The 72,089-nt window shown below is 42.6% G+C and overlaps 1 long non-coding RNA gene across 2 annotated transcripts; it reads right to left on the bottom strand.

The window, feature by feature from the left end:
• Nucleotides 1-18,952: 18,952 nt before the first annotated feature.
• On the bottom strand, nt 18,953-36,774 carry LOC308476991. Of its 2 annotated transcripts, none has more exons than XR_013986320.1 (3): nt 36,694-36,774; nt 21,934-21,980; nt 18,953-18,993 (listed from the first exon to the last, which is right to left on the bottom strand). It is a non-coding gene; the product is annotated as an uncharacterized lncRNA (long non-coding RNA). The 2 variants fall into 2 exon arrangements; XR_013986321.1 differs by lacking the exon at nt 18,953-18,993 and adding an exon at nt 21,178-21,599.
• Between the last annotated feature and the right edge of the window lie 35,315 nt (nt 36,775-72,089).

Consider the following 72,089-nt stretch of genomic DNA (forward strand, 5'->3'; position numbering starts at 1 on the left):
ATATGTGCTCACCCAAGTTCATATTCCTAGCATGTTTGCACTTCTGTCTCAGCAGCATCTACACTGGCTTGGTAATGTCCACAGATAGCAGGATCTCCAAGGATCCTCTATGGGGAGCAGGCTTCAGGCACCGGGCCTATTGGCAGACCAAAGATGTCTTCAAATGTGACATGAAGGCTGGCAACATCGACCCCACTGTGTGGGAATCCCTTGGGACAATCACAGTGCCTGGAGATAGACGGGGGGGGGGGGAACAATGGTGCATTTGCAGCAGCACAACCAGATACCTTCATCTACCCCAGCTGCAACAAAACATCTCTCTCCCGTATCCGACTTTCAGGACTGGAATCAGGTGTAGGCCCACAGCAAAAACAATAAAGCACTTGAGGCCAGTGAAGTTAAATCTCTATTCAAGGAAACAAACCACAGCTCAGGTCTATTGATCTCAGCAGAGCTTTCTAGGAGGTCTCACACCAATCAAACAGTTGTGAGGACTCAAGCTCCCCACTTTCCCAATGTCCACTAGGACTCCTCTTCTCCAGAGTCTTTCCCATGCAGTCTCAGGCTGTGTCTGCACACAGCCACCTTCCGTCTGTTTCATTCTTGGATAACAGAGGGGAGGGGAGATGGTTGCAACAGGAGGGGGAGACTTCCTGGGTTCTTCAGCAGCTTGTTTCCTCTCTGCCTCTGGGCCACCCACCCATCCAACCTCTGCTTCAGCCTGAGTCTGAACTGCTGTCTGCCACAGCCTCTACCTCAGGGGTCAGCAAACTTTTTCAACAGGGGGCCAGTCCACTGTCCCTCAGACCTTGTGGGGGGCCAGACTATATTTTGGAGGGGAAGAAATGATGTTAGAGCACCACAAGCCCTGGTGGCTGTTTACCTGTGTCTTGCAAGTGCGTGAAAGGGCTCCAGAGAGGGGCTGCTTAAAATGGCGGCTGCTTGAGCACTGCTGCTGCTGGCAGCAACAAAGCCCAGCCCCTTTCCTCCTCTAGGCAGGGTGGGGAGAAGCCAGGAGGAGAGAGGGAGGAGGTGCCGCCGGCGCCGGCGTGTGAAGGAGAGGGAAAGAGCGTGTGCACTGGTGATCCAAGCGGCGATTCCCAGACCGTCCGTGGGCCGGACCCAGAAGGCAATTGGGCCTGATCCGGCCTGCGGGCCTTAGTTTGTTGACCCATGCTCTACCTGTTCATTAAACCTGTCAACTCTCCTGCTGACATGTCTTCCACCTAGTCTGTTCCTTTCCCCTCTGGCCACTCATTGTCATCCCACCACCAATCCCCTGTCTTAGAGCCTTCTTCCTCTGGGGGTTCCCTGGCTGGTGCTTCCCACCACTCCTCTGTATCTAGCCAGTCCAAGAGAGTCTCTACAGTCACAGCAGGTGCTATAACTCTCCACCGATTTGACTTCATCCCCCAAAAGTGTATCCCTCCATTGTCTTCCGATAGAGATGGATGCCAACCTGTATATGACATCTAATGGCATTGGCAGTGCCATACAACTAGTCTCCTGGTAGTGGAGTTATTGCTACTAACTGAGAAGGAGAGGGAGAGGAGGAGCAGTGGTGTGTGGCCACATCTGCAAGATCCCTAGATTGGCTCTGTTGAGGTGAAAATCCTTCCCACCACTTCACCTCTACTGGTATGTGGCTGTGACTGGTAAGGGGGGAATTGGAGTCTTCAAGCAGTTTTCAGCAGCCTTTAACAAACTGCTCTTCCCCTGATTCATTGCGGGGAAGCCATGATTGTTTAAAGTGGTACAATGATGCTTTTAAAATTTAAAGTTGAACTGTGGTACTGCAGATGGGACTCTGGACAAAGATGGGACATAATGTTGGAGCGTTGTAGAGAACAAATCCCCTTAGCAGCCAGATCCAACCATCATTCATCATTTGTGTGTGTGTTTGTTTGTTTGTTTGTTTGTATATATATCTGCTCACTCACACATGCATACAAACAAACTCAAAACACAGCCGGATTTGGATAGCAGGAATCTCAAATGAATTATTAAAGTGGATGCTGAAAGCTTATCAGCACCTGTCAGTCAGGTGATATCTCTTCCAGAAGCGAAGGTCAAAAGAGGAACTACCGGCCTTTGGTGCATTTTTGCATCTGATTATGTCCAGATGAGGATGCAGGCAGACAGGCTACAGGCAACCAGGGGTGAAATCCTGCCATCTGTCATCCCTTAAAGCAGTCACAAAACATGTCATTTGCCTGCATACTTTCCTTTTGATCCCCAACAGTAGCTTATAGGAACTAGCTGATTTGGAGCCTGGAACAGAGTAGACGTGTTTGTTTCCCTCTCTTGCAGGTTTCTACGTACCCTTTCCTTTGTCAGTTTAATAAGTGGGGCCAACAGAATTCTCCAGCTGCCACAAACAGTCCTCTGTGTGCATTCCTGCCCCCATCTAGCCACAGAGAGATCACCTGATGGGCATGATTAATAAGGGGCGATATCTAAGCACACACTAATTGTAAAATGGAGAATCTCCAGGCAAAAAGCTTTAATTAGAAAGAGAGTCAACAAATATGAACAGGTTTCCTAGGGTCTTTCCAGATGATCAAAATACCCTATAGTTTATAGTTAATGTCATGGTGGTCCTGTGACAGTAATGCAGTATCCTGTCCACATGTGCTGTAGGAATGAATGCCATTATTTCAGGCTGGCGGAATAGCCTTAATCGGGGCTTTTTTTTCAGCTGGAACACACTGGAACTTAGTTCTGGCACTTCTCAGGTGGGCACCATTGCTATTATAAGAGAACAAGCGAGATGTTTGTGGTGAGTCCTGGCACCTCGCTTTCTAGAAAAATAGCATTAGCTTTCATTCTGATCCCTTAAGCACTGGAGTAGTGGCACACTTAACCCCTGGCAAACTGTTTTATTAAAAAATAAAATAAATAAAAGCAAAAAAAAAAGTAAATAAAGGATGAGATCTTATCTGCAAGCAGGATAGTTTTACTGGAGTTCATTATTTTCTTTTAAAAAGGGCTACATGATTGATCTTGCAGTTCAGTACTCAGCTTCAAATGAAGCGAAGCATTAATCAAATCATGTATATTAATATAGGCATTCATTTTATATAAATGCAATGTTTCCATTCCCAAGATGGCTTACTCTACTGAGCAATAAAACAAAGAATAAAAACAATGAGCAAGCCAAAACATACTTCACAATACAGTGATTACACCAATTAAAACAGCTGAGGGATTATTAAAACATTCCAGCAGAACTAAAACTAGATTGTGCACTATTTTGAAAAGCCTGGCCAAGCCTTTTTAAAAAGTCTTCACCTGGTACCGTAATATATCAGATTAAGCACCAGGCATGCCACCATGGGGATAGCATTCAATGTGTGGACTGTCACAGCTGAGAAGGCTCCCAGTCACCATCCACATACCATGTGAAATCAAGGTGACCTCAATTGTTAACATGGCCTCAATTGTTAACAATGGCCTCAGTTGTTAACATATAGGCAATAGCAAAGGTTAATAGAGCTAAACAGGTAGCCTTGAAATTCACAAGCAGGCATGTGGAAATTGGCAGCTCTTCAAATAAACATAGAGTTGTCCCAAACCATGAAACTTTCAGAGGTGCTGGGAAGTGAAATGGCACCCTGCCACTTCCGGCAGATGGGCTGGAAGTAAATGATTGCCCCTTGCTTAAGCCAAACTCTTTCAACTGTATTCAATAAAGTTGTGGCCTGTTTCGATCCAAAGTCAGTTTTTGGTGTCCTTTGTACTTCTTGGTGGATTAGGGACAGAGGAGTCATGGTACCTTGGTCTACAAACAATCTAGAAGTTGTATTTTGCATTAATGAAAGTTTCTGAGAAATCTTCTAAGGCGGTTGCATATATAACATACTGCAGTAGTCTAATGTTCCAAGGTGCCCAGACACTCAGGGAGGGGTACAGCCTTAGCTGTTGGGCAATTCATTCCACTGAGGTCATTTGGGGATACAAAATAAGACAGGATCCCAAAGCACCTGAAATAGCAAACCAGTTCCTTTGCAGTGTATGGAAACCTTTGTGCAGACCATGATTGAAACCACTTCCCAAATTCACTGAACCACCAACCCCCATCTGGTGTCAGTTCAGTTACTGACCCTCATTCAGTCCATTTCTGATCGATTTCAGCATCTCCATGTAGATAAAAAGAAAACATAGAGCTAAGTTTAGTGGTGGAGAACCTGTGGCCCTCCAGATGTTGATGGACTCCAGATCCCATAATCCTTTATCATTTATCAAATTGAGTTGGGCTAATGGGAATGGGGAGGGAAAAGAAATTTGATTCAGATTTTTTGCATTTAAAGGTTTGCCTAACTAATTCGCCATTTTGAAAGCAGTGTCAGAACCCAAACAAACTCTTCAACTCACACTGCTCAGCATATACTGAGATAATGTGGGTAAAAATAAGATAAAAATGTGGGGGAACTGCTTTGCAACAATGTATATGTTAGGGAAAACTGCATGCAAAGGAACATGTATTGGGAGAAATTTACACTGAAATGCTGATGAATTTTCAGAACTTAAAAAAATACCAGAGTACTGTGGGTAACTGACTTTCAGATTAGACAAATGAGAAATGGAGAGAAACTGAAACTGACAGATTTTCCCACCAACAACATTTAGAGAACTACCCATTCTGCAATACCCTTAAGTATATTGACAATACCTTCCTTCAAATCTCCAGTTGCTTTTATCTACGTAAATAAGTCAAAATACCATAACACAAGTATCCTTCTGTTGTAAGATTGCAAGCTTCTTGGAGCAGAGACCAAATAATTTACAGGTATTTCAAAGATTCAGCACAGCTTGTTTGTTCCGTGCATCTGGCCCCAGCAGAGTCTCACCACATGCTACAAAACCAAACGCTAATGGCTTGATGTCGCAAGGTTTCTGACATGAAACTCTTTGCAGTCTCGTCATGTGCCAGGTAGATGTTTTGGTCAATATTGTGACCCTGCACTGAGCAAGCAATTCATTAGTGTCAGTTCTAGCAGGGAAGCAAAGTTATAATTTTATACATTCCAGTGAGTACTTTTTAATCATATTTAAAGTGCAGAGACCTTAATTAAGAAAGGGACACTGTGGGATTTGCATGAGGAGAGGGGGAAAACTAGCTCTGGCAAGAAAGGTTTAACAGATATGCTGCAGGGCAGAGGAGATTGTCCAGGACTATTTTTTTGAAAGCACACATTTAAAATGTGTTCTATGTTAACAAATGGATATGACTGGAGTGAATGAGGTAATCTGTTTATTGTTTCAAACTTGTCATTGATGGGATTACAATGATGGATGCTGCCTGGGACTCAGCTACAGCTTTTGTGCCCTGCTTGTGAGCTTCACAGAGACGTCTTTGTGGACACGGTTGAAAGCAGAATGCTCTACTAGATGGACCCTATGTGTGATCTAGCAGGGATCTTCTATATCAGCAAAGTCAAAGAGATACAATCCCTTTCACCCCTCAACCATTTGGCTGTTGTTGCAGGCAATTTCATCTGGAGCATTCTGACTTAGCATTCTGACTTAGCTCCTTCCTCTTTCTCACTAGAGAGCAAAGAGAAAGAAACAAAGGACAATAGTCCTACATTCCGGAACACAGTAGCATCAAAACATTCTGTCTCCGTCACTTCCCACACTGTGGAATGAAAACATTCACCGCCATGTGATAGGAAACAATCCCATGACTGCAAACACGGAGCAAGAATCCTAACATATACTCTACAAGGTTCAGGAGAGAATCTCAGAGTTGACACAGAGTCTATAACATTAAATAAACCAGGGGAACTTCTGGCACACCCATCTCTATATTTGAGATGGGATACCTGCGGTCCTTGGAATGTTGTTGGGTTTCAGCTCCCATAAATCCTTAGCATTGGACATCCTGTTGGGGCTGCAGAGAGTTGGGAGTCCAACAACAACTCAGGTGCCACAAGTTCCCCATCTGTGCCCTAGATGTAGTGTGGGGGTATATATTGAACAAACCCCAAAGTTTCTCAAACCCCTTTGAAGTAAGTCAGCCCACACTAGAGTATAACTTCAGAACCGTGGGCATGGATAAGGCTGCCTTTCTTCCTTATTTTCTCCTTGGGCCCACAAGAGCTGAACAACATTTCTTTCCTAGGCAAGGCACTTGAACAAGTAGTTATCAGACAAATCCAGGCACTCAGGGATGAAACGCATTTTCTAGATCGATTTCAGTCGGTTCCAGCCAAAGATCTTTCTATTTCCCTAAGCCCTGTAAGTCATGTTGTAGCTTTTATCATTATTTTACCTCTGATATTTATTCTTTGCTCTTTATTTTCCTTGATCTGTTTCCCATCTTTCTTGGTGTTCTAAAAGCTGTGCAGTATTTGATTGCATTTTTTATTGTATTGTTGTGTTTTTCATAAGTTATTTTTATTCCATAAATTGTCCATGGAATTTCCTGTTATTATTAGGGTAGTCTATAAGTAATGCAAGCAAGCAAACAAATCTCTCTGTTTAGAAGTCAGTCATCGCCAGTATCCAGCTAGACTGGTCAAGCAGCAAAGTGAAAATCAGTAATGAGTAGACCACATCGCCATTTTATGTGTTGAAGGAGTCAATAGGAATTGGCATTTGTTGGTTATTTACTTGAGTCAAACCACTGTTCTGAATCGCTCAGCTTGCAAGCCATGTTTTCTCACTTCTTGGTTCAACACACTTTCTGAGACCGCCCAGGATAAATTGAGTTCCAATCTTAAATCAAGGCAAGAAATCAGAAGTCCTGTGAGTTGCATCCTTCTTGGGAAACTTTCCTACACTTTTCATCATATCAACTGGCATGTAGGTAAGACGTCATGCAGCAGTGCCTCTGGATTGCGTAAGTTGAGAAGAAACTTTTGGTGGTCTACACTTGCCTATTAATGCTTGCTTACCACTGATACTTGGGATTGCTGGTACACATTTTTTTTTCTAAATTAAAATGGGAGGCACATGTCTCTCTTATACTTCAAAAATGCCCATACACATAGATTTTCTTGATCAGCTCCCGGAAGATTTAGAAAGCTGTCTTACACCAAGTCATACCATTGGCTCATCTAAGACACTTTTATCTACTCTAGATGTGCATCCCTAAGGTTTCAGATTGGGGTATTTATTTCCCAGCTAGATAGAGCTTGGTATAAAGACACCTTTTTGTGTTCCTACCATTAGTTATAATACCAAAATGACTCAACAAGGACCTATGATCTGTCTCTTGTCCAAGATGACTGGAGCTCTGAATGGGAGCATTCCTGTTAAGGACTCGGGATATGTAAAAGCATTGTCCTGTGTTATTACCACCCTTACAAGGCAGCACCAAGGTTTCTCATACATTCCTAGCTGCCATATATGATTGGCAAGGTACATTTGGCTTAGTGTGATCCCACATTGTGCAGCCCTGCCCTTTTAATACTAAGAAGACTATAAGGATTCTTTTTATGAAAGGGCGATCACCTGATGGAAACATTAAAAAAAATATTTGCGGGTTCATAACATTAATTATATTTTCTTTTGCAAGCAGATATTAAGGTAGAAGAATACATGTCAATATGTGACAAGTAGATTGATTCAGCTTGGCAGTATTTGTAGAACCCCTTATAACCCCCAACTAAATTAGTTAACAGAAAGTTATGAAATAAACATCCTTGCAGGCTTACATAAAGTTGAACAGCAGAAGTGAGATAAGCAGTGTGAAGTGAGACTAGCTTGCTTTTCATTGTCAGAATTTTGATATGGGCTCTGTTTATAGCTTTAATCCTTAAGAGTGTGTCTACACAACACCTCTGGGAAGGCAACATCTCATTTCTAAGAAAACACTGAGGCATTACAGCTAGCGTATCACAGGCGCGCTGCAAACTGTTATATTGCCAATATACCAGGAATGATTAAAAACAAGCACAGGCATGCCTTACAGTAATCCTGCATTTCTTATTAGACTTCCTAGCATCTGTCGAGGATCCGTTATTGCCAGGAGAGAGAATCTGAGTGCCAAGAGCAGTAGGTGGCCTTTTGATGACCTCTGGTGCTTCTTCTGAACCTTCAGGGTGATGCACACAAGTACACTTGAGACCCTCTGCATTTTGCTAAATGTATCTAGCTCTCTCTCTCTCTCTCTCTGTGCATTAAAAGCCCTGTTGAAAAAAAAACCCATATATTTATTATTGCAAGTATTTTTTTATGTAGTTAGAAGATAAAGAGATATGGCAAGAACATATGGCCCAGACTCAGAGGTTAGGAAACATGGCTGAATCTTCTAACCATGAGGACATGTACATCCAGTGCTAATCTTCACTATAGTTAGACAAACTATATTTTGAAAACCATCTGTCACTATGGTTGCAAACTGAGGTGCAATTCTAGCTATGGTTAGCAATAGTGTGGACAGGTGTGCGTTGCCAAAAAAGAGGATTTGCAACCAAAAAAAACAAAAGGAGGCACCATTCTGCAAAATAATTGCATACGCTAATTTTTATGTATAGATGCAAATGTTGAAAGAAATATTATATTTTAAATATAAATACAATAGTGGGGAAGGTACCAGGGGACTTGGGTCCCCTGCTCAGTCTGTTGACTGGGAGCTGCAAACTGTTGATGGGCAACTTGGGACCTGGGATAGCTCAGTGGACTCTTAATTTCAGGGTTGTGGGTTTGAGCCCCACGTTGGGCAAAATATTCCCTTCCAACTCATGGTCCCTTCCAACTCTAGAAATCTGTGATTATTAACTTCAGGGCTCCATATCTTTAAAACAGACATGGACTTGACAGCCCTCAAATAGAGAACACCTTCGAAATAGAGGACTGTCCTCTGCGAAGTAGAATACATGACCACCCTCTAGCCAAAAAGCTCATGAAGACATAATGCCCACAAGAAAAATGGGAGCTTGGGCAGTGTTAAATCTGTACCAGGTTTCCCCAAAAATATTTGTCAAAATGAGATTTCCTAGTCTTCATAGGCTTAATTTTCATACAAAAGAGAATGAAAGAAGAAGAAGAAGAAGAAGAAGAAGAAGAAGAAGAAGAAGAAGAAGAAGAAGAAGACTAATGGCAGAGGACAGGAGAACAGCAGGGTGTTAGGCACATACTGTGGAACCCACCAGCTGCATGTATATATAATTACACATGCTACACTTTCAATCCTAAAATTGTGTAGAGCAATAATCCAAAATTTAAGTAAAACTGTTCCTTTTACCCTAACGCACTGAAGGCAACCTTCCCCCAACAGAGGAAATTGCTTGCCCACCTGCGACTTGATTTGTTTCTGCTAAATCAAGAAGTCAGAATACTGCTTTGAGACTCCCAGAATTTTGGCAGATTACTCAGTGGCCTATAATCATGTACAAATTAATTTGGGAATGGGGAGAAAAATAACACTATATTCTCAGGTTTCCTGGGATGGATTCATAATTAATGAAGGCATCTGTAAGGATGCGGAATTTTAGTTCAATGAAGTGGATCCTAATGAAATAACTCCAAAGGGCTTGTTAAATATTAACAGGCCACTAAAAAAAAATACTGAAAAAAATCTAAGGTCACTTTGGGCCTCAGCTTGGTGTAGAGCTTTATTAGCAGCAATGAATCCACACCCTTCCACAGATATTTTCTGTAGCTTGTGACTTTGGTAAGAAAATGAGATACTGACTAGACAGAAAAATGAGAAGCTCACTAAAAACTGAAAGCAGTTCACTGCATTTTTAAAAACAAGGGAGTGTGGTGGAGGGGGCCCAAATATTATCTACACTTGCCTGAACTGCATTGCTCTAATAACATATCTATCTATCTATCTATCTATCTATCTATCTATCTATCTGCAGAGGACACTGGCTGGCATACATCAATTATGTCACAGCCTGGCTGATCCAGAACAGGTAACTCAACAAACAGTGGTAATTCAAAGCAAAATAGTGAGCATCATACAGTCCACATTGTTTAAATTCCTCCTTTTTCCAGTTAGAACTCTATTCCTGCAATACAAGATCTGATCTGACCAAATTTCAGAGGTTTTTAAATTTTATTTTAATGTTGCTCCAAGCCTCTTATTTTACATTAGTTGTGCTGATTAGGTTCAGAGAGGAAAGACAAAATATTCTAATGGCTTTAGCCGCAAAAGCAGAAGGCGCAACATGTCAGACAGCCACCAAACTATTGGCCATTTAAAATCTGGGGATAGGAAAAATTATGATGGGTACTATGAGCAAAAGTTCGGAATTGAGAGTGGGTGGGTTCCAGGTTCCCACTGAATCTTCAGACTCTGGAGAACTTTTCTGAAGGCTTCCGGGATTTTGGTGAATATCTCTGTGTACAGCATTATATTTCGACTAGAAGGCATTCAAATGCCTGATCACTGCAAATGACTAGCAATGGTGAGTGAGAGGTAGGTGGAAAGACAGTACCATGTTCCTGGTGTTGGAGTGGTTGGGGGAGCAATTAAATGGCATCTCACAAGTACACACCAAGGCTCTTCTTTTTAAATATGAAAAGAAATGTGGTGGGGAAAGGGTAAAAGAAGGTAAATAACAGCAGGCACCCCCATTTCATTTGTATGTTGAAAAACATGCAAGCTTTTGGTTTCTCAAAGGAAAACTCTTGTTTTTCAAGGTTGGTGGATAGTATCTTTCAAACACAGATATGGTAGGGATACATTCAACTTGTCCACTAATTGAAATCTGGCAGCCTCCTACCATTTTTGTGAAATGATATACAGGTATTAATTATGCAATAGTAAATAAAGCAAATTAACTGCAGCCTTCCAGCTTGTGATATATTCTCAGTGTGGCTCTTTCAAGAGCATCCAGGTCTCTGAAGCAGAAAGACAATTACAGCATTCTGAGCCTTACCATCAAATAAGGGGTGCAGTGTCTTCTTACACCAGTTCTGTCTAATTTTTGTCTTTTGCAGTGGCAGTGTTGCTGGAGGAAATTTCACCATGGTACTACACCAGTAAAGTTCTGCAACATTACTAGTAGACTCCACTGGTATATACAGTCGTGTTTCATATCCTATCCTTATTGAGCTTGCATAAATTGATAGGATTGATATTTTTTATTGTAATATCTGAAAATTTAAACCATAGAGGCCCATTTTAGCAGAGACTGGAAGACTGTTGCATCAAACTTTAGTTATGGATGAGATCTGCCATTTCATTTACCATTAGTATTCATGAATATGGCTTTTCTGAGATGGGTATTAGACAGAGCTTGGACAGAGCAATTTATATACAAACTGATTCAGACTGATCCCTTTCCCATCATGAATTGGTTTTCTTCATATTTTCTGTTATCAATACCATGTTGTTTGGAATTCACCTTCCTTTGACTTGGTGATTGTATGTATGAAAGGAATATGACTTGTGTTCCTTGTTATTAATACAGTTATTCCTATTAGCTAAATAAGCACATAACCATGTTGCATTTTCTCCACACTTTCAGGCAACCCTGATCTAGAGTATCAGCTGCCCCAAACCTTCACATTAGCTCTAATGACTGTTTAGTTTGCTTCCCATAAATCTCTCCCCCTAATTACTTGGGCTTGCTGTAGGATCCGGCACACTAAGATGCTTCTAACTCTAATCACGTTATGCTGAGTCATTGCTAGTTTACTGTCCCTGCAAGATAAATATGCTCTGAGGATGATGGGATCCAACATTTCCCTCAGATAACGTACCTTTGAGAAATGATAAAGACTGTTTCCTGCTAAATAAGCAAAAACTGATTCCAGTTATTTAGGAATCCATTCTTGCTCACCTGTTGTTCAAGCACAAACAGTAGTTGCAGGAACTGTTGCACTACCTTTGATAATGAATCCAAAGATCTCTAAAATTAACAAATCCCCAATCATGTTATTGGGATCTTGAAGTAGATAGTGTGAAGGCTGGAGTTGCTGAATACAGAAAACTCATGCACAAATGCTGAAATAGAAAAACGTGCACGCAGGTTTTGGCGCTCCTTACTTTCCCCAGCAGTGGGAAGCAATAGGACCAGAGATTTTACTGGATTTGTTTCCTGGAAAGATGGTGGAAATTTATGGAGTTTACAAAGCTTACTAGCAATTACATGAGGGGTGGGGGAAGCAAGCAAGCAAATAGCTCTAGTCTTTAACACAGCACAATTCCCTCAAAGAAGCAGCATATCCTCTGCTTGCAAAAGCCAAATTTGTTTCTTCGTTGCTTGCTACATTCAAATGCCAAAATATTTTCCTTAGGCCTATATCCAGTGAGTCCAGTAGCTGGTAGTCATTGGTTATCGGAGGCCTCTGGAAAGCACTTTTAGCTAGCAAATGATCTGCTTTGAAAAGTTTATATAGCCAAAAATTGTATTTGCAATCTATGCCCATTTTGAGGTTTTATTCTACAATCAAGTGGTATGTAAATTTTATGAATTAAAAGCAAATAGATATATTAGTCAAAATCTAATTATTACCAGCTATTATTATCTCCTCCTCCTCCTCTATAGGTCAGATGTTCAGGTGTGTATGTAAAAGCCAGCAATTTGGTGTGGTTGCCTTTTTAAAAAAGTAAAAGTCCTCAAGAAATAATTCTTTTGGGTTTTCATTCCAGTTTTCATCCCACCAACTCCATGCTCTCTGAGGAACATATACTGAAGCCATGAAATGGCCCATCGAGGTACTTACTTATCCACATAGACATGCCAATGAGATTTTTCCCTTTACTACTTAAGAGGATTATCCTGAGATAAAAATATGATCGTCTCACATACATTTTTAGATACATTTGGACAGTTTGTGGCACGAGCTTTCTGCTGAGCAATCAAACAATAGCCTACCACCACACAGGGAGTCAAACTCCCCTCACTTTTTTCTTTTGCTTGTGCCAATTAGTCATAGTAGGGTGAATGAACGCTTTCCTTTTTCTTTCACAAAAAAGGGACTGCATTCATAATGATTAGCTAGTCTTCAAACTCAAAATAATATGTAGCTTTGATTGCAATAGCTGTGATTCCCTGCATCTCTTCAGATGATTTCATGTATGCATTTCTGTTATGCAATGACTATAAACATCAAAGGGTTGCTTGCATCTATGGAAGCGACAGCACACATCACAGAATGATCAAGTACCACAGATGGAAATTTTGTATCATTTTGCATCAGCTCAAACACAACGCTTTTCAGAGAAGGCAGTTCGCAGGTAATATATGAACAAAATATATGAATGGTAACTTCAAATGATGTAGACGTCGCTGGGCTGTAGCGCATTCTTTTCTCAGGTGAAAAAGCAAATGGAAATATAAAAACATCCTGCCTGTGCATTAACATGTCTGGGAGGTCAGGCCTGAACAGGTGTGGGGGACTGGACTTCCAACTCCCATCAGCCCTGCATAGGCAAGGTGCTGGAGAGTGTGGTGGCAGTTCTTCATGCTTGAGAGAAATTGATTATCTGGGCTCTTTTCATTCTGGGTTCAGGCCAAGGCATCCCACTCCATCTGTCTCGGTCACCCTGGTTGGTGACTTTTGTGGGGAGACAGACAGGGGGAGTGTTGCTCTGTTAATTCTCCCTGGCAGCTCGGCAGCTCTCTGGAGCAGCTCTTGGGGGTTGAAACTGGAAAGTAGGAGACAATTTCCAGAGAGTAGCAATGGGGAACTTTAAGTCCACATCCTGGGAGCTTGGTATTCCACAGGGGTCCATCTCACTCCCCAGACTATTTGACGTTTTGTGAAGACCTTGGGGGATGTCATCAGGGGTTTGAGAATGATGTGTCATTGGTAAGCACAACTGAAGGAGGCAACACTGCAGCTCTCCTACAGTGTCTCCTACAGAGAGCCAGTGTGGTGTAGTGGTTAAGAGTGGTAGACTCATAATCTGGGGAACCGGGTTCACATTTCTGCTCCTCCACATGCAGCTGCTAGGTGACCTTGGGCTAGTCACGCTTCTTTGAAGTCTCTCAGCCCCACTCACCTCACAGAGTGTTTCTTGTGGGGGAGGAAGGGAAAGGAGAATGTTAGCCACTTTGAGACTCCCTAGGGTAGTGATAAAGTGGGATATCAAATCCAAACTCTTCTTCTTCTTCTTCTTCTTCTTCTTCTTCTTCTTCTTCTTCAGAAGCCCACACGGGACCCATTGGTTTAATTCCTCTTATTGCTTTGTCTAGCGCCAATTCCACATCTTCTAATCATTTTTGTTTTGTTCTGGATCTCAAATTCCTATTGCAACCCAACCCTTTATGATAGAGTCTATGAGCTGCCTAAGGTTATAATCCTGGCTCTTCAGCTAAGTTTGTCAAGAGTCCTTCACAATCACAATCTTCACCCTCTTTTTGAATTATTTTGTGGAACTTGTATCTTTCAGCTTTATTGTATCTATTGGTATGCCGTGTTAGCACATGTCTGTAACACAGTTACTGCACTACTTTTCCTCTCGTCCTGGTTTAGCTGCATGCTGTTAATGACATTCGCAGCCTTGTTTTCAGGTATGAGCATAACTTATGCACTATATTCTCCTCTTTTCTGCATAACCTCTTGCTTGCTTGTGTGTGTGTTTGTGTGTATTTATTTTCCAAGATTCAGTAGCTTTACCTGGATGTTTGAGGTCTCTCTCCATCTCTTCAGCGGTTTATCTTTTATTCTCCACTGCTTCCTCTATGAAGAAGGAGGATCTGGAGGTTTTTTATTATTAATTTGTCAAAATAAGTTACTGTGTTGTATAAAAATACCCACAAAACACTTTTCTCTGTCTATTCCAGTTGGCTAGGTGGTACGAAGACTTAGCCAGTTCTGTTACCAGCAGCATTCAGTCAACAAATTTAAAGAGACAGTGTAACATTCTTACATTTGGCATCATCACTAGTTTTACCTTTTCAGATCATAAAACATGTTTGCTCTGGACTCTAGACTTGTTAAAAACTGCTGATCACCCCCCCCCCCAATTGCAGGCCCCGGGTGTTTATATTGAAATGTTGCTTTGACTTGGCAGAAACTAGACCTGGTAACTCTTCCAGAGAGAGAGAGAGAGAGAGAGAGAGAGAGAGAGAGAGAGAGAGAGAAGAAAGAAAGAAAGAAAGAAAGAAAGAAAGAAAGAAAGAAAAGAAAGAACTTCTTTGTTTTCCTGAAAACTGTCTTTAGTGTGTAAGTGTAGATTTCCTTATGGAGGTGGGCAATACACTTTAGCCAAATAAGTTATTCTAGCCCAAAGCTGGAGTAAGCCCTTTATGTAAGCCTACAATTTTGGGTGGATTCCAAAATCAGATTACAAATTAATACAAATTAAAAAGTAAATGCATCGCCAACACACTGGCAGCAGGATATCTTCCCAGAAGCAGTTTTGCTTTCCTTCTTGGTCTCTCTCTCTCTCTCTCTCTCTGTGTGTGTGTGTGTGTGTGCGTGTTTATTGCCTTGGAATTTTATCTGTGCAGACTTCCTTGAGAGTCAGGCAAGCTTCATTCTTGCTGCAAGATGAAAGGAAAGGGTAATCCTTGAGTCCTCAGGCTCCTAAAACATCATTTAATGTATGCTTTGTAGTTCACATCAAAGGTGGAGAATTGCACACAACATGCTAATTGTTCCTCAGAATTTGCCTCTCATTATTTTCTATTTCTATATCATTGTTTATATTCTTGGCCACAGTGGCTTATTTCCTGGCCACAATAACAGCAGGAATTGTATATTTTGTCCTGTAGCGTAATATCCAAGGCTTGGGCCTGACTAAATATCAAATCAGTTGAGGATGTTCAGAATTTGCAATATTTTGCATTCTGCATTTAGATCTTGTGTGTTCTGCAGAATGTAGAACCTTGTAATAAGGCATTTACACATATAAGACTCCTGCTTGAATTTCCTAGATGAATATAATAACTGCAATCACATTGCTTTTATTGAAATGTTCACACACGTGTACTCAATAACTTTTAGAGTAGAGCTCAGACCAGTTGGATGATGTTCAGGCTTCTTCATTCAGGATCCTCCCTGCTGGAAGGGACCATCTTCTGATTCTGTCCTTTGAAGTACCTCTCTCCCCCAAACTTCAGAGAAGCCAAAAGCTAGAAAATAAGCTAAGCCAGTCATTTCCTTGAGAAAAGTGAGGCTAATCAGCCTAAGTAATGGTTGAATTGGCTGTAGATCCCCGCAGAGTTAAGTTTGTTTGCCATAAGGAGCTATCCAAGGTGCTGAATGTGGTCTTTCTGTCTGATTCAGACTTGTGGCTTAGCATTGCCTGCTTCCTCTGCGTACTTCAAAGTTCCCACAGAACTGCATACTCTAAAGGCTCTTTCTAGCCAGCTGTAAGGTTTAAACCACCCCCACCCCCGCTTGAAAGTCACATTGTATATTTTTCTCTCTCCCCCCTCCACAGACACACATACACACTGCAGAACATCCTTGGTGGTAGCTGTGCCCTGGCCACTATTAGCTATCAAGCCTTAACTGGCCACTGAAGAAGCAACTTCCAGAAATGTGTGCCCACTGAAAAAACACCATCTGAGCCTCAGCAAGCAAAAAACATAAACAAAAGGTTGTACTTTAACAGCCATTAACATTAATATTACTTCTGTGGTGCAGTTAAATCCATCACAGGCAATGACATCCTTTACACCTTTCCCTCAAAGTCCAAGTAATGCCATAATTAATTATATCTGAAGTTGTGTTCCTATTGGAGCTGTCAACTTTAAAAACGATGTAGTTGATAAATTATTTGCTCAAAACTGATTTATTAATTAAAATGTAAATAAATTTGCATATTACCAAAGCTTCACTATAGATGCCCTTTTGAGATGTTGAAGGAAGTGTGAGGACTTGACATTTAATAAACAAAAAGCTGTTTCTCACTGTTATAAGGAAAGGCCATTCTTAATGGTTTCATTTTTCATACAGTAACACACCCAAACCAAAACAGTCTTAAAAACAATAAAATAATCACAAGTGTTCTCCAGCCTACCACTTAAAATGGGTCCAGACTGAATAATCAACCAAACTCTTAGTTGATTAGTCTATCAAACCAATTAAAGCTTGCAGCCCATGACTTCCATTCAACTCTTTTCATGAGCAGCATATAGTGGTCCTGAATGAAGATATACAAGTGGATCTCCATCTTTCACAGAATGGCACAGCCAGCCAGTTCACTCACAGCCTGGTATGGGTGCAGACCTCACTTGGTGGATCAAGGAACTAATTTTAAATCATTTGAACCTTGAAAACTGGCTATACATTTCTGTCTCCATGCACTTCTGTTTCTATAAATAACTGACTGGTAAGACAATTCTCTCTTTCAGAAAGTCATAACAATTTCTTCTCATCTCCATCCTTTAAAAAGTCCTTTTAGAGTACATGATGTTTTGACAATGTTTATTTAATCATTGTCAGCTGCTGGAAGATGTTGTTCTGCAAGCTGTCCAGAGATGGAACATACTGTCACAGTTAATATAAACGGGTGAATATTTCAACATTTGATGGAGCTATAGAGAATATGCAATCTGATGCTGAACTTTGAAACTTTCTTTAACTATTTTTTACTCTGGCACTTGGAGAAAGAAGGAAAGATTTAATGGCCTCCTCTAGTAATCATTTGTATGAGAGGTAATCATAATACAGAATGTATGCAATTTTAAAAATGAGGTTAGGCATGTGGTGGACAAGTTAGGAGTAGAGAGGCTCCCAAAATTCTCCTCATCCAGATGCCTCACTGGATTTTGGAACTCTACTCTTGTTCCTGAAGTGGAATGGATGCATTCAGAATGTTTATTTTTCAAAATTTCTACAGAGTTCCAGAGCTGACACTCTATCCTCTATACTACGGTGGTCCCTTAAGGATGATAATGGTAGGATTTGCATGGCACTTTAGAGTGCTGAAATCTCTTCACGTACATTATCCCAGGAACCTTTACAATCACAATGGTGGGGTGGTGGAGTGAGAATGGGAAATATCCCCATGATCACCCTGGTCATGAATTTAGGGTGGCGAGGAAACATGAACTGGTTTCTCTTCCTGTTTCACAGCTTAGTCTCCATAAGCAGCTGGAAGTAAGCCCCACTGAACTCAATGGGATTTACTTACAATACATGCCCACAGGTAATAAAGTTCATGTAATGAAAAAGTTCAGTGGGGCTTACACCCAGCTAACTGGGAAATAAGATTGCGATTGGAGACTGTGCTTGTAGCCACCATGCTACAGTAGTTCCACAGCACTACTGGTAACTGGGACCACTGTGAGGGAGCTACCCAGGCCAAAGTGCTGCTTGAATGCACTTGAACTCTCTTGAATTACTTTGTACTCTGTCAGGCTTGAGGAATTCTCTCCCTCCCCCGACGGCACCAAGAAGCAAGGATGAAACATGAAAGTTCTTACTATGGTTTATTCAGACATAACGGTAAAAGACAAATAAATATGGTCGTTCCTCAATGGTGGCATTGCTCACACTGAGCTCTTCCCCCTTCCCTCTCTAGCAACAACACCTGCTTCTATGGCGTCTGTCCGTGGACAATTGTCTCTGCGGTCTTTGTTCTTGCCCCCTTAATGAACAACACGTTTTTTGAGGGGGGCTGGTTATGCTGTCCAGTGACATGTCAGCTAGCTGATTTGCCTCCCCTCCTCCTTACACTGCAAACTCTGCTGTTTGCCTGTCTGAGTTGTCATCTTCCTCAAAGCCCTGCTGCAATTTGAGACTGCATTTCTCCTCTCTGGAAGCTACAGGAGAAGCAGGGAGAGACCTCCACCATTCCTCCTCCTCTGTCAGTACAATCCCTGACATACTCCAAGGGCTGGGTTTTGTACGATTTTGCAAATGGATTAAAAAGAAAAACCTAAATCCTTTAGAACTTCAGCTTTACTCTTTTAAGAATCATGTACAAGCTTGAAAAAAATACTTCTTGAGTGTGTCCCAATATGACATTTGACCATGTGATTGTGAACACAAATAAGCTCTAAAGAAAAAGGAATCATACAGGCAAAAAAGGAAAACAGCAAACATTACTGAGTTAAGCATACAATGAAGTCAAGAGCTCATCTAACAGTTTAATGTCTTCTGCCTCCTCTGCCAGCATTCTTGTTACTATGACAGAATGATATATGACCGTTAACAGCTTAAATCCTTAGAGCGATACCTAAAAAGTTTTTTCCCCTGTATATTTGGATTTTTTGGGGGGGAGGCTCCTGCCCCCAAAAATAATACTTATCAGGGCCAGCAGATTCCCAGCAGTGATGTAATGGACTGCAGCTGAAAGCAAAAATGTATTTGTTTGCTTGTTTAAAGTATTTATGTGCCACCCTATGGCTTATAAAACTGCCAGGACAGCTCATAAAAAACCATAAAAGGAATATCAAGTACTATAACAATGGACAGAATCTTGTACAATGGGTAAACAACATCACCCGGCTTCAGTGTCGTACTGGAAAGCCTGGGGCAAACAAGGTCTTTGGCTAACCCTGGAGAGACACCAGGTTTAACTCCAACAGATCCGTCTCTTTTGGGAACATAACAATTTTGTTCATTCACGTTCCACATTAGAAATGGTAGGTCCGAGTGTGTGCATTATAGATATGTTTATTACCAGAAACAACAGCACAAGAGGTCTGGAGGGTGGCAACACAAGAATGGGCCTTCCTTGCAGTGGCTCCCCATCTGTGGAATGCTCTCCCCAGGAAAGTTTGTCTGGCGCCTTCATTATACACCTTTAGGCAAAAATGTCCCCTTTTAACCCTTTGGTTAATTTGATTGGCATCCTATGCCCTTTTAAAATGTGGGGTTTTTTTGCGGGGTGTGGGTATTGGATTGTTGCTGTTTTTATTTTGGTTATGTCTTTTGTGCTTTCATATTTTGATTTTAATCTGTGAACCGCTCTGGGACCTCTGGGTATAGGGCGGTATATAAATTCAAAAAAGAAAGAAAGAAAGAAGACAAGAACAGGAGTGCTCCGAGTCTTTCTCTTCATCGTAGCCTCCCTTACTCTGTAATTTGTGACCTGGCATCATTATGCAATGTCCTAATATCTACCAATGGCAGGTAGCATTTCTGCTTAATGTCAGGGTCAGAGTTTGCAGGCCTAGTCATATGAAGTTCTCTCTTTTCTTGACTAGATGGTGCATACATTCCTCAGACATCGGCTTGGCTTTATGACACAAGGGCTTTCTGTCCAATGCCGCAAGATCCCAGGTTGTACATTAGTCACATGTTCTCTTTCTACATGGCTCTGCTGATGACTCAAAGGAACACCAGAAGCTGTCTCAAATCGAATCAGTCCACTGGTTTATCTAGATCAGTACTGTCTTCATTAAGTGGCAGTGGCTCTTCAGACAAGGATATCTCCCAGTCCTACCTGGATATAATGGGAACTGTACCTGGGATTGCTTGTATGCAAAGCACACAATCTACAGCCATTCCCACGTGAATACACTTGGTCCCCAGGAAGTGACAGTGAGCGAGGAACTGGAGTGCCTAAAGGAAAGGATCTGCCAAAGGCTCTACAGTGGTACCTCGGGTTAAGAACTTAATTCATTCTGGAGGTCTGTTCTTAACCTGAAACAGTTCTTAACCCGAGGTATCACTTTAGCTAATGGGCCCTCCCGCTGCTGCTGCACCGCTGCCGGGTGATTTCTGTTCTCATCCTGAAGCAAAGTTCTTAACCCGAGGTACTATTTCTGGGTTAGCGGAGTCTGTAACCTGAAGCGTCTGTATTGCTATTAACATCAGAAAAGAGAGGAGATTAAAGAGCCCTTTGCCTGCATCTCTGCTTGGGTAGAAGTGAGTTAGTGGGTGCAGGCAATGTTCCTGAGATCTTTCAGGAGGAAGGGCAGGATGTAAATTCAAGAAATAAATAATCAGCATTTGCCCAGTGCAAAATGTGTCCCTTTTTAAAAGGAGTTGCCAGCCAAGGATATAAAGCATAGGAAAAGGACCTTCCCTCTCAGGTCTATTTTTTAAATATATATATAAAAATCATTTGCATTAGGGTTCTGATTGAACCATTAAATTGTTCTAATGGCTGATTGAGTCATTAGATTAATTAGTTCAAGAACTTACGATAAATTAAAAAGACTTCCCAATTAATTGGGCATTTAAGGGGGGGCATCTATCCAAGTACTTACAACAACCACAGAGGAAAGCTGCCACGTTACAGATTTATTAATTTATTTAGTATTTATCTTATTCCTTTTCTCACAAGCTTCCTATCATGAGACCCCAGGGTGGTTAACAAAATGCAACATTAAATGCAACATTAAAAGAACTCCTCCTGGCTCAAAGAGTAGAGGGTGATGCCTGCTGAGCTATCTGAACATCTTTTTAAAGTATATTTTCTTTCTTCGGAATTGTTTTTTGTATGTGTGCATTTCCGTGCATATAATTTAAAGCATGCTTCCTTTCTTCATAGCCATTATTTTTATTCAGAGGTTATATTTCATCAATCAACGGATTGTTTTATATGATCTGTTCATGAAAATTTATTTAAGGAGTGGTAGCCCCATGTTTGCAGGTAGTGCTTTGGTGAAATCAGTTTATACCGTAACAACAGGCTAAAATGGAGGCTGTTACACTTCAGTGTGTTGTAAAATATGCACATTTTACTGCTCTAATTTGGTCTAATTGGCTGGTAGTTTCTCTTTGTTCGGTGTTTTTGCATGGCTTTTCAGTAGTCGGAAATATCTGATTCCTCACTATTACTGGGAACGCAAACGGAAGAATTATGACATACAAGAAAGTAAATGGAAGTGGATAATTGCAAGCCAAAGTGGATGTTTTGATCTGCTTGTAGGGAAAACAGGTGGCAGAAATTTCATTGCCAACATGTTGGTTGCATAAATTCCAGCCTCTTAAAATAATACCTATAAAAACGGGCTATTTAAAGATCATTTGAATGTTGATAAAAGGCATCTTCTGAAGAGCGCGGTGGAAAATGTGTATAATTTTCAAAATAATCTGGGGAAGACGTTGAAGGTTTACAAAATGGGAGAGGCTGGTAACATTGCCAACTCTTCCCGTAAGCATCTAACTTACCAGTCTGGTGGTATGGCGTGCAGTGTGCCAGAAACTTCCCAAGCCAGCTAATAAATTAAGCAGAACACGATGCATTGTCAATGCCATCTGCTGCAGGTCTCAGCACTGACACAGAGCAGCAACTTCTGCCCCAAACGGATCAGGCCCTCCTCCAAATGGTGGTATTGGCCATTCTGAACCCAGGCTTGTGGTTTACCTCTCTCCAGACTAACCATGTGCTGAAACCAAGGTCTATCCTATGGTTTCTGATTTGTCTAGGAGGGCTAAACAATGAGCTCTTGTCGATAAGGTCAAAGCACACAAAGCATTTAAAAATCATATTGTCAGGAAAGCTTTGTTTAATGTTTGGATAAGATATAAGGACTTATTGGAAAATAAAACCCCAAGGTGGCTGTCACCGATGGAAGCGAAAGCCCTGAAAAAGCTCAATATGGAGGTCAAATGGCCGAAATATTGGGAAATTTTAGAACAAGATGGAGATAGATTGAAACTGCAGAGTTTTGAAAAACTAAAAAATAAAGTGCGAGACTGGCTTCGTTATTATCAGATAATGGAGGCATACAATTTGGACAAGAAAATTGGCTTCCAGGTGGAAAAATCAAAATTAGAAATAGAACTGTTAGAACCCAAAACTAAGAATTTGTCAAGAATGTATAGCTTGCTGCTGAAATGGAATACTCAGGATGAAACGGTGAAATCTGCTATGATTAAATGGGCACAGGATGTTGGACATAATATTATGTTTGCTGACTGGGAACAGTTATGGACCACAGGTATGAAGTTTACGGCATGTAATGCCCTGAGAGAATATTATGAAAACGATATACAGGTGGTACATAACCCCAGTCAAGCTTGCAAAAATCTACCATTTGCCCGATAATAAATGTTGGAAATGTAAAGAAACTGAAGGTACATTCTTTCACCTTTGGTGGACGTGCCCAAGGATTAAGGTTTTCTGGGAGATGATTTATAATGAATTAAAAAAGGTATTTAAATATACCTTCTTGAAGAAACCAGAGGCCTTCCTCCTGGGCATAGTCGACCAATCGGTGTTAAAGAAGGACAGAACTTTCTTTATGTATGCTACAACAGCAGCAAGAATACTTATTGCAAAGCATTGGAAGACACAAGATCTACCCACACTGGAGGAATGGCAGATGAAAATGATGGACTATATGGAATTGGCGGAAATGACTGGCAGAATCCGAGACCAGGGAGAAGAGTCGGTGGAAGAAGATTGGAAGAAATTTAAAGACTACTTACAGAAATATTGCAAAATTAATGAATGTTAGAATGATGACGGATTGAAGTTAAGCGGTTTCTAGCGGCAATGGTATAAAAGAATATGGAAAAATTGGTTTTTAATATCTAAAAATTTAATGTTATAATATATCAAGATTAAAGATCAGAATTAAAAAGGAGGAAAAGGAATCGCTGGACTAACAAATTGAACTAGAATACAAAAGAGGGAGGTATGAGGAGGTCCGGGAAACAAGTAAATGTAAAAGAAGTGATGAAAAGTGATGAAAAGATGGCCGACTATGCCCAGCAGGAAGGCCTCTGGTTTCTTTAGAAAGGTATATTTAAATACCTTTTTCATTTCATTATAGATCATCTCCCAGAAAGCCTTAATCTTTGGGCACGTCCACCAAAGGTGAAAGAATGTACCTTCGTTTTCTTTACATTTCCAACATTTATTATCGGGCAAATGATAGATTTTTGCAAGCTTGACTGGTGTGATGTACCACCTGTATATCATTTTCATAATATTCTCTCTTAGGGCATTACATGCCATAAATTTCATACCTGTAGTCCACAACTGTTCCCATTCAGCAAACATAATGTTATGTCCAACATCTTGTGCCCATTTAATCATAGCAGATTTCACCGTTTCATCCTGAGCATTCCATTTCAACAGCAAGTTATACATCTTTGACAAAATCTTAGTTTTGGGTTCTAACAGTTCTGTTTCTAATTTTGATTTTTCCACCTAGAAGCCAATTTTCTTGTCCAAATTGTATGCCTCCATTATCTGATAATAATGAAGCCAGTCTCGCACTCTGTCTTTTAATTTCTCAAAACTCTGCAATTTCAATTTGTCTCCTTCTTGTTCCAAAATTTCCCAATATTTCGGACATTTGGCCCCCATATTGAGCTTTTTCTGAGCCTTTGCTTCCATCGGTGACAACCACCTTGGGGTTTTATTTTCAAGTAAGTCCTTATATCTTATCCAGACATTCAACAATGCTTTCCTAACAATATGGTTTTTAAATGCTTTATGTGCTTTAACCTTGTCATACCACAAATATGCATGCCACCCAAAAATATTATTGAAACCTTCTAAATCCAAAATGTCTGTGTTCTCAAGAAGCAGCCATTCTTTCAACCAGCAGAATGCTGCTGATTCATAATAAAGTTTAAGGTCTGGCAGGGCAAATCCACCTATGTCCTTTGCATCAGTTAATATTTTAAATTTTATTCTGGGCTTCTTGCCCTGCCAGACAAATCTAGAAATGTCTCTCTGCCACTTCTTGAAACAGTCCATTTTGTCCAAGATTTGCAATGATTGAAACAAAAATAACATTCTTGGCAATACATTCATCTTTATAACAGCAATTCGACCTAATAAGGAAAGCTTCAAGTTTGACCATATCTCTAGATCCTTTTTCACTTCTGACCAACATTTCTCATAATTGTCTTTAAATAGGTTCAAGTTCTTAGCGGTCATATTAACCCCCAGGTATTTTACTTTCTTAACCAATGTTAAACCTGTCTCCTTCTGAAACCTCTCTTTCTCAATCGGTGTTAAATTTTTCTCAAGCACCTTAGTTTTTAACTTGTTCAACTTAAATCCTGCCACATGACCAAATTCCTGAATCAATTCTAATACTCTTTTAGTACTAGATTCTGGCTCCTGTAACGTCAATACTAAATCATCTGCAAAAGCTTTCAATTTGTACTGTTTGGCTCCGACCTGTATACCTTTGATCAGACGGTCCCTTCTGATCATATTTAGCAGAACCTCCAGGACCGAAATAAAAAGCAATGGGGAAATTGGGCAGCCTTGTCGTGTCCCTTTCTCTATCTTAAATTCCTCTGTCACCACATTGTTAACTATTAGTTTAGCCTTTTGTTCTGAATAAATTGCACTTATACCATTTTCAAACCCTTGACCAACCCCCATCCCCTGAAGATTTTTCTTCATGAAACTCCAAGAAATATTATCAAAGGCTTTCTCCGCATCTACAAAAATTAAAACAGCTTTAGTATTAATATTCACTTGCAACATCTCCAAAATGTTGATTATATTCCTCGTGTTGTCAGACAAGTGTCTACCCGGGAGAAAGCCAGCTTGGTCTTTATGTATCTCCTCCACTAATACTTTTTTTAACCTTTTAGCCAAAATATCTGCAAAAATTTTATAATCCACATTAAGCAGGGATATGGGGCGGTAGTTCTTAAGTTGTGTCTTTTCAGACTCATTTTTCGGTATTAGTGTAATATAAGCTTCCTTCCACGACTCTGGCGCTTTTTTCCCCTCCAAAATTTCATTACAAACCTCCTTTAGTGGTTGAATTATCCAAGCCTTCAAGGATCTATAATATTTTGAGGTTAAGCCATCTGGCCCTGGAGATTTGCCCAACTGCATGTTCTGGATGGCACCTTCCACCTCCTGTTCTGTTATTTTGTAGTTCAACATTAACTTATTTTCTTGAGAGATTTTTTGAAGTCCATTTGTTTTTAAGAATTGGTCTAAATCAAACTCTTTCAGTGGCTCTTGTGTATATAACTGTTTAAAGTACCTCTGGAAGCATTTTCTAATTTCCACTGGATTCTGGATGTTCTTTCCTTCCACTTCCAAGTTGGTAATGGTGTTAAGTTTTTGTCTTTTTTTCATTTGCCAAGCTAACAGTTTTCCACATTTATTGGCCCATCCAAATGTCCTTTGTCTCATCTGTTTAATTTTCCATTCTATTTCCTGATTCATCATCTTCATATATTGAACTTGGCATAACTTTATTTCTCTCAGAATCTCTTGTGACTTTGGTTTCGCTCTCAGTTTCTTCTCACCCTCTTTTATTTTTTCCAAAATTTTATCTTTTTTCTCATTTTGAGTTCTCTTCTTTATTACATTCTGTTGAATTAGAAACCCCCTCATAACTGCTTTGCTTGCGTCCCAGATTACTCTTTTTTCTATGGTAGTGTTCATATTTATCTCAAAATAGTCTCTCAAGGTTTTTTGGGCCTTCTTGGTAACTTCTTGATCTCTAAACAAGGTGTCATTCATCCTCCATCTGAAGGAACCGGTAGGTGTTAATTTCATCTCCATTTTCACAGCATTATGGTCGGAGCAAGTTTTAGGGCAAATTTCCACTTTTCGAGTCTTAGGTGCCAGTCCTCTAGTTATCCAGATTTGGTCAATTCTTGTCCATGTCATTTTGGCTTCAGAGAAGAAGGTTCCCTCTCTGCCCAAGGGATTCTTTATTCTCCAAATGTCAATCAAGTCCATATTGTCAGTCATCTCAAAAAAGGTTTTTGGTAGTCTACCATCTTTGGTAACTACCTGTCTCTGTGATTTATCCATGTTTGTAGATACCACTCCATTCATATCTCCCATCATGATAATGTTGTAATCCATATAGTCTAACAATGTCTCATGCAACTTCTTAAAAAATTCAGATTTCCCCTCATTTGGTGCATATACTCCTACTATCAAAAATTTTTCTCCTTGTGTTTGGATTTCAATTGCCACATATCTTCCTTGGTCATCTTTAAAAATAAATTTCGGTGATAGGCTCTCTTTCGCGTAAATTACTACTCCTCTCTTTTTAACCTTGTCCGATGAAATAAACTCTTGACCCAATCTTTTATTAATCAATACTTTCCTATGAAGCCTTATCACATGTGTTTCCTGCAAGCAAATCAAGTCCAATTGTTCCTTTTTCAATAAATGAAAGACTTTTTTCCTTTTCTCCGGGGAGTTAAATCCATGAATATTCCAACTTAATAGTTGCAGGGACATGGTGTATTTATTTTGCTTTTCCTCCAACTGCGCCAAGTAATTGTTCTTGTTCTGTCGGTGGTGTCACCTTCTCTAACTTGTCCAATCCCAAAGGTAGTGGTACTATGTCTTGTATTCCTGGTTTTAAGGCTCTTGGCTCTTCTTCAGCTTCTTTTTGCAGGTCTTCTCCGTGTTCTTTCAGAAATTTTTCTTTATCTTCCACTGATCTTATTTTAAACTTTTTCCCTTCAAAGGTAAAAGATAGGCCTTGGGGGAATTCCCACCTAAAATGGTTCTGTTTCCTCTGAACAGGGCCACTAGGTCTCAGTAGTTGGACCTGAGATCCAAAAGATGTTTAGGGATGTCCTTAAATATCTCCACTCTTGATTCACTTATTTCCAAAGTCTTCTGGAAGTGCAGACTTAATATTCTGTCTCTCTCCTCTCTTGATCGGAGGGTAATCAAACAGTCTCTCACCCTGTTCTTTCTCCCCCCTCTTCCAAGTCTAAAAGCACTTACTATCTTAAAATCTAACTTGTCTGAGTCTAAGTTCCAAAAGTCTGCAAATTCCTGCGTAAGAAAGTCGGTCAAACTATCTTTCTCAAGTTCAGGTACAGCCGTGATCCTTAGATTTGTCTGTTTTTCTTTTAATTCAATCATAGACAGGAATGACTTGTGGTCCTCAAGCTGCCTACATATCTGTGGTATCTTTTCCTCTACAGCCAATGCTTTTTCCTTGGCTTCTTCAGCTGTTTTTCGGTTCAAAGTAGATTCCTGCAGCAGTTTCTCAATAGATTCTGTATTTGAGTTCACCTTCTGCCCCAAGTTATTGATGCTTGACGTGTTTTGATCAATTTTAGTTGTCACTTCAGCAACTTGTTTGCTTAATTTTTCCAAAGATTCAAAAATTTTATCCAGTGCTGAAGCTAAACCCCCTTCAGATGCCATTCCTTTAGGGGCCACCTGAGCTGGATCTTCCCCTGGTGGGGCAGGGAGGCCGGATGCTGACGGTCTACGCTGCTGCAGTCTAATTTTACCCGATCTTGTTGTTTTTTCCTGAGTCGAGTCTGCCATAACACTTTATCTAAGGATCAAGGCCAATCCCACGGTTACTTGTTTTGTAGTGGAAAATTCCCCTTGGCCAGTTTGGAGTGGAAAATTCCCTGGCCAATTGTAGCAATTTCAAAGTTCCTCTAGGGGGACACAGTAGCAGTCCAAACTGGTAACAATAAAGTAACTTTTCCAACTTTCAGAAATCCCCCCTTTAACCAAAAAAAGCAACAGTTTCAGGTCCGGAGAGACCCTTCAGAGTCAAAGTATCTCTCTTACAGAGTTAGCTGTCAAAAAGTTGCATTATCCTTTAACAGCGCAATTCACAATACGGCAGTTCCATTGTCCCTTGACAGTCCGTTCTCAGGCATTAAGTGATGGTCTTTGTTCCCTTTCTCTCTTCTTTTTTTGCAGGCAAAAGATACTTCCCCTTCTCCCTCCCCTCTCCCGCACCTCAGGGAGGGAGTTCTCTTTTTATTGATGTTAAGATTTGAGTCTTTTTCAACACGATTTTCTGGGTCTTAGCTTAGACAGTCTTCGCTTTGATCTATTTACAGAAAACGGAAGGCGGACTTCCTGTTTACGCCTTCCCACTTCAGTGCCAAATTAGTCCTTTTTTCCTTAACTTTCCCAATCTTCAAACTTAACCTACTCACGGGTAGTTGTTTATTAGCCGAATTGTCACAGGAAAAAGGTCAGCGCTCTCTGGCAACAGCTGCACGGCTTCACTCCACGGAAGAAGCAGTTGACTCTCAGCACCGCGCCAGACTCCCCATTTCGCTCCGGAACTCTTTACAGGGTTCCCTCGCAGATTGGGGGGGCGCTAAGGGTGCCCGCCGAGTCCCACGGTCACAGGCTTCACCCGCCTGTGGTTTTTGAAAGGGTCCCTGCTTCACCATAGCGGCAAGGCCCGATTTCCGCAGAGGCACTCCCTCAAGACTAGAGGGAATCCACCATTGCCGATGGCGCCGCCTCCGGAAGTCTGAACCACATGACATTTGGAGATACCTTCCAACTCTACAATGTTATGATTCTATGCCTTAGCTCAGTGCAGCAGCAAATTGACTGGGGAAGAGTGACATGGCCAGGATTTCCTGAAGCCTGCACATTTGTGCATTTGCACTATGCCATGATTTGGCTTGACATGACATGCAAATCAGGCTACTGTCTGTTATTTGGATTTCAGAATTACAACAACCATGACAACTAAATCAGAGAAACCAGCAAACTCACAGAACACTTTCTGCAGAAAAGATGCCCTCTACATTTCACTGATTGCAAGTATCTACTTGTCAGAGCTGCTTCCAGATCCTAGCTCACAGAGGATCACGCTCGCCAGCGATCATTAAATAAAAGTCTTTATTGAGTTACAGTTTCCATTCTCAAGCTGCTGCGTGCAACTCTACGTCTCATGGTTAGATCGGCGAAGCTCCATCTGAGTCTCCGCCCCTTGTACACCAACTTAATATCCTAGCCTTGCTCCACCTTTTCCGCCTGACTGTTCTTCTCTGGGTCCCTCTGCCCCCCGGGGTCTCTTCCTTCCGGGATTCCTCTGACGCTGACGCTGACCCCCCTGACTCTTCTCCCTCCTTTCGGCGGGCTTTAGGACCTGGCTCCCTTTCCGGGCTGCCTACTGCGCCACCTTCCTGTGCATTTGAACTTGGCACGCGCGCCCAACCTTCCACCTTCCGTCTGACCGTTTCTTCGCTCCCCGATGGAGGTGTGGCCACTCCTGACTCGTGCCCTCCCCCCTGTTGTGAGCTGCCAGCGCTTGATCCCTGGCGCCCTTCCTCTTCCCTGCTCTCTGGCGGTGACGCTGGTCCTGATTTCCAACTGCTCCCCTCTGAGTCCCCTCTGGCTCTATCTTCCTGGGGTGTCCCCCTAGGCTCCCCCCTTGCCCTGGCCACTGGTGCTCCTTTCTGTGAATCTTCTGATTCACTGGAAAGACTCGGAGATCTCGGGTCGTCGTCATCACTCATCTTTTCTTCTGCCTCCTCTCCCTCGCTCTCTGTTTCCTCCCTTGCCCTTGCCTCTGCTCCTGAACCCCTGACATCCATCCCCCCCTCGAAGCCCCCTCTTCCCCCCTCCCCTCCTTCCGGTGCGGGATCTGGGTGCTGCCGTGTCAGGGGGACGAATGTCGGATACAGTTCGCTTCCCGTGGCGGGCCGCCATCCGAAGTCTTCCGGTTCTTCCTCCCTGCTCTCGTTGACGACGGTCACCTCCGCTTCCATCTCTGTGCCGCCGTGCTCGAAACCCGGGTCGTCCCCGAAAACGTCCATGTCCGTCTCTCCCTCGTTGCCTTCTGGAGACGTTGCTCGTCCTGGACCCTCCAGCCACCTTCTGCGGAACTGCTCCTCTGGTCGATCATCCCACCAATACGAGGGTTCTGAAGCAGATCCCGAGGGTGACCCCTCTGGGGAACGGGCGTCTCGTGTCGGTTTCTCGTCCGAGTCGAACCCCCGGAACGTGCTGGCTGAAAGCGTGGGCGTGAAAAGCCAGTCGTCGAAAAAGTCTGCTGGCATTGGCCTATGTGGGAAGAGGGCATGAAACTCTTCTTTGAGCAGAGGTTCGTCTAAAGCGTAGCCCGGCACCCAGCTGTTGGCACTGGCCGGGGTGCCCTCCTTGGCGAGAAGGTATTCTACCCCCTCTTCCCCCCATCTGGAGTCCAAAATCTCCGTGACTTCGTTGATGCGCTCCTCCTGTGCCACTCCCCCTTGCCCGGTTCTCTCTCGGAGCGGACCCGGTGCCGTTCCTGGTTCCTGAAACCTGTGAGGTGCCTTGTAGGGAGTGAGCACCGATCTGTGGAACACCGGATGCATTCTGGAACCCTCCGGAAGAGCCAGCCTGAAAGCCACCGGGTTGACCTGTTCGTCGACTTGGTAGGGCCCCAGTTGTTTATGCCCTAGTTTCTTCTTCGCCAACGACCTGGCCGGCACTGCGTGGGCTGCTAACCAGACCCAGTCTCCCACATGGATCTCTTCGCCAACCCTTCTGTGTTTGTCCGCTTGTACCTTGTATGCGTGTTTAGCCAGCTCCAGGTGCCGCCGCAGCTGATCGTGGACCTCCTGCAACTCCGACGCGAACGCATCTGCTGTCTGCGGCTCCCCCTCCCCCATTCTTTCCAGTCCCGGGAAGGTTCTAGGGTGCCTCCCGTTGTTGGCGAAGAACGGCGTGACCCCCGTGGACACGTGCTTCGTGTTGTTGTAGGCGAACTCGGCGAGAGGCAGGTAATCCACCCACGTCGCAGGCTGTTGATTCGCATAACATCTCAGGTACTGCTGCATGATGGCATTGACCCGCTCCGCTTGCCCGTTGGTCTGCGGGTGTCTAGCCGACGCCAGGTTGATCTTGACGTTCAGGAAGCCCATCAGCCTCTGCCAGAAGTTTGAGATGAACTGTCGCCCTCGGTCGGACAGAATAGACCGCGGCAGACCGTGAACCTTGAACACGTGGTCTATGAACAGTTTGGCGGTTTGTTCCGCCGTGGCCACCTTCGCACACGGAATGAAATGTGCCATCTTGGAGAACAAATCCACCACCACCAGCACAGCCGTCTTGCCCCTCGAGCTGGGCAGATCCGTGACAAAGTCCAGGGCCACTCTCTCCCATGGCTCGAACGGAGTTTGCAGCGGTTCCAGCAGTCCGGCCGGCGGTCTGTGCACTGGTTTGGCCCTCTGGCAGGTGTCACACCTCGCCACGTAGTCCGCGACTTCCCCTCTCATTCCGGGCCACCAGAAGTCTCTGGCTACTAATTCCACCGTCTTCTCCTTGCCAAAGTGCCCGGCAGTGGGCGCGTCGTGCAGCTGCTGCAGTACCTTGGCGCGAAGTTCGTCTCCCGGCACGTAGATGGCCCCTTTACGGATGAGCAAACCATCTCGCAGCTGGAACTCGTCGGTCGCTGCCGTGCCCCTGTGCACCTCTGCCATCTTTGCTTGCGCGAAGGAGTCATCCTGCAACGCTCGTCGCACCGCATCCAGGTCAACTGTTGCCGCCGCGCACGCCCACACTGTCGGTGCGAAGATGTGCATGGCGGCCGCTGGCGTTGCCTCCTCCAGATACTGTGGCTTACGGGAGAGAGCATCCGCCATGATGTTGGTGTCCCCCGGGACATACTCTATTCGGAAGTCGAAATTCGCAAAGAACTCAGCCCAACGTATCTGCCTCTGGTTCAGGAACTGTGCCGTGCGCCAGTGCTCTAGATTCTTGTGGTCCGTGCAGACCTGCACCGTGTGCTTGGCGCCGATCAGGAAGTGCCTCCACGCTTTGAACGCTGCATGAATGGCCAGCAACTCCCTGTCCCAGATGGTGTAGTTCTGTTCGGACTTGCTGAGCTTCCTTGAGTAAAACGCTCCCGGCCTCCAAACCCCCTGCGGGTCTTTCTGCAGCAGGACTGCTCCCACGGCTCTGTCCGAAGCGTCTGTCTCCACCCTCATCGGCCTGCTGGGGTTGACATGAAGCAGCTGCTCTTCCGACGCGAAGAGACGCTTGAGTGCCTGAAAGGACTGCTCCGCCTGCTCTGTCCAGATGAACTTCTTTTTCTTGGAGCTGAGCGTGTCCGTGATGGCCGCTGTCTGCATCGCAAAGCCTTTGATAAACTTGCGATAGAAGTTCGCGAAGCCGACAAACCGTTGGACCTCCTTCCGGTTGCGTGGGCTTTTCCAATCCAACACTGCTCGGACCTTGGCGCTGTCCATGGCGAGCCCTTTATCAGACAACTTGTAGCCCAGGAAATCCACCTCGGTCACGTCGAATTGGCACTTCTCCAGCTTGGCGTAAAGCCTATGTTGCTGTAGCCTGCTCAGCACTTCCTTGACGTGTCTGTCATGCTCCTGCTGCGATTCCGAAAAGATCAGGATGTCATCCAAGAAACAGACGCACGTCTTGTAGAGGAGCCCCGCCAACACGTGATGCATGAAAGCTTGAAAAACGTGGGAGCCATTTTGCAATCCAAAAGGCATAACTCTATATTCGTAGGTGCCCAGGGGCGTGAACATGGCTGTCTTCCACTCATCTCCCTCCCGCATGCGAATGAGGTTGTATGCCCCTCGCAGGTCCAACTTGGTGAACACTCTGCCCTTCCGTACCTTTGCGAGGAGGTCGTCGATTCGGGGCATGGGGAAGTCCGATGGCTTGGTCACACTGTTCAAGATGCGAAAGTCCACTACAAGTCTTTTTTGGGGCGTGTCCCGCTTCTTAACAAAGAATACCGGACTGCCCCCCGCTGCCTTGGACTCTCGGATGAAACCGCGCTCCAAATTATGATCTATGAACTCTTTGAGTTCCTGCAGTTCGTCCTCAGACATGGAATACAGCTTCCCTTTGGGCAGCGCCGCCCCCGGCAGCAGGTCAATTTTGCAGTCATATGGTCTGTGGGGGGGTAGCCTGTCTGCCTCTTTCTCGCAGAAAACCTCCAAAAATTCTGCGTACTTGTGGGGAACCGCTTGCAGCGTGCCTAGCTGCAGCTGTGACTCCTCTTCCCCTCCTTCCTGCCTGGGCACGATGCAGTGTTCAGCGCAAAAGGAAGAGCCGAAGGTCAGCTGCCTCTGGTACCAAGCCAGCGTCGGGCTGTGCTTGTCCAGCCAACTCATGCCCAATACAATGGGCGTGTCCGATAGTTGAGTGACATTGAAGCTGATGATTTCCCTGTGATTCCCAAGTCGCATCACCATTGGTGGCGTCTGCTTCACCACTTGCCCCCCTAGCAGCTCCCTGCCATCCACCGTGACAACCTGCAGGGGCAGCGTGGCAGGCAGCAACTGTATAGCGTGCCGGTCGACAAAGTCCTGCCCTATAAAGTCCGCATTGCTTCCGGAGTCAATGGTGATTGGCACGTCCATGGTGATTCCATTGGGCAGCTGGAGCGACGCGGTGAGCTTCACTACCGGTTTGGGCGGGAGGGGGTCCATGGGCTGTAAAATCTCTGGGGACTGCTTCACTGACACGTCTGGCTGGGCCCCAGTGCCTCTTCCTCCAACCAGACTCCTTCGTTTCCCTGCTGTGGTTGTCCTTGCTGCGTTGCTGCAGTTACCATTGCTGAGGCTGCAGTGTGCTTGTGGAGCCTCTGGGGACACTCTTTCGCCATATGCTGTGGATCATCGCAGATGTAACACTTCCTGTTCCCTCTAGGAGGCTTCGCTTTCACTGCTGCCGGTGCTAGGGCTCTGGCTGCTGACTGAGCCCTTGCACCTCCAACCTCCATAGGTTCCGCTCCTCCTCCTGGCGGAGGCGTGGATTGCGCACGCGCTGCTTCTCTGGGAAGGAAGGAGGAGCCCCTGGCTGGTTCGCGCCCTCCACGCCCTTCGTCCCTGCTCCACGGACGTCCTTCCAGCCGCACCCCCACCGCCAGCGCCCTCTGAACGATCTCCTGCGTGGTCCGGGGTCTCTCCCCCCTCGCAATTTCATCTTTAACCGAGCCGTGCAATCCCTCCCAAAACAGGTCTCTTACAGGAGCCGAATCTCTGTCCCATTCCAGGGCACTGACCAAAGCGAAAAAGCGGGCATGGTACTGCCTTACGCTGGCCCTCCCTTGCTTCAGTCCATGTATCTCCTGCCGAGCAAGATCCACGTCAATGCTTGATAAAAAGCACCCATCCATCGCTTTAATAAAGGCATCCGCATTTTGGAGCGCCGGATCCTTATCTCTCCACAAATTGCGCAGCCATGCTTTAGCATCTCCATGCAAATGGGACATGATGAATCCCACCTTCTCTTGCTCATCTCTAAAGTCTTTGTTCAGCAGTTGCAGTGCACACATTACATCTGCTCTAAAGTTGGGGTACTGTTGCAAATTCCCATCGAAGTGAGAGACCAGACCGCCTGTTCGTCTCCCCAACCCAATCCCCTCCGGTTTGGGTGTCAGTTGCCCTTGCTTCGTAAGCACTTCCAACCTGACCTGGAGATCCCTGTAGGCGGCAGCTGCGTCCTCCTCTCTCTTCCTGGATGCAAGAGCCTCGGCATTCAGTCGTGTCACTGCTTCTCTGAGTTCCACTATCTGCTGTTCGGCCGTCATGTTGTCTGCCGTTCGTGAGCTCGCTAGTAGGCACCCGCTTTCTCTCCTCTCCGCGAGGACGTAGATGCCCACAATCTAGGGATGGAGCTTACTGTCAGAGCTGCTTCCAGATCCTAGCTCACAGAGGATCACGCTAGCCAGCGATCATTAAATAAAAGTCTTTATTGAGTTACAGTTTCCATTCTCAAGCTGCTGCGTGCAACTCTACGTCTCATGGTTAGATCGGCGAAGCTCCATCTGAGTCTCCGCCCCTTGTACACCAACTTAATATCCTAGCCTTGCTCCACCTTTTCCGCCTGACTGTTCTTCTCTGGGTCCCTCTGCCCCCCGGGGTCTCTTCCTTCCGGGATTCCTCTGACGCTGACGCTGACCCCCCTGACTCTTCTCCCTCCTTTCGGCGGGCTTTAGGACCTGGCTCCCTTTCCGGGCTGCCTACTGCGCCACCTTCCTGTGCATTTGAACTTGGCACGCGCGCCCAACCTTCCACCTTCCGTCTGACCGTTTCTTCGCTCCCCGATGGAGGTGTGGCCACTCCTGACTCGTGCCCTCCCCCCTGTTGTGAGCTGCCAGCGCTTGATCCCTGGCGCCCTTCCTCTTCCCTGCTCTCTGGCGGTGACGCTGGTCCTGATTTCCAACTGCTCCCCTCTGAGTCCCCTCTGGCTCTATCTTCCTGGGGTGTCCCCCTAGGCTCCCCCCTTGCCCTGGCCACTGGTGCTCCTTTCTGTGAATCTTCTGATTCACTGGAAAGACTCGGAGATCTCGGGTCGTCGTCATCACTCATCTTTTCTTCTGCCTCCTCTCCCTCGCTCTCTGTTTCCTCCCTTGCCCTTGCCTCTGCTCCTGAACCCCTGACACTACTAGATATATGTTTCCCGAGGCATCTCTTTCTCACAGACACAAGAACAATTTCCTCAAAGAATCATGTTTCATAGAATCATAGTGTTGGTAGGGACCCTGAGGGTCATCTAGTCGAATCCCCTGCAATGCAGGAATCACAGGGTTATACTTCCACGCAGCAGCTCTCAAATTTCACTGGCTTTCTGGGAGAGCTATCCATTGGTAGCCAATTCAGAAGACTTTGCAAAATCTACCAGTGTGTCTATTTTATCTGCTTTCTACCAGCTTTCATATCTTTGAAGGTTATTGTGTGGGAGCTGAACTGAAACACTCGTCAACCCTCTGCGGTTGGCATCATTGAGAATCTGGTTGCTGTATGACATGCATGATAAACCCACGATAAACAGCTACCTTTAAAAGGAGAACTGGAAAGAAATGATTTTATTAAACAGACCATCAGCTGCACGTCTCACAATGTGATACAACATTACTGAATGAAAGAATGTTGGGTGCCACAGCTGATACACGGGGGGGGGGGGGACACAACACACAATTTAAAAACCACAACCAGCCATTTGGTCCTCTCCTCCAAAGAGCAAACAAACAATGTGTTTCAAAACATTTCAGTTCTGTTAGCCATATCCTTTATGACTTGGAAACATTTCCTATTGTGTCTTCAGGGATATTATTTATGAATTCCCAAACTTTGAGAATTCATATGGAAAGGTGGACTGAAGCTGAGCAGGACAGGAACCCTCAGTTCCCTAGCCCTCCTTTCTCAGCTGACTTCATCCCATCTTTCTTTCTTCTGATCCCTGCTCTCAGCCCCTTAGCGAGACATTTCCTCTGTCCCCCGGCTTACCTTCATCCTTACTTCAGACTTCTGCATCCTTCCTGTCCTCCCTTCAGTCAGGCTCAGCTCTAGCCTGCTCCAGCGGCTGTGCTTGGAGAAAGTACTGCCTTTGTGACATCACTAACCAATGCACCAATCCCCACATCTCAGAATTCTTGTCCATTGGTGGGGAGCGGTGTAATGCCTGCAGATGATGTCACAAAGGCATTACTTTCTCCCTAAGATGGGGAAACCTTTCATGTCAGTTGCCCGTGTAGTTGCTAGGATAAAAAGGCATTTTGAAGCAACCTTCTAGGGGCCACACGCCAGTGGCTGGTGGAGTCAGAGGCAGAAGTAGCAAATGCACATTTTACCTGTGTGAAGTAGGCTAGTTTCTTCACACACTCACAAGCCGATCTCTATCGTCAATCATCCAAACAAGAAGCATTATCAGAGATCAAGAACAAACCTCTGGATCTATAGGTTCAGTACCCTAATGGCTGATGCTTTTAACCTGACACTTATGTGCCCTATTTCCCCTCAAATACAAAAATAAATCTCTTGCAGATGAGGCACTCATTAAAATCATTAAATTCTGGGCATTCTTAAAATTGCCACCAGATCTCTCAGCATTCATTTGAAAGCCCAGCTCAGTTACTGAGAAAAGCAGAAGCCAAAACATTTAACTAGATTGTGTTAAATCCACTTCAGTTTTGCCATCTGAAGCACGTGGGTGATTTCCTCCAACTGTCATTGGTTGTTTTTTTTAATTAAAAAAATAGAATTAGTCATTGTATTCTTCCTGACTATGAAAGGAAATATTTATAAAATGCTCCCTTTTAAGGATTTCATCAGCATGATAGCATCAAGAAGCTGAGAGAAACTTCATTTTTTTTCTTTTCAGAAATACTTGCTACCAACAGTTTTCTTAAAGGAAAAAAAAATGAAGCAAATTTGGAAGGTTATTGCTGAAATAAAATAGCAGAGGAATTCCAAGGTTATTTATTTTACTTTATTACATTTATATCCAACCTTTATTCTATCATGGAACCCAAGGTGACATTGTGGTCACCCATCCAGGAATGACCAGATTCAGGCCTGTTTAGCAGGGTGATAACCTTATGTGTCTTAGCTAACTCATACCCTGAGTTTGCCAAGATAATTTCAATAAAACTAGGCACCATTTTTGAGGGGAGTTCTGCTGAATTTTAGGCTGTCACCACATTTTACTTAAAGCAAAATTTCTAGAGAGTTTGGGGGTTGCTTCTCAGGCAAAACCTCTGACAAATTTTAGTGGAAGCAGAAAGTTTTGCAGCACACTCCTTTAGTATTAACCAAACAAATATACCAAATTGAAGGGGGAAAATTGTGTGCAAGTTTATCACCCAACCTTTCCCCTCTACTCTCTCCCCCTACCTCTGGGATACCATATTGTCTTACACTGAATGTAACAAAAAAACCCTTTATAACCTGTACAAAAAGAAAGAGATATTGCACGTTCTTTTGTATTTCATGAACATCTTTAATAATAATGAAATATAAAAAAGAACTATTTCTTGAAGTAAAGTTACTGCAATGTTGTGACTGATACAATTACATATATTCTAATACTTTGCTGGTCCACAAGGCTCTGATACATGGGGGTAAATTGATTAAATATATTTAATGGCTTTAGGTATTGCACTGGACTGCTTCCCCACAGGCAATACATTACAGTACAGTACACTAATTCATTTGAAACTGATATGCAAATTATAATCCTCCCCACATTCAGATCACAGGAGGCAGAGGAAGGAAAGTCAAGAAGTGTCAATCTCAGATAGAAATGTATAGAAAAAGTGGCTATGATGAGAATAAAAGCACAAATAACTTTAAATAGGTGAAAAGTCATTCTGGACAGAGGAAATGCAAGCATGATGTGAACTAGAGATACATTGCCTTAGGGCAATTGGTTCATACCCTCCTAGTGTCCCTATCTTCTAGGGCTCTCCCTGATTTAGAGAAGCCGTCCCAGTTTCTGATTTGATCCCGGAATGTCTTGCTTTTCCTTAGGATGTCCCTATTTTCATTGAATAAATGTTGGAGGGTACAAGAACCTTTATTGAACTAAAGAGCTGGACAGCAGAGGCAAAGCTACTGCTTGTATACATTTCTGAAGGCCTGGGCCACTCCCACTCCCAACGCGATTGGCTTTCTAAACTTCCAAGCTGCGAATCATGACTCAGAGTTTAAGGGCCAGTGGCAGAGGCCCAAATCCTGAAATGTTCTGTGATTGGATATCATGTATCGAATCAGAACATAGGGGCTCAGAACCCTCAGTCCAGACTCAAGCTCAGGCAAACACAGACCACTGAATACATAACAAATAGCATGGGTTACTGGCCTTCGTCTGTGGTCCAAGCTTAACCTGACAGGCAGCTGGAAGCATCAGTTTCCTTAAGTCTCAAGTAAGCATCAGGAACTTCCACTGGAGAGATGAGTAGGATGATGATTCACAGTTTCTAATGAAATGTTGACTTCATTCACACCATGCATAGGCGTCTTGTGCCTCCTTTCTGGAGATGGGGTGATTAATATAGCGGGAGCAGCAATATAATAACAGCAGCAGTACATTAAGTGAAAAGGTTGGCATTAGTGAGAATCTCCCCAGCACCTTGGTAAACAGAAAAGTCTTGACTAAATATCACACAGGATACAGATGATGCAAGCAGCATCAGGCCAGGGCCTACAATAGACTTCCATAGGACAGGTTTCCCATAGATGTGGATTTTCCATTGGTGCCATCAATGTACACAGATCCAGTTAGAGTACAATGCACACTTGAGAGTAAAGTGTAAGGGGACCCAACCCTAAGGAGGATACAATCCTTACTGCAGCATTAGAAAAGACAATAAAATATTAAGGTGGGTGGGAAGAAAGAGGCAATAGATGCTAGAAAGTCCTTACAACTCAGGGGCAGTTTCTCCTGCTCAGCGTTTGTGTATTGCTAAACGTGGCTGCTGTTTTGCCAGTGCAATCCCTGTCTGGATAATTTAAAAGATCTAAACTGATGAATTATTGTGATATTAAATGCAGGTTAAGCAAATTGTATCGCTTAATGATCCTTGACACTATGTTGATCAAACTGCCTGTCAAACTGATAGGAAGATTTCTATCAAATGGCTGATTTCAGGAGATATTTATTATATGTCTCCATGTGACAGCTGGGATCAGATGAGGCAAGATGATTTTACAGCTCCCAGATATGGAACACTTGGCCTAGAATGCTGATGCACCATAAAGCCCCAAACGACTTACCTCACCAACCCAAATTTGAATAAAAGTGATGGTAGAAATAAAGGAACTTAAAACCCGTTTTGTTTATGATTTTGTTTTCGTCATGTGAAATTAATAAAAACATTTCTACATACTTCAAATAGTATTTTTTTTAAAAAGAAGACACTAAAATGAATCATTCAATATCACAAATGTTCTTTGAAACTGTAGAACAGCATTGTTAACAGATTAAACATTTAAAATTACAGAAAAAGATGACACATTGGATAAAGCTCTAAAGACAGTCATAAAAAACAAGTACATCAGATAACACAGGAGGTGTTATTTTATCCGTGGGATTAATATTGTATGGACGAGGGAGAAGGGATGAGCATGCTCACTCCATCCCCTTGTCACCCTCCACAAGTTGGAGGACTGTGATATGGAATCCCTTCTCATCAAGTAAAATCCATGGGGTGGTATTCAACTAAGTTTTTCTCAGAGTAGACTCACTGAACTTAATGATAATGACTAAGTTAGGCCCATCATAGGGCTGCCATCTTTTTCCAAGACATCCTCATTTTCATGGGTAGAGTTGTCATAGCGATCCATAGTTAAAAGCAGAAGTTGGCAAGTGTGTCCTCTTTTCTGCTCTTCAAAATACGGCAACACTAATTGGATTTCCTCTGAGTAGCACTTAATGGAATACCAACCAATGGTACTAAAACACGCTGGAATCCTACAGGTAGAGGATGCTCCCCACCACAGATAGTGGCTCTCCAACTCACAAAGGGTGCTGGAGACCCAAGGGCACACATCCCTGTTTCCTCCTCTATACAATGTGAATGGTTTGCTTTAAAGGAACACCTGAAGAGGGCTCAGAATAGATAGCTGATTCCACTCGGATCATGTTTGCAGGGCTATAGCAGGCTAACACAATGTGACCCTCCAAACCAAATGTACCTTTTGAAACATTATCTTAAGAGACAACACCTTTGCCTTTCCCAACCATGCATGATCTAGAAATATGTATAAAGCAGAGCATTTTTGCAAGCCCATGCACCAAACCCTGTCCCTGGAGCCCACCACCCATAAATGAGACATGACACCCATGTATGGGTTTAAATTAGGCCACAACCTTATTAAATTCAGGTGTAGGAACCTTGGCTTAGGCCTTGGAAGGTATCCCTCTCATACCCCACAGGGGCTGCGGATGCAGAGGGCAGTCAGGTGTTGTGGGAGGGGACTGTAAAGTGTGAACTTACACAGCGTGCCCTCCCACTTCACCAAAGTCCGGAGTTTGGCCTCTATGCCTCCGCTCTAGGGCCAGTGACTCCCACAATCAACCCTCTAACGGGCCCTGCAAACACTGCCGTATGGGGGTACATCAGTATGCTGCCCCCGACTCACAGACAGACTATAGAATATTGACCAAGGCCTAAAACCGCCAAAGTTGTGACGAATCGCAATGGGGAAGGCAAAACCTGCCAACGCAGGGAAATTCCTTCTCGGTTCTAAATACAGCAACCATCTTATGACCATAGCAGCGCCCGCTGACCTAGGAAGCAAGAGGTTAGCATGCAAAAGAAGACCATGTTATATTTTAGGGAGGGTTGGGCAGGTGAACCTGGAAAGAAATCAAAGTGAGTCTGGGCCGAAGAGCACCGGCCCTCGCCCCACCCCCAGCTGGCAGCCCATTGGCCTGCTGAGATGGGGGTGGAGCAATGGCCACCCTGTAGCAAGGTGGGTAGCACCTGGCCAGGTAAGCCCACGCAGTGTCGCAAACCCCGCCCCCCTCTTGGAGGGGGTGAGGAGAAATTATAACGCCACTCTGATTATAATCTGGTACAATCATTGGTAGCCAGAGACTATTGCTTTTGGGCCCAGGTCTATTTCACAGGCCACCAACTGCCTATCTTTGGTATTCATCTTACATTCCTTTACTGTGTGAATTCTAAGTATCTGTTTATCCAATCAGAAATTGGAAATCAAACACCATGTGAGTTACACGAGCGCTCATAACCTAGCAACTTATCAGGAAAGCCAATTTACATAAAAAAAAGAAACTGGTTCCAAATGCTATTGTATTATTTTTGGGAACTGAGCAACTCAGAAAAATTATGGACGGTCTGCCAGCATTCTACCAGGAGGAAGGAGTGGGGGGGGGGAGAGAGACTATTTATTGTTGGTAATTTTATTGGATATGAAATATTTGTTCAGCTGTGCCTAAAATAAAACGGCTTTCTGCTTTTTAAACTGTGCTGTTTATCACACAACTAGGAGCCAAGTGTCATATTCATTTTAGGTGGCCAAGAATTAAGTGACCAGGAATAAATATCACATTAATCTGCATTCTGGAACAGGGAAATCAACCATTATTTTTGGTACATTAAGGCAACAGCTCTTAGCCTCATCTATTTAAGGATATTAGACTCTATTTTGCTGTTTGGGGGATAATCTTGTTCATTAGCACACTGTGCAAAAGCACTCCTTTGAATTATACATTTTTTAAAGAAAACTCAGCATTTACTTTGTCCATTAATGTTTAATATATACATTATACTAAATTTGGCTTTGGGGACTTTAAACCATCGAGCATAAAGAGAAAGCCATAATAATCAGTTATCCTTTTTGCCTATACTTCACTGCAAGCAGGGCTTTCTGTAAATTCTGGGGATTTAAACATTAATGCACCAATAGAACTTAATAGGTCTCCTGTGAGATCAATCACGTGTCAAGACTATTCATACACAAAACCAGGAGGCCAAGTGATTCCAGGCACAGGTGAGGCAAGGACTGAGATGGGGAGATCTGTTGAGTCACTATCACCTCCTGAGATGTGATGTCATTGTCATATACAGCCAATAAGGGCCAGAGATTACCACAAGGCTTTTCTAATGTAGGTTGCCATATGTCTGGATTTTTCCAGAAATTTTTGTCGCTTTCCACCCGGACACTGCTTCCAACTGCAGTATTTTGGGTATGTCTGGGAAATTCCAGATATATGACAACCCTAACTTAGAGTGTGGGAAAGTACTGTGCTAAAGATTTCTCAAGCATTTCCCCCCGACCATTCTCCATCTATTTAGGAAAAAATTATGAAAGGAGGAGAAAAGTTTGGTAAAGCTCTCACGGATGGGATGCAGAGATGTTGCCATGGTTAACTTACTTTTGAGGTGGCTGTGAGGTTTGTGAGTGCCTTTTCATTCTACAAATCGTTTTGTCAGTAGTCTGCACGATGCAGCCTTCCTGGGTGCCCAAAATTTCCCGGAAATATAGAGAGGCTGCCTGCTATGTGCCTGACACTTATTTGTTGCTTTAAAAAACAACAACACGAGGCCTTTATACTTTTCGGAAAATGACTACCCTTATGAACAAAATCAGCGATTGCACTGACCTCTTGTGCTTAATAGTTAGCCTCCCTGACTCCCTCCTCAGGGGAAGATATTATGAGGTAATTTCTCTGAGGTAAAGCTCAGGGGAAGATATCATGAGGTAATTTCTCCCATCAGTGTTTTTTCCCCCTTGGGGAACTGGAGGGGGGTGTCAAGTGCTTGCGGAGAAATATTTAATGGAAATGAAAGCACACCTACACACCTATGAGCTGGTTGGAACATAGATCTGTGAATTAAATTGCATAATAGGTGGGTCCTTTCGGTACTAACAAGTTGGTTCAAGGACTGTCTCTTTCTTTAAACAGCTTACACTAGCTTACATCTCATTTGTGGCTGTATGAGAGAGGGCAAGAGTGGGGGGAAGACAGAAGAAGATGGCATGGGACATTATTAAATGGGGAAAGGAAGCATGTTAGAAGGGGTGGATGTCTTCTGTTGCAGAAGTGTCCTATCATTCTGTATTACATTACTATACAAGTCGGAAGGAATAAGCCCAATAAAATAAAAGAAGAAATGGCAACATGTGCAATGATGGTGCAACAATAAAAATCAAACCACAATTTAAAATGCTCAGCTTTTTATACATGTAGTAAAAGGTAGCAATTAAGCAACCTGCAGGATAAAGTAACCAAAATGCATTATGCTTGTTTGACAAATGGTTTGTACTGCCTCCCCTGTGACTTTATTTAAACCAAGAACTATAATCACAGGATTTCAAAAAGTATTCAGCTGTTCAGTACTTGGGAGTTTACATTGTCAGATTTATTAGTCAAGCTTAAAAGACTTTAAATATTGTTTCAATGGGTGTAAAAAACAAAAATGTGCAGATTATTTATAGGATAAAACATTATCTGGAAACAGATCTAACTGGCTCACTACAAATTATATATACTTTGTGAAACCAGCTAGAATGGTACTTCTCTTCCCACACAGAAAACTGAAAAAGCTGAGAAGCGCCTCTCAAAAGCTAAGTATGGCTTCCTATTTGTTGGGAAGAAGGCAGATACCCTCCCTCCCATTTAAAAGGAATTTATTTGTCAAATCCATATTCCTGACCCCCTTAGTAACGGTTTTTGGTGGAAAATCAAACTGGCCAAATTCAATTTTCTTTTTTACAGATTGTATAGCCAAGTGCACTCAGTGAGTTTTCTCCTTTCTTAACTTGCATATTCAATCAAACCCCAAATGTTGTCACAGTGCATAAATCTGCATCTAGTATATATTTTGAAAAGTTTGTCTCTTCTCCATGCATTTATATACCTCTTAAGACAGGTGTCACTAGCCTTTTTGGACCAGTGAGCACATTTTGAATTTTGAGAGTTCTGTGGGTGCCAGTCACAAAATGGCTGCCATAGAGGACATGGCACAACACAAAATGGTTGCCTTGAGAAGCATAACAGAAAATTAGAGAATAATGTCATTGCTGCTTTATTCCACTTGCACCGCAGACAATCTCTCTCTTTTTTTAAAATAATATTTATTGAGATTTCAAAAAAAACAAAAAATACAAAAATTACACAAAAACAAAAAATAGAAAATACAAAAACTTACACACAATAAGAAAAAGATACAAAAGTAAAAAATAAAAATATAAGAAAGTGAAAAATACAGAAGAAAAATAATAGTAAAGAAGAAAAAACATTAGACCTCCTCCTCCTCCCTTCCTTTGTATTCTAGTTATTAATTATCCCAGCAAATCCTTTCCATCTTTCTATTATAAAGTAAACCTTAAAATTTTAAAATTTAGATCTTAACTTTACCAGCTTCTTATATTTATAATGTTCTTTCATAATTCTTTGATAGTTATTAATTATCCCAGCAAATCCTTTCCATCTTTCTATTATAAAATAAACCTTAAAATTTAAAATTTAGATCTTAACTTTACCAGCTTCTTATATTCATAATGTTCTTTCATAATTCTTTATACATCTTTACTAAAGCCAGGTAGTTTCTTCCAACATTTTTCTATCATTCATTTTTCTATCATTCTATCATTCATCAACTTTATAAAACATTCTATTAGTTAAAAAAAAACAAAACGAAAAAAGAGAAAAAAGCATATAAACAAGTCCAATCTTAATCCAACGTCCCTTCCTCCTGGTTTCGGGATTTGTCAGTCCTTATTCCTCAATCTAACCCGGTGACCTTATGTCCGAGGCCCTCAAGTCACTTCCATGGCCCTTCCGCAGCTTTTCTTCATATTTGTGGCTGTAGTCACTTGCTCGTAGTAGCTCCAACTTAATAGTGTTTTTAACCCTTCTCATCAGATCAGATCCTTTTCCCTGTTCATCGCTGCATTCCATGTAGTATTTAAGAACATACTTCAAGGGCCCTCCGAAGTTGTGGGCCCCCACAATTCCAAACATGTCGCAGCCTGTTACTGTATTTAAAAAGTCCAGATATCCCAACATAGGGGGGTCAATCCAGCCCCCCATTTCCAAACCACACCAAACTTTCCCTTCCCGTATCTGATTTTTTCCAAGTTCCATTATCAAATCCGAAGGATCAAGCTCCTGTTGAGACTGTTCTATCAAGCCACACTCCTGATTTAATGCCACAAACCCCTGTTCTGTCAAAACACACTCCTGGTTTGAGTCCTGGATAGACTCCACATATATTCCCACAGTTTGATCAACGCCTTCCACTGCCAGTCTAAGATTTCCAGTCGACTTGGCCATCTGGTTCACCTTATCATGTAGTTCTTCCAGTAGAATATTTGTTTTATTGAGCAGGCAAACCACAACTTCTGAAAACATTGTTGCACTCTCCCACGATTCTTTGTAACAGCTGTCAAGTCCTTGGCATTAGTTACAGTTTCTAAGGCTCCCCCTAGGGAGAAGACTTATATTTGTTTCTGATACATTTCCATGTTACTTAAAATACTTTATCCATATATATTCCTTTAAAATGCGAAAGGGAACAGTAGAGTCACGAAAATTCTCTTCTTTTAACTATCTGTCACACACAGATACCTTGATTGGTTCACGTCAGTCCTGACTTCCCCGCTCCAGGATCAGGACGAAAATAACTTCCTTTTACTGCTTCAAATAGTCCCCCCCCCCCAAAAAAAATATTCCCAATTTGAAATGTTGGAATCCACTCTTTTAAAAGCAATTTTCAAAGCTCTAGTATAAGTTGTCTTTGCTTTGTTATATTTACAAAAGAACGGAAGGGTGACTTCCTGTTTAGCCCTTACCACTCCGTACCAAATTCAATCGATTTTTCTTTTTTTTTTTTCTTTTTATAGTCCAATTCTGTCCTTTTCACTAGTCTTCATTTAATGTCCCAATTTATTCAAATTCTGGGTACTCACGGATATTTGTTTTAAAGTCCGAATTGTCCAGGAAAAAAGGCAGCGCTCTCCGGCAACAGCTACGCGGCTTCACTCCACAAAAGAAGCAGACGACTCGCAGCACAGCGCCTTCACTTCCCCGCTCTGTTCCGGAGCCCGTTGCCAGGTTCCTTTACAGATTGGGGGGGCGCAAACAGTGCCCGCCGAGTCCCAGGGTCACAGGCTTCACCCGCCTGTGGTTTAAAGGGTCCCCGCTGCGCCGAAGCGGTTTTAGACCCGATTTCTGTGGAGCGGTCTCCCTCTGGATTAGAGGGATTCCGCCATTGCCGTTGGCGCCACCTCCGGAAGTCGACAATCTCATGCTTACCACAGAAAGTCAACTTTTGTTCTGCCTTTGTCCTGATTATGATAGTGCAGCTGTCAAAGACACAATAACCCTGATTTTCCCTATGTCATCCCTAAAAACTGACAGGTGGGAGCAGTCAAGCTAGCTCATTTCACAAAAATTGCTTAGAATGTTACCTGCACAGTTTGATTAATAACTTTCTTTCTAAGAGGGCTAAAGACATAGTCATGGAAGGCAAGTTGATCAGTAGTTACAGAATTCCGGAATAGAATAGACTTTTAAATAGGAGTAAAATGTGGGTTAGAATTTTTTTAACAACATTTATTTATCGCTGAGCAAAGTTTTGCTGGCAGCTGAAGCTGGAATGGGCCCAGCTCCCAGAGGAAAGAACCTAATTCCATGTTTTGTTGGATGAATCAGAATAATTTGCCAAGCCCCAGAAATGATGCATGGCCCATAGACATAAAATAATAGACAGCTGCTTCTAATCACAACCTAAACAGTTCAACCTATTACAGTACAGGTGGGAGAATGGGCTTATTACATTATACCCAAAAAGTAAAATTCAAAAATAAACAGAGAAGAGACCAAAGAGAGAGAAAATAAGCAAACAATAGCCAATCCTATTAGCAATGAATGTCAGTTCCTCTTACTCATAGAGACCTTGCTTAGTGGCTCATTTTAAATATATATTGATTTTTAATGCATACTTTAATTTCTTTTGGGACTTTGCAAACTAAATTCCATTTTAAAATTCATAACTCAATCAATAAAGAAGAACAATGGATGACTTTATGCCTGCAGTTACACACAAATGTAAATATGCTGTGAAGCTTGCAATTTCGTTCTAGTACCAAATGTAACAGAGGCCTGATTTTTAAAGAACTATTAAAGTTTATGAAGGGAGTTGAATATGTAGGAAATCTAATCATATCAAGAACTTTATGTACAAGTGTGAGGGCTTATTTCTCTATTACTCATGGTTAAGGGGAAGGAATGTCTGTTGGAGGGCCCAGCAGTTATGATCAGGGAAATAGACAAGCAATGGTGTATCTGAGAGGAATTGCTTGTCAAAATTGGTCAAACCATTTTCTTTCAGGCCTATTTCCTGAATTTGATATAAATTCTCCTGCTGCTCAGATGACTAACCACACTCCTGGAATGTGGTCAAAGGGCCTGTAAAATATTTTGTCTTTTCTGAGAGAAAGAAAAGCATAGCTCTATAGTGAGGGTAAAGCTCCAATTTAGTCTGGTTTACAGCTAGTACCAAGCACGGAATCTGCCCTACCTGCAAATAGAAACCTGAAGCAGTTTACCTGCTTGGGGTTTGGGTTTCTGAGATCTTCTCTTTCCACATTCTTGCCCAGTTTAATCTGCCCTTGAGAGCATTACCTGGATAATACCTCATTCAAAGATGAATAACGGTCCATCATTAGCATTTCAAGTCGGGTTTCATCCAAATTGAATTCTGGGTGATTTTAGGTTTTGGGGTAAGTGAAAGATGAAGTAGAATCTGGGGTCTATATCAAAACCAAATAATCTCATGGACAAGCATAGCTCAGAGTTTTTCAGCCCATTTATTACACGTGCAGATAACGTATTTTATAATTAATCCCAATAAATGTTACTATTAAGGATACTTTGATAATATTCCAGCTTTATGTGAGGAAATCACTGGATTCTGGTTTGCAGTGAGAAAAATATATTGACATCATTTAAAGCAACGTGCGTGAACAATACGTGGTGTTTTCCTGAAATTATTAACAGCAGCAGGTCTTCTTGGGATATATAGAAGAAGAAAAATGGGAGAGAAATCTGCAATTTGTAATTACAAGTGATCATGGCAATTGCAGGGCTGTAATCAGTGCTGCTGTTCCACTAGCACAGCAGACATCCACCTGGGACACAAAACTTCCTCCTCTCTCACAGCGCACCCTTACCCCACCTCCTCAAAATCGATCCATAGTGTTGGATAATCCTCGGGAGCTGATTTTTGAGTGAGTACAGGGAGATGCCGGTGGCGCTGTGGTCTAAATCACTGAGCCTAGGGCTTGCCGATCGGAAGGTCAGCGGTTCAAATCCCCGTGACGGGGTGAGCTCCCGTTGCTCAGTCCCAGCTCCTGCCAACCTAGCAGTTCAAAAGCACATCAAAGTGCAAGTAGATAAATAGGTACCACTCTGGCAGGAAGGTAAACTGCATTTCCGTGCGCAGTTCTGGTTTAACCAGAAGCGGCTTAGTCCTGCTGGTCACATGACCCAGAAAAACTGCGGACAAATGCTGGCTCCCTTGGCCAGTAAAGCAAGATGAGCACTGCAACCCCAGAGTCGTTCGTGACTGGACCTAACCGTCGGGGGTCCCTTTACCTTTACCTTTTACAGGAAGAGGAGAGGAAGTCCCACTTTGTGAGCAGAACTTTGTGTGAACACCCACACACCATTCAGTGGAACCCATAGTTTTTGCACAGGGGTGAAATATACATTCTAGTAGGGAGGGAAAGTGAAGCCACCTTGAAATGGCATCTAACCCCTGATCTTAAATGATTTAATAACACAGACATTCATATTTTGGGAAATGTAGGGCTTTGAATGTCAATCCCTCTTATTGTTACTGGACATTTCCTAGGAGCCAAACATTATGGAACATTGCACCAGATGGAACATGTAATATGTATCAGAGGGTATGCTATGCTTTTAAATATTGTGATCTTAAACTAGAATATTCATTGGAAACCACCAGATGTGCCTACGGAAAGAAGCAAGTCTCTTGCAGAGCACATAGAATCTTTCTGAGATTAAAAAGCTGCATAAATTACTAAGAGTGCTGCATTATTACTCAGGATTAATATCCAACTTTTCTTCGGCTTCTGGAACTGATTACTGAATGCTTCAACATGTTACAATGGCTTTATTTGCTATCCCTTGAGCTGCTCTAGAAAAGGAAACACTTTCTCTTTCTAATTTTTAATTAAATGCTCTCCAAATCACACAAAAAGCAAAGGGCCACAAGAAGAAGAAAAATCCAAAATCCATGTAAGGCGTTTTATTGAACCAATCAAAATATCACAAAATGGACTTTCAAGTTCTCCATAACTCTTCATCAGGCTAGATGGTAAAGGCTGCACACTATTTTGCGACATATTGGTGGGTGCAATAAAGGCATTTCCCCAATGTGGTTTTTAGAATCTTAATTAACTCCAATGCAAGAGTTACCTGTTTATCTATTGCTAGCAGATGGTACCAAGCATTACTTGGGAAGTCCAAGAAGCTAAAAAATACTGAGATTCATAAATGGATAATTTAATTTTAATTTGTAAAAGTCCTGAAAGGAAAGTCCCTGGAATGTAAAGGTACTTCAGAGCGTCAATCAAATCTCTATTTCTTTCCCCCTTTCCTTGCACAACCTGCTGGATGTGGCCAAATTAATAAACAACAAGCCATGGCTAATAATGCCCCAAACGGAGTCAGCAGCCCAACTGAAGCAGTGAGGGGTAAGTAAAAACAAAACAAAATCCATTGGGCAGGCCAAATGAGCAGATGAGCTGAAAAAAATCCTACCTGGCCATGAATTGACCAGAAAACTTGCACTGCAGCCTAGGGCAAGGGAAGAAGCCCTCATTCCTGGCCCCATGTTGACATGATATGTGGATGCATAATGCGTTGGGTGTCTCCATCATGCCTTCCCCCAATGTTTTAAAAATCACCACTATCTGTACACTATGGGTATTGGGAGTAGACATATGTTTTACAAGCTGAACCTTTCCATTCGTAAGTTAAACACAGCTACGTTCCATGAAGTTTACTCCCCAAGTATGTATATCTAGGACAGCAATCATAATCATACCACAAAAAGGTTTAGTTTTTGAGATATCCCATTTACCCTGATGAGCCCCAGTTCCCCCCAGCTGGGGGCTGGGAGGGATACATGCCCAAGGCCTAAGCCAAGGTCTTCCTACATTCGGAAGTTTAATAAAGTTGTGGCCTAATTTTCATTCCCTATAATGTTGTCAGAGTCTTTATTCCTTCCTTATGATCCCTGGGGGCTGGGGCTGTTGCCGCCTGGTCACGCAATATAGCAGGCATGAAAAAGCCTACAGCACAATGTAATTGTGTGCAAGGGCCTCAGGGAGTGATTCGTACTTTGAGAATGGGGTGTAACAACCAAATAAAAAGTCCCCATGCTCATCTATGGAATGCTGGAGGGTATGTCAGAACCATTTTTAAGCTTTCAACTGTTGCTTAAAAAGACTGCCTAGGTCAAATTCTGATATGCCAGGTTTGGGGTATGGCAAATGTAACTGGTCCACAGCACCGCTGAAAGCATTGTTAGCAAGATGTGAGCAGCTGCTTTAAATAAGGCCTTTTCTCTGATGAAACATCTTTATTCATTGAGGATTTTTTAGTATCCAGAATGCATGGTACATTGTGCAAAGTACAATATTATTCTATCTCCATTCTCTCAGGCTTCAATCTCTCTTCCTCGCCGTTGAAAAAGAAAACCCACAAGATTAATTTAAACTGATAGAATACAATGAAAGGCAAAGAACTTTATTCTTCCTCTGAAAACAGCTATTTAAAAAAAATGCTACTTTCTTGCATGGTGGGTCTGTGCCAAGTTTATGCTAAATATTACTATAGTTTCTGTGTTAAAAAAATTGTCATGTCCAAGGCCAGTGACACACACAAAAAAGATCAGCCATCAAACCTTTTCATTAGCCAGCTAGCCTTCCTGTCTGTATAAGTGCATACCACACAAGAAGGAAGTGTCACTAGTTGTGAAAAGTGGCTATTGGCCAGTTTGAGATGAATGTATGTGAATTTTCCACTGTGAGACATCTTATTGCATGGGTAGATATGTTCAGGAAGAGTGCTGGTGCCAGGCAGTTTAGCACTCTAGGCAAGGCTAACTACTTGCACCCTCAAATTGTCTTTTTGCTAACTTCAGTTTTCAATACAGATGTCTTATAGAAAAAAATGAAATGACCAAAACTTGAAACTGCTGAATTTATTTTAAATTGCAAGAATAAGTAATACATCAGTCTTTGATTAACTTTCTCAAATACAAAAGAAAATGATTTAACACAGAGATCTTTTGGAATAATCTTGTGAATTGTGATGATGAAAATTTAAGTCTCATAAAAATTTCAATATCAGGCACATACAAATCTCACTTTGCTTGCCTTTTCCTTTGCAAATTTTGCCACCAATTTCTTCGGGTCAAGTGCTGATACTTGGGCATGTTCAACTGAACATGCCAAGCCATCTAGTTTCCTCTGCAACATTATTGAGCATATGTAAGTTTTTATAAGTTTGAGCTTTGAGAAATTGTGTTCACCACTTGCCACTGACATTGAAAGTGTCAGAAGGATCCTTAGAGCAACAGAAACATTAGGCACATTATCCAGGCATTTTTGTTGTAGTATGAAGAGAAGTACTCCTAATGGACTTTGGAAGTCTTCAAGCTATTACTATAAGTTCACAGATCTTCAGCATCAATATCTTTCTTTGTGCATCAATGATTTTTACAAATTCTTGCAGGCCTTAAGTACATCTTGAATAGATTTTTTTGTTGATACACTACAGGAATCCAACGAGGTAATTACATTGTTGTAGCTGTTGGCATCACCCTTCAACGAATTGTAAGGCCATGTCTAAGACACCCTATTAGAAATCTGCTTTGAATTTCTGCTTTGGATGTTGTGGTGCCTCTTCTTGGGCCTCGAACTGATGTTTCTTTCTCCTTTTTCTAACATGTTCTGTCTCAAAGTTTGGCAGTGTTTCTAGCTCCTTTGCAATCTCAATAGCATCTATCAAAACTTGTTGAAAACCCTGATCACATCCACAGCTATATGTAGCTCAATTGGTTAGAGTGTGGTGCTAATAATGCCAAGGTTGCAGATTTGATGCCCGTATGGAACAACTGCATTGCAGGAATAGATGGTCCTCAGTGCCTCTTCCAACACTGCAATTCTATGTTTCTATGAACCAATGGTCCGATTCAGAATTAGGCAGCTTCCTGTGTTTCTATGGATGAAGCACGTGGCAAGAAATGGGCAGGCTCTTGTGTCCTCTACAGTGTTAGCTGTAGCCACTATCAATATGTATTTAAATAGCTAGTTTTCAATATTCTGTCACTTGGTTGGATGATCTAGAAGCAGGAGGGGACTATGCAAAGGAGAATGTAGGACTGAGCTATAAATCAGTGGTGGGTGAATAGGTCTTCCAAGGATGGTCCAACATCTGCCTCTCCTTTCATTATGGACTCATAGCTTTGACACTGACCAGATGAGAACCTTTCAGACAGAAACATCCCATTGGCTGATCTCGTTCTTCATGCAGAAGGGTGAAATTGATTCTGATTCTTAAAGAGCTCTTAGCAAAACAAACATTTAGGAATAAACTTTTGGAGAGACAATGTACCTGCCGTAGAGATATCTCTCTTGTGATTATTTCATCTGGAAGATTTTGTGAATAATTATAGTAATCATTATTCTTTTCAAGGTACTGAAATAAAAATCAAAAATTTACAGACTGACGCCTGTTTAAAATGCAGGTGTAAAGCAGCAAACTTCCCAAAGCAGTTAATTAATGCTAGAGTAAAAAATTACCCTGAAAAACAAAAGAGTATATTCAGTTTATTCTTAACCATGGAGAATGAAGGTTTTCATCTTACCTTGTAAAGTTTACAAGGCAAGGTGTAAGTTTGCTCAGTGGTTCAAGTTTTGGGATTCAGCATCATGTTTCTCTACTGCCCATCCACTGTTGTTGTTGTTGTTGTTTTGTTTCTCTTTTGAAAGAAAACTCTGATAAACCCAGGTTATAACTCTAGAGACTGGAGACATATTCTAGAAGTCATATCTCTCTTCACCGAGTAGGAGGTGGCTTGGAGCTCTGAGATTTCTACAAGTCCATGGTATCCAAAAACGCCCTGAGCTGTAAGGAACTTCCTGTGCCAAAAATTGGGTGTCCCTCTCTGATCACTGAATCACCCCACTGATTCATCTCTGATTGGGAATTCCATGCACACACCCACATACTCTTAACCCCCCCACACTGCGACTACAAGCATCAAATATACCACTTCCAGTTTTGAAAGTAACCCCATTGAAGGCTTACTCTTGAACAGAGAAGTATAGGATTGTGCTGTCAGCTGATGTTGAAGATTTCCACATGTAATATAAGTGTGTAATAACACGCTTTTCTTCCCCAAAAGGAGTTTCTGCTGTAATTTTAATCTACCGAGCTTTTTCCTACAAGACGTGAGAAAGGGTCACAAATTACAAATCAACTGTCTTCCCATTCTTCCAAAAGTTTCATGTTTCATATTATTTTTTTTCAAGTCAGGTGGCAGAAAAGAGTAATGAATTAAATCTCAAGCATCTTAATCGGCCAAAAATACTTGGATCTGCAGGATCCTTTCTTGGGGCCCTCTTGGGCATACAATATTATAGCATGTGTTGTTCAGGCAGGCTGAAGATCCTCTTAAGGTCAACATAAAAGGTCAAAAATGGGCTATGTAAACCAATCTACTACCATGACCTAACTTGTTCTGCTGAAGGTTGTTCGCTAAGGAGGAAGGCAAAACAAATGTGGCAAAAGAAGTGCTGGTTTTCTCCTTCACTTCCACATTGACTTCACACTCCAGTGTGGTTTCATTTTTTTTAAAGTGACTGCTTTTATTCATTATTGAAGAGAGTTCACGTTTGAACACCATAAAATGAACATCTTGTCATATCAGATATTTCACAAGGCAATGGAGGTTGATGCATTCCAAAGGCATGAAAATGGCTTAAAAGCGAACTGAGGTTCTCCACCCTCTTTTCCCGTTCTATTGTTTTGTTTCGGTTTTTGATACTAAATTTTTCAAATGACGCTTCAGGTGGTGGGAAAGCAGCAACACATTAAGGCTCGAGTACCATTTAGCATTCAGACGCTTGGGCCGGCGCCTCATCTTGTAAATCTCTGCATTGCTTAACTTGCTCTAAGTGGAAACATACTTCCCAAAGCACTTTGGAATCCCATTAAGGGAGGGGGGGAAACAGCGCACACCTCTGGTTAACTAAGACTCAAAAAGGGATCTTTCTCCCCCTCTTCACATTTGTTAGATTCTTAACCTACTTGGATCACATGCACAGCACCAGTGGCGTAGCATGGGGGGGCACTACAGGGGCAGTTGCCCTGGGTGCAAAATTACTAGAGGCACAAAATTTCAACACCCGCTGCTTCCTCAATACAGCCCCATGCTTCCGTCACTGGGCTCAGTTAAAAAGGGCTTCTCTATGCGAACCAGGAAATGACCTCTCCAGACAACGGAACGACTCTTCTTTTCTTATCTCTGTGGCTACCATGCTCTGGGTGACATGGATGTCATTAGGCAGTTGAAAGTGCATACGTACTCCATCCATTTTCCTCCCTCCCACTCACCTTCCTCGCAGCCCCAGGGGCTGGCAACCTACGCTATGCCTCTTCACAATACAGATGTTCAGAGTGCCCTTATTTATAGAAACCCAGCTTGGGTGTTCAGATTGACCTTATTCCAACTATTTGAGAGGAAGAAGGGGGGGTGCCCACTCGCTCTACCCCTCTGTCACAATACCCGCACTTTGGAGGGGGGATTTCCGAAGTGAGGCTCTTCATATGATTTAGAATTCTGCGGAACCACAGGTCCCCCCCCCCCATCACATGATTTAGCAGAACACCTGAACAGGGCTACAGCTTGAGCCCAAATTAGATATTGTCGTACTATCTCATACCATGTATGTGTGTTAATATCAGAACTCTGTGGCTGGGTCCGATTGCCTGAGTTTTTCCTATCCAAATGGGATAGGATGGGAAAGTTTTACACAACACATCTTCCTCAGATAATTCCAATCTTACTGTGTACCTTTGAGAATGCACCATTGGAAAAGGTCGCCCCATACTGCTACATGAGGGGTGCGTGAAAGATGGGTGGTGACTGGGTGGAGAAAAATAATAATGACATCTTCTAGTCTTCTCACCTCCTTCAGCAACATGGGAAACAGCTACCATGCAGCTGTCATGGTACATAAACTGGGGACCAAAGGAAATGGGTTTCTCTCTCTTTTTCTAGTGAAGGAAATATTCACAGATTCATCTGGAAACCCTTTAAATATTGTCCTCCCTCAGCTCAAAGCACAACTTGTTACTAGAATTAGAAATAATCTACAAAAGTTGGTTATTTCTGGGAGCACAATAATTAGAAATGAAGATGGTTGCAATGAAAGTCTTTGGAGCCAGATATTTCCCCAGCAAAGTAAACAGGAATGGAATCAGTATGTGATAGCAACAACCCTTTGAAGAAAAAGGCTAGCGGAAGCAGATTTCCAAAATCTCATCAGCTCCTGCCAAAAAGTTCCTGCATATAAGAGATTTTCCAATTCAGTTCTCTTTTAAATCACTTTTAAAATAAAAGGCCTTAGTGCCCTCAGAAATGTTGGCTTTTATTGGGAAGAAGGAAAGTGGACAAGCTCCAGTCTCTTCTTGTTATCAGTACAAAGGCTCACATAAAACAGCCTGAGTTGTTCCATATTGCCTAGTGAAGCAAAACTCCAATAGCTGAAAGTATACCTTGTCGACTGTGTCTCAAAACCACAAACATCCTTTGAAAAATAACCATATCAAGTTTCTGGTCAGCATGGATTGGTGCTGTTCATGGTGGATTTTTTGCACAATAATCACAGGACTTCCTCATAAATTGATTTGGACAAAAGTGTGAGGGTACAAGAAAATTAAAAAACTTAACTTTGTTGTCAAGAAACACAGTCTTCCCCCTATTCACCTCTTGCTGGTTGCTCACATTTATGTGTGTTGACTTTTTGAAGCTACTTGTTTTTCTTATTTAAACAGTGCAGCCTTCTTGTCTTTTGTAGCTTTCAGGACTAGGCTCATGAACCGTGATGAGTTGTTGATAGACTTCCCAATCTGTGGTAAACATTTTAGCTGTGCTCCTATTATAGCAGCGTTTATTAAGCTCCAAGAAAGTGGACTCTCTCTTTCAGCTTCCTTTTAACTGATACCTCCCTTGTTGAGAAAATTATATCAGGATTGCTTCCTGAACCCTACTTTGGTTCATGAGCCTGGCCTAGGGCTAAAGCTGAGCTGCAACTATTCCCTAACTATGGTGAGCACTGTTGCCAGTGCTGACAATGCCTTAATATTTTCCACTGCTTGTTGCAAAAATGTTTGCCTATTTGTTTAAGTGGCCCTCAGTGCCATAATCGCGTGGCAATGTGATCAGCGTATTTACCAATGCTGTTAATATCTTGCCTTGTTTTAGACTAATCGAGGAGAGTTAACAATATACAACAAAAAGTGGTAAAACAAACCACAAAAATGAATAAAATCAAATTAAGCTTAGCCGTCAGAGCAACAGTTCCAGCTTTGCACCAGTCCCTCAATTAATGCACTTAAAAGTCTCCATGCGGAGCAGCGACATGGGGGAGTAAATTGCGTGTTCAGACCCTGAGACCTCCCCCCTAAATAAATTCACACATGACTCAAATTTTAGTTTTGGTTTTTGGCAGAATTTAGGCCACAACTTTATTGATTACAAAGAGTGAGTAGTTGAATAGACTCTGATTCGACTAGCTCCCTGCACCCTTGCAGGCAGCACTAACACAGGGCACCAGCACAGGTCAGCCAAAGGTGAACACCTGGATAAGCAGAAAGCTGGAAACAGACTATGTTCACCCCCCAGATGCCCCCCTGGACTCAGACGCGGGCACCACCCCCTCTCGGGGGTTGACCAAACCAGCTGAGTCCCTGGATTTCTTTAAGGGAATACCCTTCACATAGGGATGACGAGACCGCTCTCCCATCTCTATCACCCGAACCAGTGCATATCCGCAACCTTACAAGTTGTGACGATATTCTACACAGCAGGCGAAACCCAAATGGCAACAGCCAATCAGCCAAATGAGGAAAATTCCTGCTGTGCCCCTGTCCCAATGACAGACGACACACGACAGCATAGCAAGGTCAATTGCAAAATGCTCTAAAAGTAGGGAGAGGTGAGCGGGTGTTTCGAATGCACGAGCCGAAAGAGGAAGCTCTGGGTCATGTGCATGGGTATATATAGGTCCCTCAATCCATTTAGACTGCGCCCCATTGGCCAGATTGAACCCAACATTGAGGGACCTACCAATCGGGTGTTGTGGCTAACCAATCAACCTACCCACTACACAGGGTGCCAGTCTCCAGGTCTCACCACAACTCGTGCACTCTTTTAGGGAGGACACACTCTCCCAGGGGATCTTCAACAAATATTTTTAATCCCCATTTTGAAGATATGAAGTCACATGGCTGGGGTTTCCAAAGGATCAGGCATGGGTATATCCCCAGCTTATATGTTACTTCCATCGCACAGTTCTGACAGTGCTCTCTGTGAGAGATTACTACAGATAGGAACCATGGCAATGTATGGGAAGAGCCACAGTATATTTTATCATTCTACCCTTGAATTCTGTGAGAAGGACCATACACACACACACACAAAATCAGGAGGTTACTTCATTCTTCTGTACAAATGGGACCTTAACTTTCCCTGAGAACACAGTTGTGTTGTGCTGAACTCAATCTATTATTATTATTCTTTTAAAACTTATGCACAAAGCTTCGGGGCTATACTTCAGCAATCATAAAATGCTGTTAAAATGTGGATTTATAGTATAATTAATGTGGCTTATATAGGGAGATGTGTTATTATTCTGAATGATATAACATACCCAACACCACTGCTGTAAAAAATAATTGTCAACAGGATAATGGAAAGGTTGGTTTATAAAGAAACTTGGGAGATAAGTGATGAGCAAACTCTGGTGCCAAAAGTGCATATGGCATTGGACACAACATATCCCAATAAGGGTAGCAAAGTGTACTCCAGGCCATTGTAGCCCATTATGCTGATTTAATTCAGATACCCCCATCTCTATTGGAGCACAAGGGGAATAGCATTTTGTTCCATTGCCACTGGTTGACACAATCTGTTTCTTGTTGGATAGAGAAGCTATGCAGCATTTAAGTCTTCAATTCCAAAGCTCAACAGCTCAACAACCCACTGGAGATAGTAAGAAAAAGTGGAGAAACAATAGGAAGCTAGATGAACCGATGGTGTGACTGCCTGTGTTCTATTTGTTCTGTTTTCCCCCTACATCATAGGTGGAATCTAGACACATATAAAAACCATTTTGAAAATGCTTTTTTAAACAGCATTTTAAAAAATACATTGAATTTTCCGTAAGGCTCACCAACGCCATCTAGTGTCGCATTGTATATTGCACTTAAAACACACTTAAAACATTTTATTTGCAGCTGTATAGCTGAGTCCTAAGGCAGCAACACTGAGGTTAGGAAGGCCTGTAATGTTGAAACATTTCTCATGTAGCCATCCTTTCTCGGGGGTAGGATTCTTTGCACAATAGATTCTTTGCACAATTTGCTTGTGGCAAATTAGGATATTGAGGATGACATTTCAATATAGAGAGGAGCTCCATTGCATCACAACATTCAAGCAAACAACCCCTGCAATCACTGATCTCCTATTTCTCCTATGTCCAGTTTATCTTTTTAAACTGATTGGCAGCTTGTCTGTCCAGAAGTCAAAAATGATGCAAAGAAAATTGAAATCAAATTCCATTTGTCTTGAGATCTCAGTTCAGTCTTGTAGGCAGTAGAATACTTTGGCACGGATAGCAAGTGGCAGTAATCTGTACTGACATACTTGCAGCCCGATTCTCATTGTTTTTACTCTGATATCAATGGGACAGTTATACAAATCAAGTTTGCAGCAAACTGCCATGGCTGTCAAGGGAGGAGATGACCTTTTCTCAGTCTTTGGTATGGTTAACAACTAAAGATGTTTCTTTAATGGGCACTGATGCCTAGAAGATGCTTGCTTAAATGAGCAGCCTATGATGGCAGTTGATGGATGGTGGTTACCAGCTACTGAACTCTGTTGGCAGGCTGCTATCTGCAAGAGCCTGAAAGACACTCCACTCCAGTACTGTCTGTGTCATTTTAAAAAATGGCTTCAGCCTGCCTTGCTTTTCGATAAAAGCAAGGAGGCTGCAGCAAACCTTGCCTGATGGATACTGATAATCTCAAAAGAGGTGATGTCACAAATCTTGTACACAGGACATGGATTTGAGCAATGATGGGATGCAGTCAAACTATCATTACAGTAGGGTGCCCCTCAGGTGATGTGCCCATTGTTCACATCTAAATCTAATCAGGCTACTGAAAAGTTGACTATCACTACTGGTCTTCAAAAAGAAAATTCTATCAGGGAGGAGGGCTGCCCACTTATTCCCACAAAATGCAGAGCCATACTAGGTAGAGGAGTCTCAGCACTCTTAAGAAACAACAGCTCCCAACATTCTTTGGAGGAAGCTATAACTGTTTAAAGTGGTATCACAGTACTTTAAATGTATGAATGAAATGTGGCCTTAGTTTAGTCTTGGAAAGAATTAATTAGCATTCACATTGGGAACCAATATTATTATTATTATTTTATTTATTTATTGAATTTATATACTGCCCTATACCCGGAGGTCTCAGGGTGGCTCACATAAAAAGATCACAGTATATAAAATAAAAATAAAAGCAATAACCCAATAATACCACCCTCAAAAGAGCCACATTTTAAAAGGGTGTGGGATGTTGATCAGGTCAACCAAAGGCCTGGTTAAAAAGGAACATTTTTGCCTGGCGCCTAAAGGTGTATAATGAAGGCGCCAGGCGAACTTCCCTGGGGAGAGCATTCCACAGATGGGGAGCCACTGCAGAGAAGGCCTGTTCTTGTGTTGCCACCCTCTGCACCTCTTGAGGAGGCAGCACACGAAGGAGGGCCTCAGAAGGTGATCTCAGGGTCCAGGTAGGTCCATATGGAAAGAGGCGGTCCTTGAGGTATTGCGCTCCTGAGCCGTTTAAGGCTTTATAGGTCAAAAGCAGCATTTTGAATTGGGCCCAGAAACTAATCGGTAGAGGACTACATGGAATTGGCGGAAATGACTGGCAGAATCCGTGACCAGGGAGAAGAGTCGGTGGAAGAAGATTGGAAGAAATTCAAATATTATTTACAGAAATATTGCAAAATTAATGAATGTTAGAGTGATGTTGGATTGAAGTTAAGTGGCTTCTAGCTGTATAGGCTTTAAAGTTATAAATATATTAAGATTAAGGATTGGGATTAAAAAGGAGGGAAAGAAATTGCTGGACTAACAAACTGAATTGGAATACAAAAGAGGGAGGTATGAGGAGGTCCGGGAAATAAGTAAATGTAAAAGAAGTGATGAAAAGACGGAATTGTTTTTAACTGTTTTTTCTTTTTTCTTTTTGTATTTTGCATTGTGTATTTTTCCTTTTATTCTTAAATTCTTCTTTTTTATTAATGTGATTCTTTTTTTGTGAAACTTTAATAAATATCATTAAAAAAAAAAAAAACCAGAAACTAATCGGTAGCTAGTGCAGTTGGACCAGGATCGGTGCAATATGCTCAGACCATCTTGCTTCTGGTAAGCAACCTGGCTGCTGAATTCTGCACCAGCTGAAGTTTCTAAACCGTCTTCAGAGGCAGCCCTGCGAATAATGCATTGCAGTAATCTAACCTTGAGGTTATGTGTTGGGTCCATCCTCAACCATCCTGAGATAAACCAGAGCCACTGTAAAACATCACATCTGTCCTACTTTTCACTTCTGCTTTGTTCTTAACAGAAGGGAGGATGGGTATCCAGTCCTGGCATTCCATTAAATGAAAGCATGTTTAAGGGGAGGCTAAACTACTGAAAACAGGAACTGAGCATGATGAGCAAAGAGTCTCTCATGCATTGTCGATTTTTGAGAGGATATATACAGAGATCTTTCGCTGAGACCCAATACTGTATTGATCAACCTGTGTGAGTTTGCAGACTTGGACTATTAGGAAAGCCGTTGATTAACTTGGAGCAGGTGAACTCAAACTATCAAGCCTCAGTCATTGAGCATCTAATGGCTCCATTCTAAGTGACTTGGCAAAAGGCTACATTTACTCATGCACAAATTGTAGGCTACAAAAATGGTGAAAGCTTCATTGATGATGCACTGCTGAGTTGAGAAAAAGTTGAAGACCCTAGTCTGTTACTAGGAGAAGTTAAGTCTTTAAGATCTTGCAAGTCAGCTGAAATATTGTGTCTTGCTATTTTGAGAACAAGATGCCTACAGTACAACACTGCAAGTGGCCCGTGTAAGAAACACTTTCCCAAAGAGACTTAGGGTGGATTTACACATAGGGGGTGAAATGCCATAAATAATTCAGAAATTAAATCGTTATAACAAAAAAAGGGGGGGACGCTATTGAAAATAGCAGGGAATTTTTTTTTTGCTCTCCATCGCCATCTGGTTTTGCATGTTTATAATGCATTCATAATGCCGATTTTTGACTAAGGTAGCCAAGTCCTTGGTAAAACTATGCCTTGCCAAAGAATGCAAGATTTGCCACCCCATTTATGAATATGATGCTGCTGCAGCTGCTGCTAGCAAGTTGGAGGCCACGTTATTTTTCATAGTCATTTAAGGGCCATGCAAGTATCCTGATTCCCTAAGGGGCAGCCAACATACCCACACCTGCCATTTCAGCCATTATAAAAGTTGCCAGCTTTCCAGTGTCATGCCATTTGCAACTTCCGTCTGCACCCAGAAGAGAGGTGCAGCTAAAGTTATTGCATAAAGGCAGTGCTCCCCCCCCCGGGGTACACGAGGGTACACATACCCCTAAACATTTTGTTAATCTAAGTTTGGTCTCATTGAGCTGCAGTATTTCAATATGAGTAGGAAAAGGAGAGTACCCCTAAACATTTTTAAGAAAAAAAAGCACTGCATAAAAGATTGTCACTTCTGCAGCCCAGCTTTTGCTGTTATTTTTGATGACATGAATATGAAATCCAAGGAACTGATAACTTTAATAATTGTTGCATCCAGACCAAACATCTCACAGCAATGGAAGCCCACTGCCAACATACACTTAGATATCTGATGTTAACATCACCTTTTAATATAAAAAAGCGGTACACAACTGTCAGCTCCTACCTTTCCAAGGTCCCAGAAGTTCTTGGAACCCCAGGTGGTCTCTTCCCTTCAGGATCCAGCTAATGGGGTCTTTGTTTTCACCTAGCCTTTCTGCCCAGTTCAGCTTCTCTGTTTTCTCGCTCCCCAGTGTCTGTTTCTATCTGTCCACCATTCCTTTTCCCTCTCACTGACTTGCCACCGGGGTTACGAGCTCCACACTCCTTGTTCTCAGTCCTTCTCCTTTCCCACACTCCCAGTATTCTCTTTGTGATAGCCTTTCTTCACTTTGTAGGCTGTCCTGTTCCCCTCCTTCAGTTCTCCCTTTGTCTCTTTATTCATTCTCATAGGCAGGGTTGCACCCTGGCTTTTTGTGATATTTTTTGTGTGTGTGCTTATAATAGGTGGTTATCTGCCATTACATGCTCTTTTCAAAATAATAGTTTTGCTGTCTGCTTTGAGGGATTGTAGGTGGGAAAGCCAACTGCAACTATTAAAAGTTTAAATATTAAAAGTCCCACTATTTCCAGATCTGACTGAGCCAAGGCTGAGCCATCTTCGACTGAAATACCTTCTCTAAGACCTTTGCCCAGCCTTAATGATGCTCAGTAGTCCAGATCCATGCTTTCCTCAGTTGGTCAATTGTCCTTCCTTGTGGGCTGATGACATCAAAATGGAAAGTAGCCATGTTATTTCTCTGATCCATGTGGATCCTGTTTACAGAAATTAATGGGGGTATCATGGGATCCAGTCATACATCTGTGGATCTCATATTTTCACAGGCATTAACTGGAATGGCATGCACACAGATATTACACAATCATGTATGAATTTACCCTTTGGAATTCGGGCTGGCTCTGGGAGAGATGGAAACTAGAATAAGAAAATGGAACAGGAACCCTTTTAACAAACTCTGTCCTCATTAGACAAACAAAAAGAAGGAAACGAAATAGAGAGTCAAGGTTTGAAGCAGCTCACTCATCCCGAAGATTAAATTAATTAAGAGCAATCGTTCCTGAGTCATATTGTTCTGTGAGGTTCTGCAATCCAATTTGCTACCAATTGTCTCTTTGTAGAGTAAGAAGTTTCATAAAATTCTCATTAGAAAAATTAAACTCCCATTATTTTTTCATCTGATTGAATTTCAGATAGTTACATTTGTTGTAGTAATTAGACTCATGGCTATATTTTGAATGAAGCAGAAAAGAATTTTTAAAAGGAGCCATTTCAACGAACAGATATAAATGCTCGTGGCAGTCATAGTAGGCTGCAGTTTCCCAAGGCCTTTTATCTAAAGAAGTCAGAATGGTGTACAAACAGTAATTAATTTCTGAGCGAAGGCGCTTCAAGGTTTGCTGAAATCCGCAACATGTTTTTTTAAAAAGGTAGGCTTGGAAATATGCTTTCAGAATATGTAACCCTTTGGCTAAAATCCTGAAGCCGCTTTCCTATAGGGGCTTTCACAGAGTTCAAGGGACTTTGAGAATATTGGGTCCTAAATTGGAAAATATATTTTGTTATGCACTAAGACTAAGGGATTTTGTGTTGGTTGCCTGGTGTCACAGAGGGGCAGTTGTGCCATTGGCTGAGCTGCTCTGATGTTAGAGTGGGTATGGCCAGTGCCTTGCTGTCATCTGATGAATAGGAAATACTGCCTTAGTCTTAACTTTAGGGAGTGTTTTAGTAGGATTCAGCACAGAGAGCAGGATTTGGCACATTTATGCTTGCGTGTTCAAGGATAGTACTAACCAACCTTGTAAATAAGTCCATCAAAATTGCTAGGCCACAACATATTTGACTTGCCTATGAAGACACTTGTAACTGGTGTTTCTAAACTGGCCACAGAAGAGGGACAGCACCAAAATGCAGACGACCAGTGTCTTGGCAGGCTAGTAAAAATGAAATGCCTTTCACCATTTTGGACTCACAGCTGTCCACAGGTCAATTCTGTGTCCAAGGAAGCTATCTACCAGCTCCATCTGGTGCACTGGCTGAGACCCTACTTGCCTGCACACTATCTCACCATGCTGGTACATGTTCTGGTTATCTCCCGCTTGGACTACTGCAATATGCCCTATGTGGGGCTACCTTTGAAACTGACTCAGAAACGACAGCTAATCCAGAATGCGACAGCTAGACTGGTGACTGTGAGCAGCCACCAGGACCATATGACACCGGTCCTAAAGGATCTACACTGGCTCCCAGTATGTTTCCAAGCACAATTCAAAGTGTTGGTGCTGACCTTTAAAGCCCCAAATGTCCTCAGCTGGAAGGAGCGTCTCCACCCCCATCATTCATCCCAGATACTGAGGTCCAGCTCTGAGGGTCTTTTGGCAGTTCCCACACTGTGAGAAGTGAAGTTACAGGGAACCAGGCAGAGGACCTTCTTGGCAGTGGCGCCCTCCATGTGGAACATCCTCCCATCAGATGTCAAGGAGATTAAAAACCACACAACTTTTAGAAGACATCTGAAAGCAGCCCCCTTTAGGGAAGGTTTTTTTTTCTTTATGTCTGGTGTTATATTATGTTTTTATGTGTTGGAATCTGCCCTGAGTGGCTGGAACAAGACAGCCAAATTGGTGGGGTATAAATAATAAAATTATTATTATTGCCAAGCAGACTGTTGCAGGAGTGGTGAAGCAACCTGCTCCTCATTTGCCTGCCTGCTGTATTTATGTGATGGCCATGGGGAAAGATTTCCCTTCCTCCACAGGCATGCTGGCAAGGTAGGGACCAAAGCAAACCTCTCCTCTCTCACTTATTTACCTACATGGAAGAACTGGCCTGCATTGAATTCCTGGTCTCCTATGGCCAGCAGGTGAGTTGTCAAATAAGGCCATCATAAATGCAGACCCACTGCTGAAAAACAGCAGCGCTGCAGCAATTTCCTGTAACATTGTACATTTTGAATGTCCTGATGCCATTTTGGTCAGCCCCCCACAATTCCACACCGTTGGCTGCCACAGGTGGGGCAAAGAGAAATGTGTGCTGCAATAACATGAGATAATGTAACAGGAGGAATTATATTTGCTCTTAAAGGAGCGGAAGGCAGAAATTGACACAGAGCTGCCATTTTCAGTGGCAGCCCTGCACTCATTGTACTGTGTAGTCCTCACCTACCAGTACATCTTTCTGTTGTGGTGCTTAAGTAAGAACTGGGGTAAAAGAAGAGATACAAAACAGTGAAGAGCCAAAAGTATTTCAAATATATTCTTCCTTAGTTGCACTTGGGCATCACAGAGTTGAGGCCATAGGAGTTGTGCATCCAACTTCTCCCAGGGAAGAACAAGTTGAAATGTGTCAAGCTTTTTCTTTTTTTTTAAAAAAAATGCACCTTTGAGATCCCATCTCTCCTTTTAAACTTTGGTACTGGTGCTTTCTCTCCTTTTCCCCCTCTAAAGTGTAGGCAGCAATAAGCAGCGTATGCAGGGTCTGCACAGTGTATTTTCATATAGATTCTGCCGGATAACTTAAGCAGATCCTTGTGTGATCTTTAGGGGAAAGCAGTTGTGGATGTGCTGAATCAGTGCTTCCAAAATCAGCCTCCCCCAGCTCCCAGAAAACAAATAAAATGAAACCCTATATGACAGTGTCCCTCTTTTCCAAACAAAGGGGCTTTCAGTCCAATTTAGATGGAGTTCATAGTGTGCTTAGCATAATGTTTAATCTGGTCCCAAGTGTGTGTGTATGGGAATCCTCTTTGACTTTCTCAAGTGCATCAAACGCCATTGGATCATTCAAAGAAGTAAAGCAAACATGCCCATCTGGCTATCTATCTGCCGCAAAAGCCACAGTCTGAGTAACATACATTGGATTTTTTTAAAACACACCCACCCTGTAACCTGGATTGGATCCCTTCCACCTCCCCTCCACACAAAAGCACACTTTTGTGGCTGTGGGAAAGAGATTAGCTAACCACTCTGCATTATCATTGACCTTTAAATGTTTCCGTCACTTGAGGCTGTTTACTAAATTGTCAAGGGCTTTTGTTTTCCGTGTTTGTTTGTTGATTTGGCTTTGCTTTCATTTTAAAGATGAGCTTAATTGGTTGCTTCAAGTCGGGAGCCTGTTGCCTGAGTCTCCCTTCTGCTCTTGGGTTTAGAATGACAGGGGTCAGAACTGAAGTGTCTCTGCTGAATAAACAGAGTGCTCTGAATGTCTGGGTGCAAGAGGAACAGCTTGGCTTGTGCCTGTTGGGTTTGGATGCGACTGAATTCATACTGGTCCACCCTTCTGCTTGTTCCATGCCTAGGAAGCGTGGGTCTGAGCAGTTTTGCATTTGCCCTGAAACTTTCCCCTGGAAAATTCTTTACCACTGAATTCGAACAAATGGCAAATTGTGTGTTCAGACCCAAAAACCTCCCTCCTAAATAAATACACACTTGACTCAAATTTTAGTTTTGGTTTTTGGCAGAATTTAGGCCACAACTTTATTGATTACAGAAAGTGAATGGTTGCATAGGCTCTGGTTTGATTAGCTCCCTGCCATGCTGACCCAGGGTTCCAGCATAGGTCAGCCAAGGGTGAACACCTGGATAAGCGGAAAGCCAGGAACAGGCTATCTCTGCCACCCAAATGTCCCCCTGGACTCAGGCACAGGCACAACCTCCTCTCAGGGGTTGACCAAACCATTGAGTCCCTGGATTCCTTTAACGGAATACCCTTCACATAGGGATGACGAGAGCGTTCTCCCATCCCTATCACCTGAACCAGAGCCTATCCGCAACCTTACAAATTGTGACGATTTGCTACGTGGCAGGTGAAACCCAAATGGCAACAGCCAATCAGCTAAGTGGGGAAAATTCCTGCCATGCCCCTGTCCCAACGACAGATGACACGTGACGGCATAGCAAGGTCAAGCGCAAAGCCCTAAAAGTAGGGAGAGGTGGGCAGGTGTTCCGAATGCACACGCCGAAAGAGGAAGCTCTGGGTCACGTGCATGGGTATAAATAGGTCCCTCAAACCGTTTCGACTGCATCCCATTGGCCAGATTGCACCCAGCTATGAGGGACCCCTACCAATCAGGTGTTGTGGGTGACCAATCGTACCCACCCACAACACAGGATGTCAGTGTCCAGGTTTCACCACAATACATGCCCTCTTTAAGGGAGGACCTGATTTGTGGAACACCCGGTTGCCATTCGACCCAATTCAGTGGGAAACCACAAGTTTTCCTGGAGGAAAGCAGCAGGCTGAACAGAGGTGTCGACAAGCCCTTCCTTTTGTTTTATTCCCCATTCACTCAATGGGTCCATGCAATAGTGATGGTAAGAGCAACAATATAGATGCAAGAGTAGAAAATAAACCATACCACCCCAACCCCATTTTTAAACATCTTCACTTTGGGGATAGTACATAAAGCCTCACTGCCTCTCCAGACAATTCAACTAAAGACAATTGAGATGAGGAAATGATTTCTAATTTAAAAACTCTCCTCACAATATTTAGTCTTGCGGGTCAAATTGCACATTACATTAAACACAGAGCTTAGAATCCCAACCCCACTGTCCAATTTTTTAAAATTTAATTTTATTTATTCAATTTCTATATCGCCCTTCATCATAAGATCTCAGGACAGTTCTCAGGATAAAATACAGGAATATACAAGCAAATAATTAAAAACAAACCAGCAAAACCCCTTCCCATAGACACGTGCAAAAGGCTATGGAATATTAATCAGCCAAAGGCCTAGTTGAAGAGAAGCTACTGCTATGAAGCTGCTATTTGCATTGGGGATTACCACACAAGTGACAAACTCCTCATTCCCTTCACCAGTTATGCTCCTGCTCTTGATTTAGTTATTCTAACAATAAGGAGCTGTGAATCTGGAATAAATCCATGAGGGAGGAGAGATTGCACATTTGGAAATCTTGACATTTCTCTGAATGTTTTTACTCTTGCCAAGCACATTTGCACATGTGATTCTTTGTAGAATCATAGAATTGTAGAGTTGGAAGAGGCCACAAAGGTCATCTAGTCCAACCCCCTGCAATGCAGGAATCTTTCACCCAACATGGGGCTCAAAACCATGACACTAAGATTAAGAGTCTCATGCTCTACCAGCTGAGCTATCCTAGCTTGATCTTCTATAAGCCCTATTCAGGTGAACACTTGTGGGCTTAATATACCCACGCACCCCGGTTGTTGATCTCATGTCCTAATTATGGTCATTTGGCTAGGGCACTGAACCTGATGGGCCTTTGGCCTGATCCAACAGAACTTTTCTTATATGTCAGTGTCTCAAATTATTGTACTTTCTCTTCTTTATGGCCACGCACACACTTCCCACACCAAATCTAAGTATCTCCTGTGTTAACGGAGAAATCTGAGGGCTCCCTTGGACAAAAAAAAAAAAACAAGGACACCAGCCAGGAATACCAGAGCAAAACAGCAGCCAGTAAGCTTGGTCTTTATTGAAGACTGTCACGACAGGACTCCCACCTGCAACAAAATGAAGCAAAATGGAAGTCCAGAACAAAAGAAGACCCCAACTTTTATTAGTTACTAATCCCCCAAACTACACCCCTAGAACTACATCACAACTACATCATGACTACATCATTGACACATCACATAAAGGAGGGGTTGAGGGAGGAGTTGTGGAGGTAACCTGAGTATCTTGTCACCTGGCTGGTTCCTCCTTTCCCCCTCCCCATGAGTCATTTCCAGAGGACAAAGCGGAGTTGGCAGTTTCCTGCCCCCAGAGGGAAGATCTGATCATTGTCCTTTGTTCCAGTCCATGTTGAATCCACTCCCATATGCAAGTCCTTTGTGACCTTGATGGTCTTCTGTCTAGGACCATCAGGGTTGGCATAGCAACTGGGCAGGGCTGCTGTGTATGTGCTGGTATGCTCAAGAGATTATGGCTGCCCTGTATCAAACCTTCCCCTTTTTGTAGTCCTTCCTTCATGGAGTAAAATAAAAGTGGAACGGTGCAGATCTGATGTATGGTTGATTTTCTATGAATTTATAACAGAAGTGTAACGTATGTCGTGTTGAGTGTTTGTGTGTGTCGAGTTTGTACAAACTGAATGATTGGGGAGGGGGGTTTCCTGTGACACTGTGTTGCACTTTCCTCTAGATAAATAGGACTTTGACAATTAGACTATGCCTATTGGCCAATGATCATTCTTAAATAAGTTGCAAAAAGAAATAGAATATGCTTTTCAACAATTTCAACACATTTTCTGAACACTAAAACAGCTTGTAATAATTGTAATAATTTCTTTGCAAGCAATTATTTTGAATAAAGACTTACAATAGAGAGGAACTGGTTTATACAAAAATGAGCAGTTTAAAAAAATCAAAAAAACAGGTGTTAAGCAGGAAGCTTTAAATACTAGTTTCAAATCTTACTCTGGGGAGAATAATGACATCATAATAAATGGTTGTTTCTCCTGTTTTGAAAACGTGAATGCAATGATATCCTGAATTAGCAATTCAATTCATGCCTGTCAACTTTCTGTTATCTCCCATAACTTATCATTTGAGGTAGAAGGTTTCCTTTAGAAAAGGACACATTTGATTTCCTACATATCATTAGGAAGCGTAAAGGTCAATTTTTATATTGTGCTCTCCTACTGGTTTCCTGTATATCAAAAAGAATGGCTGCAGAGAGCACTCGCTTCCCACTCTGGGATGGTGTTTATACAATTTTGTTTTAAGCCCCCAAGGGAGCATTAGAACGGGAAGCAAAGTGTACTTAGCCCAGCACTCTGCTCTCGTATTTTCGAGAGGATTGTGCAGCTGGGGAAAACATTCATTCACAAGAGAGTCCAGCATTCTTTTCAGAGTTCAGCCCTGAACATAATATTTGACCAAGGAGGAAAAGGCTGTTGCTGTGGAATAAGCAGGGGTGGCAGAAGTCACTGGCATGAAATAACAAAGTTGTTGTGTTGGCATTTATATACCAGCATTTGAAACTTCATGCACCAGTAGCTCTGCAGGGTTAGTCAGTTTTATTTTTGTCACTGTATCCCAGATGGAAACTGAGTGAAGAGCAGAGGCAGATTTAGGGCATGAGGTGCAGTCACACTGTGTGTGCAGCTGAGGAGGGTTCCTTCTCAAAGCCCAGTACAGTAGTACCTTGGTTTAAGAACAGATTAGTTTAAGAACGCTGCAAACCCGGAAGTAGGTGTTTTGGTTTGTGAACTTTGCCTTGGAATAAGAACATGTTTTGCTTCCGGTTGAGTGTGTTCCATTTGTAAATTGAGTCCCCTGCAGCTATGGGAAAGCACACCTTGGTTTAAGAATGCTTTGGTTTAAGAACTGACTTCCAGAATGGATTAAGTTCCTAAACCAAGGTACCACTGTAAGTGCTTGCTGAGGTTCGGGAAGGAGGTGTGAGAGCTCTGACAGGGTCCTAAAGTCCACCTGCCTCTTTCTCAAAACTGGCCAAGTGCTTACCAGGCATTGGGAAGGAGGTGTGAGGGTTCTAGGACCTTGCCAGAGTTTTGCACCTCCTTCCTGTGGGAATGTTAAGGATAGTAGGGGAGGATATATTGATTTAATAGTATCCTTCCTAACTCACGCTTGTGAGTCAGCAGCAGAGTACATTCCCCAATATATAGCAGGAAGCTAATTAGTAGATTCATTTGAATCTCTTTACTTAAGTGATCCAATCTGGCTTTGTTCAGATTGGGTTTGGTTCTTGGTAAGTCCCCTTTTATCCCTCCTAAGAAGAATAAAGACACAACAGTCTTCTTTTAAAAGTAATAAGAAGTTTACTCACCTTCAGTTCACAGTTGGATCCCCAAAGGCAGGCTTTAGCTTAGAGTTACAGAAAAGGGTCTGAATTCATCCCATATGGGAATGAGCCCATGTCCTAGAGGCTGAGAGCCAGCAGACAGCAAAATACATCAGTATCACAAGAGCATGGCATCAAGAAGAAGAAGAGTCAAAAGAGGGAGATGGCTGCGTGACTAGCCCCTTTTATGGGTCTCCCAGGGTCATGGTCCCTACCTGGTCACACACAGGGGGAGGAAGCTCCAGACCAGGTGTGACAGGAAGTCCTCCTGGCTGGAGTAACACCCCCCTGTGTGTCCACTCTGGGCAAACAGAAAGTGTTGTACTTGACTGCTTATGT

This window comes from Podarcis pityusensis, assembly GCF_964106645.2.
Source record: "Podarcis pityusensis genome assembly, chromosome: 5".
In the NCBI taxonomy this organism is placed as follows: Eukaryota; Metazoa; Chordata; class Lepidosauria; order Squamata; family Lacertidae; genus Podarcis; species Podarcis pityusensis.